This window comes from Porites lutea, chromosome 1, assembly GCF_958299795.1.
Source record: "Porites lutea chromosome 1, jaPorLute2.1, whole genome shotgun sequence".
Lineage (NCBI taxonomy): Eukaryota > Metazoa > Cnidaria > Anthozoa > Scleractinia > Poritidae > Porites > Porites lutea.
The window spans coordinates 1,921,797-1,991,087 of NC_133201.1; the positions used below are offsets into that span (position 1 = coordinate 1,921,797).

Genomic DNA, 69,291 nt, shown 5'->3' on the forward strand with positions numbered 1-69,291 from the left:
AAATATTTAGTTCATTTTAGTATGCAAAATCAGTACCTTTAGCATTAAGTGCCTAATAATAAAAGGTACTAAACTAACTAACTTACTAAGTTACCAAACTTAACTAACCAACTAACTAACTGCACAACTAACTTTAATAGCAACTTACGTGCTAATAAACATAACATTCAAAGTGGACAGACTGCAAAATATAGTAGTGGCTAAAAATATATATATCTACGTAGGGGTGGCGAATGGTACCTCGAAAAACATGGGTCTCGGAAAATTTTAACAGGATCTCGAAATCTCGGAAGCGTTTTTGATAAGTCTCAAAGTCTCGTTTTTGCATGGTTTGTCTTTACTTTTTTTGAGTCTCGAAACTTTTTACCAAAGAGTCTCGGGCTTGGATTTCTAGCTAGGGTCTCGGCGTCTCGGCGAGTCACGGATTTTACCATTCACCACCCCTCTACATGTCACAACTGTTCATCAGTAGGATGCCTAAAGTGCGTGCAATTCCACAATTGGTTTCGGCTCCATTACATCCTATATTGATATACAAACAAAAAGAAAATGTAAAAGATATAACAAAAATTATAAAGATACCTTTCAGTTATCTCCAGCAACAACTTAATCCAACTAATAAGATACCGTTCCTTTTTTGTAGTAATATTCAACTAACAAATAATTTGTTAACCAACTATTATGAAAGCAGTAGCTATATTTGTAGTTACTTATTACTCTATATGGACAAAGAGCAAGATATAGAAAAAATGTTTGTAAATTAATTTAATTTTAATGAACTACCTTATTCATATTATATTGAGAATAGTCAGATAACTCAGCTTCCATAAACAGAACTTGTGTTTAAATTTCCTCAAAATAATAATCATTTCCAGGGGACAGACAAAAGAAAATTTCTGTTTCACAAAAGTGGTATTTTTTACCACAGAACAAAATAAAACCAGCATCTCTTTAGATTGAAGAAAATTATTAATAGTGATTTATTTACTAAGAATAAGAGTTCTTAAAACATTTTTCAAAAAATGGCAGAACCAAGCTTTTTTGATGTACACTGAAACCACACCATTTTATTATGGTCCTGATATAGTGCACAGCTGACTGTATTTTTGCTATGACTTTCACCCAAAGGAAAAAAAAGTAAGATGCACATGTAGTGCCAGATCCAGACTTTGAGAAAAGGAGAAGGGGGGAGGGGGTCCGGTCATTCCGACCCTTTGATAAGGGGTCGGGTGCCTGGTCTCCCAAAAAATTTTTTTGGCCTCAGTTTGGTTTGAATATAAGGCGAGGAGGGGGGTGGTGGGCCCCCCAGGACCCTCCCCTGGATCCGCCACTGGCATGTATTATACTAAGCACCTGTTTTGTAGTGCAGGCCAGCTCCATACTTTGTGTGATGGCTGAACATCAGGGACTTAAAGATTCAACGACGCAGACAACAACGAGGACATCAAAAAAACAGTTGGTTTAATTAGCAAAACAACAACTTCGCACGTGCGTCACACTTGTTTGTACATTTCTTTCCCGTTTTTGCACGACTAAGACGTGAAAATGCCTAATTTCGCATTTTATGGAGGACGTAAACAAGCAACGACGGAATTTTATTTCTCTTTCTGAGCTTGAATTTGGTCCCTTGAAATTCAGCTTCAGGAGAGTTCGCCTATGATTGACCAAGTAAGAGGGTAGGAAGAATCGCTATAAAGACTGAAAGAATGCATATTCACTTTTTAAGCTTCGTTCTTGTCGCCATCACGTCGTTGGATCTTAAACTCCCTATTGGGCATGAAGGCAGGGAGCTTTATTCCTGATAGCGATGTGTGATGTGTATTACTGTTTGTGTGCTGGTCATTTAGTTATTGTGAGGATGGTGTAGAATTAATGTTCTTGCTGTTTTTGTGGCAAACAATTTACAGGCTGACAGTCACTGCACTTATAAAGAGATTCATCGTATAATTATGTTACAGGTCAAACTTGATTTCAGGTTAATTTTGATTTAACCTAGGTTGATTTTTTCTGTGAGAAAGATACATTTACTTTGTTGTGACATTATCAGCAATGAAAACTGTGACCAATACTGTACACACCAACATAATTGGCAGATAATAACAGTTCAATTAATTCTGTAAGTTCCAACAGTGACCAACATCAAATTTCTCCTAACAATGTCACTACACAATCAAGAGAAAAGGTTGTGAGAATTAATGAAATGATCACCAAAAGGAAAATGCATTGATCTGTTATCAAATTCTCTCAACTGATTCTTGTAGAAGTGTATGGAGATAAGTGTGGAGAATTTGTATGTGTGTATGAGGCTTAAAGGGTTAATGCAAGTCAGGGTAGGTTTACCGCAAGCCTAAAACTCTGAAAAGATTCCATTTCAAGTTCTTCTTTTCAATATACCTTGTAGCAAGAAGTGACAGTCCTGCGACTCGTAAACGAGGCCTTGTCAGCGTGGATTACAGTCAAGGTTCCAAACCAAAGGAAGCATCTTCTGGAAGCAGTTTCTTAATTTCCTTGAAAGATTTCACTCTCCTTAGAGTCATTGGGAGAGGCAGTTATGCTAAAGTATTGTTGGTGAGTTCTTGAGTTGGTATATTGGGGTGTTGCTGATTAATTAGAATTGTTGGTTGTGATGTGTTGTGTTCTAGTCTTCCTCTGTTGCCTTTAAGTAGTTTGTTTTGCATCTTTTGATAATTGTGATATGCATTGTGGACAAATTGCGTGGTTCAGTTAAACCAGTAGTCAAATTTTGCTTGAGTCAATTTCCTTTCACAATAAGTATATTTTTTCTTACCCCTAATTATTTATAGGAGACTAAGGAAATCATCATTTAACTGTGGAGTATATTTTACTACACACATGCTTACTTTTTTTTGTTTGTAAGCTCCTTTTAGGTGCATGTTGCAAAATGTGTAAGTCTTGTTTGTTCACTTTTAGGTGGAGTTAAAGAAAAACAAAAGAATATATGCCATGAAAGTTGTCAAGAAAGAACTTGTTAATGATGATGAGGTTTGTTTAACGTCTGTTATCATGTCTAAACATGACATAAAAAAAATATTGTATAAAGTACTTCAGCTCTTCAAACTGTGAGTGTCCTGGTTTCCTGGTAAATAGAATAAACCTCATCCTTGGAAGTGAAAATGTGGGTGTGGTCAAGTTTGTAGGTTGGTACCCCCCCCCCCACGCCTGCAAAATTTTGTTACTTAGCCGAGCTACCGGTATATCTTTGCTTGCTTTAAATGTATCACCTTCAAACTTGACAAATTTGCTAATTTTAAGGTTGTCTATCCAGCGCTGTTAATGATTTTTAACAAACTAGTCTAACAAAACTTGGAAAAACCGCGGAAGGGTCTTTAACCCCATTATCTTCTGTTGTAATCATCAGCTTTGCTTTTTTCTTTATTATTTAAAGTATTAGTTGTTTCTTTTTTCTTAGGATATTGACTGGGTACAAACTGAGAAGCACGTTTTTGAACAAGCATCAAATCATCCATTTTTAGTTGGACTCCATTCATGTTTTCAAACAGCAAGCAGGTATTGACCCCTTTAGACCCAATCCAACGTCTTATTTGTTGTCTTGTTGTCCCTATAAGTTTTCAATAGAATTAGCAGGGAGAATTTGTTGAAGTATCAATAAGATTCATCTTCTCTAATCATGTCCTTTATTCTCTCAACCACTCTATTTTATAACGGATTGATATTATAAGGAGAAGTTTCATGCTGATCACTATGAGAGCGTAGAGGGTGATATTACCCATTTGTAATCAAACCACTAGTATGGCATTGAATCAATTTCGCCAGTTATATCCTTTGGATAGTTAAGGTAAGGTTAGGAAAAGTCTAGTAGTGGAATTATTATGCTTTTCTGTAGTCACGGCCCCCTGAGAGCTTTACCTCGTAACCTCAGACTTTTTATGTGTTTTTTGTTTGTTTGTAGGTTATTTTTTGTGATAGAGTTTGTCAGTGGTGGTGATCTTATGTATCACATGCAAAGGCAGCGACGGTTACCTGAGGACCATGCAAGGTATTGAATAATTACTTTGAAGAGCCACGCTTTATTCTGTCTCAACTATGGTACATCTCTTAGTCTGGTAGCCCAAAAGCATACTTATCTTAAAAGAAGCGTTAACAGATAACGTTTGCCGATAATGTTATTCTTGCATTTTTAGGTTTTATTCAGCTGAAATATCCTGTGCCCTCAATTTTTTACACGAAAAAGGTAAATTTGTTACACATTAAGATGCTTGAGATTTAATGTCCAGTGAGGCCACACTCGTCCGTTAGAGTTTGCAAACGCACAGAAACTTATGATTATGTGTCCACACTTGAACGATCAGGGCTTATCTTTTGGGAACTTAGCCAGTGTTCATAGTTGTTGCCATGGCAGCTTAATGTAAACACATCCTTTGTTAAAGTACCCACACCAGAATAGACCTTATTCACGATGCCCGCCATCTTTGCACGCGCTTAAGGAATGAAACAAGAACTCGCGGTAGAGTTTGTTTGTTCTTGACAACAGAACATGGGCAACTTTTTATATGAAAGACGATAATGGCAAATTATGGGTGGAAGTGATCATTTTTACTTTTTTTGGATGCAGTAGCGACGGTAGATGTCCTCACAGCAAGGAATACTAACGTTAATTTTGTCGAAACTCAAACCCTACATTTTGGATGACCATTAAATCGTCGTTTCGTTTTGAGAGAATAAACAAACTCGACCGCGATTTTATCTTTTGTTTGCCCCCCCCCCCCCCTGAAATAACACGTGACATTGCTTTTATCCCATCAATCCTAAAGCGCGGGCAAAGATGGCGGGTATCGTGAATCCTCTGGTATTAGAGTGGGCACCAGGTCCCTGTGTGCGCGCGTTTTCTGTTAATTCCGAGGCAGTCCCAATCCCACAACGCTCACGTTTCACAATGGCGTCTGTCAGAGAAAAATGGAGCCAAGATGTACACAATAACATTTCGAATGATAAATGAACACAACTCCGGTATCCAAGAACTTGTGCTCGGGCACCAAATGTGACCATGTCCTCATTAACTTTCTGTGGATTCCGTTTCCGAAAATATCTGTTTACGATCACGCACTTTTGGACTCGTCTGGAAATGACGCGAAATTTGCTTTCATTCACATTACTTTTTTGTGGTTTACAGGTGTGATATATCGTGATCTCAAACTTGATAACGTTCTACTAGACTCAGATGGACATGTGAAACTGACAGATTATGGAATGTGCAAAGTAAGTGACTCTTTTTCATTATCATAATAAAAACTTTCCTTCTCAAGTACCTTCGCTTTCATTCTTAACTTCGTTTTTCCGTGATTATGACAGGAAGGTCTCCGTCCTGGCGACACAACCAGCACATTTTGTGGAACACCTAATTACATTGCACCCGAGATTCTTAGAGGCGAAGATTACGGTAAGAACGTGTTTGCTTAGTCACGCTCACTTCAAACTGTGTTTTTTCTTTTCTATTAACGTTTGACCTTGTGGGTATTTGTGGAACCCTAGAATATGAGGGTGATGTTATGTTCAGATCGTGGTACAAGCGTAAGACAGAAAAATCTTATTTCCTGACGGTTTTTTTTTTGGCTGAAACCACGGCCTTTTGGACTAACCGGAACCGAAAGAGTGAGCTGGTGAAAAGCTCTACTCTTAAAATTCTAAGAGTGACCAATGTCAATTTTCTCCAAACAGTATCGATACATGATCAAGAGTAGAGGTTATGAGAATCAATAAAATGATCACTTATTCTTTAAGGAAATATATGGAGATCAGTTTGGAGAAATTGTGTATTGATATTCGGGGCTTTAAGGGGTAAATGTCACGCCCTTTACCCGTTCTATTTGTACGGTGGCCCATTAGGGACATGGAAAGTTACTCTTTTTACTAGCAATCGACACTTAGTAACTGTCGATCGACACTTAGTAACTGTCGATCGACACTTAGTAACTGTCGATCGACACTTACGTAACTGTCGATTGCCACTTAGTAACTGTCGATAGACACTTAATAACTGTCGATCGACACTTACTAACTGTCGATAGACACTTACTGTTACTAAGTGTCGATCGACAGTTATTAAGTGTCTATCGACAGTTACTAAGTGGCAATCGACAGTTACGTAAGTGTCGATCGACAGTTACTAAGTGTCGATCGACAGTTACTAAGTGTCGATCGACAGTTACTAAGTGTCGATCGACAGTTACTAAGTGTCGATTGCTAGTAAAAAGAGTAACTTTCCATGTCCCTAATGGGCCACCGTATATTTGTGATATGCGTCCTGCCTACTGCTTGTATCAGGAGTGGTGAAAGGGTCTTGAATATATAGTCAAATAAATTTAAAGGTATTAGATCTTCAAGCTCCTTTAATAGAAGACTTTGTGGTCTCTCGTTTGTTCCATAAACTCTCTCATCCCGTTGCTGAGCTTAATTTAACATCTTTCTTTATTTATCAAGTGTTTTATTCTTTGTTTGTTTGTTTTTTGAATTTCTTTTTTTTATATTATTAAGATTGATCTTTTTTTTTTCCAGGATTTAGTGTAGACTGGTGGGCTCTTGGTGTTTTGATGTTCGAAATGTTAGCAGGACGGTCACCATTTGATGTGGTAGGAGGCGCAGAAAATCCAGATCAAAACACAGAGGATTATCTCTTCCAAGGTTTGTGTCTAACTCGGGTCTCTTTCGTCTCGCTGTCACGAGAGATGTGAGTGCAAGGGATTATGGGAAGGAGGAGCGCGCTCTTCTCACCGTTACGCCCGCGTCACTAGTGACGAGGGAGGTGACTGGGGACAAGTCTGGGTTTGCATCGCTCTGTTGGTTGTGTGACGTGGGAATTTTGGTGCTCTGTGGGGGACTTGGTGTAAAACTAATGCGTTTCCCAACGTGTTTACATTGCAAGGGAATGCTGGAATTCTATGCCATTCCAATATCAAAGCGTTTTTCAAAGAGTTTTTGACAATTAGATTCAAATTCTACTCTTTGCCCAATACATTACCCGATTCTGCAACCATGCACCATGCCGCTTGATCCTGTACACAACTTCTGACTGTATCTACCTTTTTTATCCATATGCATGTAAAATAATTCTTAAACGAGTACTAAACCTACCTATAACTGGTTAAACTCGCAATTCTGTTCAAAATCAACTTCGTTTATGTAACTGAAGTTTTCAGTGTTCAAAGCCCTGGTTAAGACACTGATGTTCTTAACACTGGTTTAAGCATTGTGTAAATAATCGGCTCCCTATTCTTTAGTTGCAGTAGTTAATATCCAGAGTATAACTATTCCTCGGCTTAAGAGTTATTAGAACTAATAACGATTTTGTGCTGTTATATCCAGTTATTCTAGAAAAGCCGATAAGAATTCCTAGGTCTTTGTCTGTAAAGGCAGCATCAATACTCAAAGGTTACCTTAACAAGGTGAGGGGATAGCTTCATTCAGTTGAAAGGTTAGAGACTCTTTAAGAAGGGGACCTGGTATTACTTTTAATAAGTCGGATGAAGGCCCAAATTACCTTATTGCCATGTTCTCGTCTCGCCATTTTTGCGATTTGTAATGTGGTTTTTGCATCATCTCTCTTTTCCTTGCATCGAAAAATGACCTGACTAAACTGCCACGTCATTAGCTAGAAAGCGTTCAAGTTTTTTTCCCCTAAAGACTCGAACACATGTTGCGTTTTCCTTTGAGCGCTGTATTTATGGTATATGTCATGTGGCGACAAGGAAAAATGCACGTTTTTTCTCTAAGTTTGTTATATTATGCAAACGCTGATTTTTTTGGCGTGATTTTTATGGGAAGAAATTTGTTCAATCTTGAAAAAGTTTATTTTTGTACGTTTGTTTGCATTTTGTTATTAGAATCCCATTGAGCGTCTGGGCTGTCATCCTCAGACAGGATTTTCAGATATAACGACACATGTATTTTTCCGGACGGTCGATTGGGAACAGGTGGGTGAAGGCGCTTAACAAGACTCGCTTTGACTCTTTAAGCCCCAATATCAACATACAAATTCTCCATACTGATCTCCATACATTTCCATAAGGAATAAGTTAGAAGAATTTTTTTTAAACGACAGCATTTTCCCTTTGCTGATCATTTTATTAATTCTCATAACTTTTTCTCATGATAAAGCATTGATACTGTTTGGAGAAAATTGATATTGGTCGCTCCTGGGACCTTAAGTGGCCTTTTGGATAGGATTACAGTTCTTAATCATCGGAATCGACAGCACCACAGACCATGACGACAACTAGCAAACGGCACGAACCTCATTCGGTACATCTGAACCTATTTTTCTCTTTTTACCTCTCTAGTTGGAAGCCCGTCAGGTTCCTCCTCCGTTCAAGCCCCGGATTGAGGATCAATATGGACTGGGTAACTTTGATCCACAGTTTACAAACGAACCCGTGGTATTAACTCCAGATGACCCGTAAGTTAACATGTTTTACTTGCCAGTTTAGAGACAAGCAGAGGACTGGAGCTGAAATATGCCCCGCAAATGTTTCTGGGATTGATACTCCCTGGGGACGCGCCTGTCAGCCATTGGCCATTTTTTTTCCGGTCCCTAAAAACCGTCCCAGAAGTCTTTGCGAAAGTTTACTCTGCCCAGTTTCTTTCTCGTTTCAAAACAGGGGAATTGGAGACCTGTATATTCTAAGACGTGTACTACAACGAGTACGAGATTTGGCTTACAGTTTTTTCGCGTATTCTCAAAATATAGGCTCCCCGGAAAGCTTTATTTGCCATTTTTCACTAGAAAAGTTAGCACTGTTGCCTTTAGTGAAGGAGGTTACACCCTCTCCCGATCGCAAAATGATAAAACTTGTAACATTTGATATCTTGTTTCCGTCACTTCGACATTCTCGCTAAAACTCGTAGTAGAGTGACGACGGCTACCACGTTTTTCCGCCAAAATGACGCTGGTTCGCGCGCACGCTACTTATTACCGAGAAAATCTCGTACTAGTAGTCGTACTCATCTTAAAATCTTAAGCTCTCTCCTGTTAGAATTTCCCCTTACAACGTGTTTATGCCAATGAACAGCTTTACTATTATTTATATGGATATTAACAGTTCTTTCCTTCATTTTTTTTGCGACAGGAAAATCCTGGAGACTATCGACCAATCAGAGTTTGAAGGATTTGAATACATTAATCCCTTGTTAATGTCCTCAGAGGAATGCGTATAATGATTGTTTCAGTCACACTATAGGCCAGATTTCTTTCGCGATACGCACACTGTTACATACTTACTTTTTTAGTGAAAACGCATATCAAATCACAGCATTGACAAAGTTCAAAAATTTGAAAAACAGTCTTAGTTTAAAGTAAAACATCATGAATATACAATACCCCAGCTGAAAGGCCTTTTAGCACTTTTCGTTAGAAGCGTTGTACTTTAGAATTTGTCGGCATAGTTGAAAACTGAAAGATGTTGCATTTGAAAAGGGGTGCATAAAAATTAAGTTAAAATGAAGTTCAAAATTGCATCACAAATAATATAAGTTTTTTTGTGTAGTGCTTATATAGATATAGCCTTGGGTATGGGAAATGCACAAGAATAAACGGCGAGTAAATGAATTGATAATTTATATGTAAAGTAATTTTTTCCATATATACTAAGTGAAAGGTAAATCCTATACGTAAGTGAAATGCTGGATTTTATAAGTAAAAAAAATATATAAATCTCCTAAGTTTGTCCGAATTAACGTTTTCTGACGATTGGTATTTTGGTTAGGAATAGATACGTCTAGCCTAATGTAGATAGCCTGTGCACAGACGCCGCCCCTGTACTCTGGGGGACGTCTGTACACAGGCTAAATGTAGATCATTCGACTCTACTGATTTCATCATCCAGTTTAGCTAGTCTGCTCTTAAAAACATCCGGGACCAGTAAATAAAAATCGAAGTGGGTTGCATTTTTTTTTCGCGTTTTAGTTATCCAAATAAACTAGCTGAAACATGATGTCAAACAAAATAGGCTTAACATTAAGTTGGTGATTAGTTTTCGCGTACGTTCAAACATTTTTGTTGTGGTTGTCAGGTTTGGATAAAAGAGAAATTAAAATCGCTTTGGATGGGTCACTCTGTGAAGGGGTAGGAAATATTGAAAGGTGCCGGCATCTTATAAAATCAAATTAGAAATTGTCCAGTGGTTATAATTCACCGAGTTACGATTGAACCGTTGCACGGGTAGATAAGTAGTGCAACACGGGTAGATAAGTAGTTTCATCTATGGTCTTGTATTTATACTCAACTTGGAAATTGCTTACTATTTTTATGGTCAAAATATGTTGTAATAAACTCATTTGGTGCAATCTTGTGGTGTCATTTTAACTTCCGACGGAAAAGACTTACAGGGGTTCGAAAGTACGCTGTTCCTACATTCTCCTGGACTAGCAGTTGTTTCTATCTGGAAAAGAGCGGCCTGGGGTAAACACGTGATGTCATGCTTGTATCGGGAAGGATAGCTTTGGGGAAGTCGCATGCGAGGCGAGGGAGATCCGTTTGATCCAATGACGAAAGTGTAACTTTGCACGTTGCGAGACTGAAAGAAGTATAGGGCGTGGCTGCGAGAACGCCGCCCGCTTGAGGCTCCCTCTCTATCGTGTGGGTCTCCCCATATTTGTTTCACCTTGTTATTCTTGCCTTGTTAGGGGAAGGGATATCTGGAAAGGGTCTCCGGTTCAAATAGCTCTTTTAGTCCTCTAGTAACAGTGGACTACTGAGCTTGTTTGATAGATGATTAAATGTGACGCTGAAATCAGAAGTGTGGAAACGAAAATAGAAGTGTTCCCACGGTTTGAGTCTTAATCTCGCAAAATACTTAAAGCTGTCGCATGACTTCTGGACTTAACAGTATTTTAGTTTCCCCACCCTGCTCCACTGCGGCGAAACCAGAAAATAACTTTCTTCAGCTGGCTCTGCGCCTTACAATCACCCATCTTGATGCATGGTGGTTTGTATGCGAATTTGAATTAATTAATGATTGTCTGTTATTGTTTGGTTTTTAACAAGAGAAATAAAATTGGAACACAAAAACGTCTCTGTTCACTTTTATTACAAATATTCTGAGACAAACTAGGCTCCAGCTCCCCAAAGTAAATTAGTTTCGATTATTGGTACAACTTTCAGTTTGGGATTGCTTCCCAAAAGCCGGCAATTGAGCCTAGACATTGGTACGACATTCGGTATTTCGAACTATTCCTCAGTAAACCAAAACTGGTTTTATATTCAGAATCAAGTATGTTTACATTCACAACGTAAATCACTCTCGCATTTACAATTCATCATCTTCAAAACTTGTCCTGTACATTACGTAAGGATATCATGTTATATTAAGGATTCAACTTGATAAATTATCATGAAACTGGCGGAAATTCTTAATAAAAAATTCATACACAGCCGAATATTATACTAATTCCAATGTCAGTTCTCTTCTCGTTGCCATGGTATCCGTGGTGAGAAGTGCAGACATTTTAAGCTATAATTATATTAAATATTCAATTCGAAGAAGATATTTTTCAAAAGGGTGGTTCTAAAGGAAGGTCACACACCCCTGGCAAATCACACAAGACAAATTTTTATGCACAGTTCAGAAGTGGAAGAACTAATTTGTATGTTATCTGCGACAAGTTTTTTTCAAAATTGATACCTAAGCTTTTCGGTAGCCTGTGTACAGTCGCCCCCTCCCCTGAGATTTTTCCTGAGGGAAGATGGAGGGGGGGGGTCTGTACACAGCCTCCTTTTCGGAAGTACTTTCGCTTGTTTTTGAATACATTTTTGACAGAATCTACATGAAAACTCTTCCCTGATAATTTGCCGAGCCCTTACATGCAAATGTGATCACTTTACCTTTGTGGGAAACTGCCCACCTACCCCTCCCGTAAGCTAACATTTTGCCTTAAGTGAGAAGTACGTATTAATGTTGGCTTAGGGGGAGGGGTAGGTGGGCAGTTTCCCAGAAAGATATAATGATCCTGTACATGTAACATCAATATTTTTTGTAATAAATACTTTAGTAGAAGGTGAAAAGATGATGTGGGCTGTAATAAATACCTAATTTCCCCCCTTGCTGTTAAAATAAAGCAAACAGGTGACGATAAATACGAATTCTGATCACTTCAGTGCCAACTTTCAGTTCTAACATTATAAACCCTGACCTTCTTAAAACTTTAACTGATCTCGTTATGTCCTGGCTCGGCAAATCAGAAACGAAGCTGTTAACCAGTACTTTCAAACGGAGCTGTACAGGGCGTTCACGGCATATTACAATGCGCAAGGTGGTTCTATCTTTTGAGTCTGCGGTAGCCTGTTCAGGGCTCCAAGATAGCAGTGCAGTCGTGCATTAAAAAGGGGGCAAAAAAACGCGCAGGAGTTTACTTTCGCAATGTCCCTTCTATCTAACAGCCTGGTCACGCTAAGCCAGCATATAAAATTCTAGTGTCACGTTTGAAGTAAACGCTACTGGGCAGTACCTAATGTGAGTGCTTTTTTTTGTTTTGACTTTGGATGAAAACCTAACGTGCAGTAGTGTTACATTATTTGGTATATGAAAGAAAGGACTATCCCGAGCTGCCTTTCGGCTCTCACGTAAGGTAGCTTCAACCAAATTTCTTTTTGTCAATACCTTGGCATAGTTATATGCATTATACGGTGGTTCTGGTTTAATTCAGTTCAGCCATCATGGCAGTGAAATCTGACAGATTCTGATAGTCCGGGTCATTAGGAACCATACATATGTAGTCTTCATCCTCACACAACACATTAGAACCACCAAGCAGCAGCTTACATGGAAGACCATCTGCATGCTGTGAGTAATGTTCCACCAAGGATGTCAAATCTGTTAAGACCTTATCAAAACCCTGTTGGAAAGAGAAATAAAAGTAAGACATAAACATCTAGGATGGCGATCACCAGTTAGACATTTCAATTTTTGAAGAGAAATGAAAAAAAAAGTACTTTTTTGAGTGACAAACAAGAGTACTAATCGGGGACACTATTTAAGGTGGTCATCCGAGTCACGCCAAGGTCTAAGCCTCTTGCAGGGAAAGGCAGTACCTTCATTTCTCAGTTATTTTAAGATCCTGAGTAATGATTCAGCCCTGGGAATCGAACCTGCGACCTCCCGCTCTGCCGTCAAGTGCTCTGCCGACTGAGCTAATCCTGCCGCGGCAAAAAAAAAACGCAAAAGACAAAAAACAAACAAACACAAACAAACAAAAAAAGAATGGTTCGGAGACCCTCAGAGACTAATTCTTAACTTACACAGCTTTATAAGAGGGAGGGCTTCTCTTGATAATAACACGTGTGTAACTCACTTGATTTGTGCTAACCTGTATCATGACGCCATCTTTGACTTTAACAATCAGAAAGTTTCCAAATCCACTGGGACTGGTTTCTTGAGGAACGCGCATGGTCAGAGCATAGCAACCAGGCCGACTTTGACTGTCACGCACAAAAAATGACCCTTCCTCTGCCTTCTCTAGCATCTCAGTTACAAACTCCCTAAAAAGATCAATATTTATTATCATAAATACGGGGATATGACAAAGGCACACGAGGGCTATCAGGATCCAGTAAACGAGACACATAACAAAAATGTTGTTTCACTACCAACGTGATTATCTATCGCTGAAGAAATCTGTGTGGTCATACCTTTTTAGAAACATGGACAACACTTAAAGTTTCACGCACAAATAAAGTTTAAAATTCGTTTAAGTCAGTCGTGAGTGCCAGAATTTTTCTGGAATGTTATTATTTTGCGACAGAGACCTCAATCAGAAGATAGTGCTCTTGGTAATAGAGTCTTCAAATAGTAATTTTATTCTTTAATGTCAAGAGTTGGTGGAGGGCCGTGGTCTAAAAAGAGCAAAGATCAAGTACCTGAAGAAAACTTAAAGATACTACAAAAAAAAGTTTCTTGGGATAGGCACGGAGCATATTCCAGTGAACAAGCTATTAGAGGCTGTCTTACCCTTAGGCTTACTGAGTGCACCCACAACATTTTATATTCTGAGGCAATATGTTTAGTTTGGACTAACTTGGATTACTGTAATTTAAATCATAAGGTAACTGACCTTGGTATTCCAGGCATATACCAGTCTTCATTCTCATGACTGTTGCGTTTGGACACAGTTTTGTGTGTACTGCCTCCCTTTGTCACTAGATTTGGGTCTGAGGAGGACTTTGCGATTGGAGACATCAAATTCTGCTGGTTAGTTACAATAACAGACGCTGACTTTTTGTCACTTCTTGATGGTGGGGGAGTCTGGGAACGCCCTCGAGCAATATGCCCTTCTGAAGATAAAGGACGCTCCCTCTCGTGCCGAACATGAACGTTTTGCTCTTGTGGGTTTTTTTGAGAGTCTTGTACAATGGTTGCTGGTGCACTTATTTTCCTGTCTTCTGGCTGCAATTGAGAGGCTCCGGGAGTTCTCAGACGTTTTCTTTCAATTTCCGGACTTCCATCAGTTACAGCATCTGTCACCACATCATCTGATAGATTTGTCCTTTGTTCATTACCACCAAGATTCCTTTGTGCAAGATCTGATCGCCGCACCTCAGGAGGAGTATGAGCCTTGCCAAAGGACCTTCTTCTTCCAAACGGCGATCCCTGAGAAGACGTTGATGGTTGTACAGATGGTGCTGAGGGCATGGATTGCTCTTGTGAGGCGCTTGGACTTTTACCATGCGACTTCTCCTGATGCTTTTTCATTTTAGCCACAATGGCGTGCTGTGAATGTTCATGCCCTTGCCGAGCCTCTAGCTTTGCCTGAAATAAACGTTGAAAGTAATGAATTACGACACCCAAAATGGAACCTTTAATAGTTGCACTCTTAAGGTATACGGATCAGTGAAAAAAGTAGCAAATGCTGTCAATAGAAAGAGCAGAAACATGCTCCCATACTCACCCACCTCCTACCCTGGACCACCCTTTCATCAGAAACCACTTTGGATACTGGTTCCATCTTAAGCTCTGTTCCTTTTGGAAACTTTGAATCTGCAAATGCAAGTTGAAATGCCTTGCCAATCATAGCTGTCAAACTTTGTACCTAGTAAGAAAACGAAAACAAAACAGCATATCCAATTTATCCACTGATCACATCTCAAGAAAAGACCATCACTTTAATAATCATCTCTATTACAATGCCATTAAGTGATGCTTTGCCATGAAATAACTACAAGAATAAATTTAAGGTTACTTAAATGGAAACCTTTTAACTCTACAGCAAATGTATCCATTTGTTAAAACATTTCACTTTAGCAAATGGGTTAAAAGTCCTTCACCCCGTGTATACAAACTGAAATACCGACGACAACAGTAATACTGGCAACTGTAAGTTGCAAGCAATGATACTCTTTGAGTACAACAAATGCGGGTACTCAACAGCCCTAAAAATCCTGCAATAACAACAACTTAGCCAAATGAACAAGACTTTCACACAAGGAAACGACTTAAGAGTGGTCAATTGTTTCACTTTTTGGCAGAAAAAAGTGGTTCCAATAACAGGGATATCATATAAATGGTGTGCTTGCAAGGCAGTGTTCTACTATTGGACATTTTGAGGTTGTATGTGAGACTGGGTCAGTGTTGTCATTAATATTATTATTGTACTATGGGGCTCCTTATGAGGTTGTGCAGGAGACTGAGTTAAAATTCATCCCCAAAACAGTCCAAAAGTGCAATATTTGTTACAGCATATGACCTGGTCTGAAGCATAACCTCCATTATCACCAATACATGTTGCAGAAGGTCATGCTACAGCCTGTGGGTTCAACGAGTACATGTGTAAAACATACTGCCATAATGAGACTATTTTCATTCCGATCATTTCACACTTCACACACTTATCGCATTCGCTGTCATGTTCTCTCTTGCCCAAATATGCAAGAAACAAATTCGGAAGGCAGCATACAGTATCACACTACATGTCACGCAATGACCTGTTACAGTAAATGTTTTAATGCTCAAGTCATGCACCTTTCTCTTAAAGCCACTATGCCACAATTTCCTTGTATTTCCTGCTCCCTATCTTCACCCCCAAAATTACATAAAAGTGTTACAATGCTCTCACCTGTCTAACATATTTTGTCATGAACACATGGCAATGAATGGCTGTCCCCATCGGAGAAGGATTGTGTGACATGTAGGCAAAGAGTCTGAACTCGGGATCACAAGTGGCAAAGGAAATTCTTTGCAATGCATGAGCCATTCTAACACGCTGAAAACGTTAACGTTCCATAAGAAAATCATATCCAGATAACTATCAGTTTCATCATAATTCTAACAATAAACAATAGTAACTTCTGGAAAAAATTCAACAGCCAAAACGATAAGAGCTAACCCACTTTTAAAAAGTTAATGTAAGAAGACCATCCTAATCACTTTTATTTGAGTGGCCTACAAATACAGCTGTCTCGCCCCCCCTCCCCCACCCTTACTCCTGACTGCAAAATGTCCCTAGAGATAAGAGTGAGGAGAGATGTCTGTATTAACAGGCTACTATTTGAGACCAGTTCCCTAGCCTGAATTTCAGATGATTACTTAGAGTCATTTTTACTCCCTTGCTGAGGGAGTAAAAACGACTCAAAGTAATCATCTGAAACTCAGGCTATCAGTTCCTACCACCCCAGGTTGAGCATCTTCTGCCACATCTGAGCTAGCTGTGACTCGTGACTAACTTATTGCCAGTGGAATATGCTAGAAGAACCAACCAGGGCCCAGTGGTTCAAGGGCCGATTAGCGCTTAACCCCGGATTAATTTTAACCCTTGTTTGTTTTTCTTGTGTTCAAAAGCATTTTCTCGAATAATTTTCTCTGCTATTTTTTAGAGCTTCCAATCATCATCTTGTAGACAAAAAGAATTAAAACTGAAATGTATTTTAAGCTTTCAAATCTAACTTCAAATGTTGCACTAACCCTGGGTTATCTTAACCCAGCTTTGAACAACTCGGCCCAGTATTTTACCTGTCCATCAGCAGAAATGACTTTGATTCCATCACTGGAAATTAGTAGAAAAACACCAACACCTTTCTGTGCATCCTGGAGAATAAACAATTTTTCACAGTTAAACAAGTAAGAATGATATTACCAGTATCTAAAAAATTTACAAATATAGAACCAGTTTGTAAATGAATCTAAGTTAATAAATGACTTTATTAAACAGCATGAACTGCCTGTCGGAGGGAGGTTCCCCGTTGCTCACACACAGAGTGAAATGTTAGGCATTTGCCTTTCAGCGGAGAGCCCAAAGATTAAAGGCAAAGATTAACACTACTTTTTAATTAACAGGTGGTTTAGGTTGAATAAGTGGTTGAGTCAGTTTCAACATAAAAAGCAAAAGCCCTTTTGTTTAATAATGCGAAACAACAAATTTCACACCAAGCATTGTTTTGGAATTACAAACTTCTAAAGATTCAAGGCAATAATTTTAAAGACAGACAGAACAGGCAAGTTAAATGAATACCCATCCAAAAACACTGCAAACATGAAGAACTTAGTTTACAGGAAGTCGTGGGTGTAAAAGTTAACCATAAGCAGGTAATTCCAGCAAGTTTTAAACTTATCAAAAGGTTTACACAATGAAAGTATAGTGAAACGTGAATTCGTTGGACTAGAATTTGAATGCCGAGCCTGACAAGTGAACATCAAAACTTACCCTATACTCCCTGAGTTTCTTTTTCACAAATCTTGTTCTTTCTTTATGTGTAGTTAAGGTGGTCTCACCATCTTTAAATGAACCACTAAGGGTGACAGCAAATGTTCCTATATACTTGAATAAAAAAAAAATTAAAATGTCATTCAAGTTACAATAGCTACAAGAGCATATAACAGGTTTTGGTCATGTTGAGCCCAGTTTTTTGGGAAAACATGATTTTATGAGTTTAGGCTCATTTTCTTAGTCAGGAAATTCAAAAAGAGTCAGTTCATATTAGTAAAACCAATGAATAAATTTAGTAAAACTTTATCCTGTTTTGCACACATTTGTTTGGCTCATCAGACAGTTGATTAGATTGATTTCCAACAATTTTAATTTTCTCTGTTTTCTAGCCCTAGTAATCATAAAGAATCAACCAAGGATAAACCATTTTAACCTGAATTTCATTTTCACCTATAACAGATAATGTATCAGAGAACTGCTTTATGACAAAATACAGAAATGCTGTACATGTACTTTGCCTAGGCTTCAAAAATTCTTGTCATGCAGCCAATGCAATTTGGATCCTTTTGTCTCGGTTACATCATTCAAATGAAAAATGAAAGTTTAGGCCTGGGAAAGCTGTTCGGGAACCAAGAAAGGTAGCTGTAGTGAAATGGAGCGTACGTGATACACAGAATTCTCAGTGAGGTCTTCTGTACGTATTGTTAGCTTTAGCCTGTGACTTTAAAATAATGAAATAAATTAATGAGACCTATCACTTTGCTGGATATCACACACAAAAAAACTCATCTGATATCCGTCATTAGTAAGACTACTGAAAAACTACAAAACAAAAAAAACCAAAATTTTCAAATCCGATTGGCTATCAACTGTCCTGATTTCAGCACTAATAGGACAGTACGCACCATCTCACATGCGCGCTTAAATGGCTTTTTAATTTTCAGTGCTAGCAAAAAAAAAACCTCTCAGAATTTCTTGTGTTTTAACTTTAAAAAAGCCTAAAATATCACAAATTTTGTTATAGTTACGATTAATTGGTAACAGAACTTCGTTTCGTCCAATTGATCTGCATTCATATATACTCGTGATTAAACAAATTGGACTCCCGCTACGCGGTCTACCGATTTTGTTAATGACTCGCATGATTTCAGACCGAATTAGACTCCACTCAGTCCTATTAACATTATTAATAGTATTAATTACAAGCTGGACATGTACAGTTTGAGGTTGAGTTTGTATCATTGCATTGTGTTGTAGTTGTATAGTTTTTTGTAGGCATCAAAGAAAATCAAGTAGTTTCACTCTTTCACTAACATTCACCATCAACAAAACACAAAACGTTGCCAAAAAATTTGCATTCACTTAAGTAGTTTTTTATATTGGTCATGTAAGAATTCAATGCTTTTTTAAAGGCCCACTTAGGTGAATGGATGAAGCGTGTGATTATATGTTGATCTTCACAAATATTGAATAACCACTTGCTGGCTCTGTTCTTGTGACGAGTTCGTAAGATCAATGTGTAAAAACATGCAAAAGACAACCATCGACTGGCCGACTTAACAACGAAACAATTTTTGACAATATCAATTTGATTATTGATGTGGATGACGGAATATGATAGGTGTTAAACCAACTTGTCAGTTTTAGAACCCATTTTGTTTTAAAAACAGTGATGAAAGGAAAGTTGAATTTAGTGATTACAATAAAAAAAAGAAGATTCCAAATACCTGGCAGCTTTGTTTAGGCCCCAGTAACTTTGGTTGATGCTCTTCAGGATTTAGGTCAACAAACCCTTCGGGATCGAATCCATCTACACTGTCATCGCCATTGTCGTCACCTAAAACGGTCGAAGAATTTGAGGAAATCTTTGGGGAATGGCTCTTTTGATGACCGTTGTGCTCATTCAAAATGTCATCTTTGGTTTTATTCTTTTTCTTTTTGAACATTTCTCTCACAGGCAAACCTGGTTGAGTGTGTCGATTACAAAACTAGTGTTTCACATATGCGCCTGTTCATTTTATGGTCAGCAGTACTAATTGACGGAAGTTACGTCAAACGAGGGGGAAGTCATTGCATTACGAAACTTACGTCACGCCAGCTGTTTGCGTAAAGTAAGTCGAAATGGAAAATAGTGCTTGTAACGCGACTTCAGAAGCTTGCCCAATATCTCCCAAACGTCGATCCGAAGAAAGGTCAAGAAATAAGCCTAATGTGAAAGTATGAGAGACCTTACTCTGTGAGCAGGCTCGAGGGTTCCGCGTTAAATTGTCTATTTTTACATCTAACAGGAGCCCTGCTTCTGGAAGTTTCTAACGAGGCTCGCCTTTATTTGTTCTACAGTGACGCGGTCTTTGCACATCTTCCTGCACATTTACATATTTTCGAACTCTTTCGGGATTTACTTAAGAGATTGTGTTCTCTTTCCTGACTCCTTTATTCCACAAAACAATGTCTTTTTTAGTCATTTATAACAACAACAAAAAAAAAGATTTTGCCCCCGCTTCCCAAAATGGTGTGATATTGCTAAAAACACCGTAATGAAATAGAAATACCGAAAAAAGATGGTTAGCTGTATTTACCTGATATCTCGCTAGAAAACATAAATTAAATTCTAAGGGGACTAAAAATGTTTTCCTTCTTAGCTGAAATAGTACCGTTTTTCCCGTCCCACCCATTTTTTAAGGGAAAAGCCCTGGGGAAGAGGTTGGTTTTTCCTCTCTCTGACTTCCCTGCTAGCAGAGGCATTTTCGCCTAGCCGCGAGAGACCTTTCCTAGCAGGGACGTATACAAAACATGGCCCCCGGGTCCACTGACGACCCTGTGGATCTTGTATAGTCCATGGACCTTTTCATAGACCCGGTCCATGGACTACCCCCGTGGACCAACCTTTAGTTTTGAAGATGAATTCAGTTTACCAGAGGTCTAAATGAATTTTAGGAACCTTAAATGGAAGAAATTGTGTCAATTTATGTAATCAGGACTAAAGGATTTTTTAAAGCTATTTTTGTACAAATTATTTTACGATTGTAAGTAGCTATTAATATCATTTTACGATTGGAAGTAGCTTTGTAATTCAGCCTTATATGTACAATGTATTGCTACGATGAGTTTCTTTAAAAAAAAGTGTCATACACTTGTTCAAATTTTTCCTTGAATTCCATACATGGGTTTAGTTTAGTCTGGAAGGAGAAACAATATTTGAAGGGGATATGCGGAGAGGTAGAGAGGAAGTATTCACTTACGCAGCTTTCTTTGTGTGTCGTCGCGTTGAGTGAAGATCAACACAAAGGAGACTAGAAAGGAAGACGTAACGCATAATGATTGAGTACTCTCAGACTTCCCTTTCCTCATAGCCCTTGGAAATGTTTATTGGTTGACAAACGTATTGAATCTTGCTCACGAATCAAGCACAAAATGACCTGCAGTTTGCTCGACGCCTTACAAGTTTGCAGACACTTACAACTATTCAAGTCGAGACTGTAGTCTCATACGCAGCCGTTTTGTTTCAATTTTCGGTAAATAATATGGCAAAAAATTAAGAATAGAATTTGATTTCCAAACACTTGAAAATGAAAACATTTAGCTGGGACAGGAGCCCATCAGTTGGAGCCAATATCTCTCATACAAACCCTTGGAGTCAACCCTTTCCCGAGTAGACTTATAAATAGAACGGTTCGCCGAGTAGGCTTCGCACTTTGACTCATGAGCTCCTTGGTTGGGGATGCCTCAGGCATTGTAGACTTGTAATTCCTTCAATGAGAACTTAACGAATGTTCCAAATTCTTCCAAATTGCCACCCACTGCATGCAGTTCTGGAAAGCCTTTTGTTTTCTCATTGAATATTAGATTGGGGTACAAATTTGCACCCTTAATTCAACGGGACCACTCCTAAAACGGCCCTCCGATCCCGTCAACCCTTTCGCGCTTAGACTAGTCCCAGGCCGCTGCTGTGGCGAGGAAGTTCGTGCATCACTGCATGTAAACTTATGTAACCAATATGGCGGCGGTTTCGGCAGTCTGTGGAAGAATCATAACTGCTAAAGCCTTGCAGTTAAGGCCTGTTGTTGCTTTGTCAAAGGTACGTGAAAGGAGATGAAATTGAATAACATTGATTTAGATGAATGGAGGTTACTAATCAACTAAGTTGTTGTTTTCAGTGTGATTGATTCAACATAAGCTTAACACGAAAACGAGATTAGTGATTTCCAAACGCCCGGCCACAATCCAGGGTTTTTATTTAATCGATGGATTCTTTTGGTTCACATTAAGGTCACGTTAACACAAGCTTTCATCGGTAAACTTTGTCAAATTGAAAGTTTTTTTATCCAAATAGTTCCTCTTAAATTAAAAATTTAAGTGTAAACTCTTTCTCTCGTTACATAAGCATATTTTTTTAACACTTGTAAGATTATATCAGTAATAATTTCTCTTTCAATAGAAGTTTTCAGAAAATTAAGATTGTCTAACCACAGAATGAACTTATTTAGGTCTCTATAATTAAAAAGAAAGCAGAAATATCTGTGATCTGGGTGAAATATATACATAGTATAAAATCCTATTGTTGGCCCAGGCAGCTACATCTCAACCTACATAGTAAATCCTCTATACGTGACCACCTTTCATAAGGTACTTGAATCAGTTGTACTTATCAAAGCATCGTAGTTGGAACTTCATGTAAGCTTCAACCTCCTGCACAATAGGCACCAAAACTCATCATTCTTGACAACTATTTATGGGAGGTGTGAATGCATTTTAATTAAGTACAGTGATTGCATTAAATTAAATACGTATGTAGCCTCCCATTTATGCAGACTTTCTTTTGGCTCATCATGCAATCCTCCCTGTCTGTGGGGAAGGAACGCATGACAAAGCCTTAAGGATGTCTGCATGGGAGCTGAGGCTACAAGAGTTGCAGGATTGCGAATTTCTATCAGCTTTCCATAGACCTAATGCTAAACAACTGACAGAAAGTAAAGCATCAGACTAATGCTGTATTACTTTATTTGCAGCTTCCTGTTCGTAATGCAGCCACAGTCAGTGAGAGTCCTCGTATGAAGACTTTCTCAGTCTACCGCTGGGTGAGTGGCTTGTTTCAAATTTCTTTGCTCAACCAGTACTATAGTTAAACCTCCATTAAGTGGCTACGTATCGTTGTATGAGCGCGACCTGGTATTGAACCAGGAGGTATGTGCAAGGCGCTAAGGAAACATGGTGTGTTTGTCGTAAGCTCATTAGACTTGTCTTCTCTTTGTCTTTGCTCATAGCAGTACCCAAGTCTTAGAACTCTTATTATTGTGGACCAGTATTGCTTCTCCCATTGCAAGTTTGTTTTAAAACAAAGTCTGCTAAAGTTTTGCTTATTTAAGATGAACCTCTATTGAGCGGCCAACCTGAGTCCGTAAGTGGCTACTTGCTGGTACCTTAAGGGTGGCTGCTTAATGGCAGTTCAACTGTAGTTAGAAGTACAGGCCTTGTTGTTCAAACGTTGGATAGCGCTCTCCACCAGATAAATCACTATCCAGTGGGCAAGTATTACGGAAATCAATATTACGCTAACCGCTGGATACTGATTTATCCAGTGGATAGGGCTACCCATTGTTGAACAACTGGGGCCTGGTAATCATTATTTGCTATGTTGCAGACATGGGTTGGGAGAGGGGTGTCACGGGTGTGACCTAAAGGTACCCATCAGACCATCACACCACATGTGCTGCTTTTGAAACAAGTTTGTTACCTCCAATCGTCACCCTAGTAATAAAAGCTTTGATAGATTTCTAACAGCAATGCTGGGAATTAACCAAGTCATTTTTGGCACAATTGTCATCACAGACTTCCTCCATCTATACTAAGAGTTAAAAAAAAGTATTTTCATTTTTATTTTTAGGATCCAGATAAACCAGGTGATAAGCCAAGAATGCAGCAATATGAAGTGGATCTCAATAGGTTTGTGCCGTTGTTTTCTGTGTTTTAGGCAATTTTATCTAGTAGCTACTGGGCTTTTTAACAAAATCTCTGGTGGCTGCCTCGTAAAATTAAGTCGGCAGTAAAAAAAAAAAACGTTGGCCTTATACATCATTTGACCTTGTTTATTATGATGGTGATAGTGATGATAATGATGATGATGATGAAATTATAGCACCAATTATGAAAATATTCTTTAAAAGGTCTTCTGTTTTATTGGTGTGCTTACACAGGTAATAAGAAGCCTGAGCTCAAAAATAAGGAAACCAAACTAAAGCTGTTATTTGATTTCTGTGAAGAGGAGGGTATCTTGTAGATAATATCCACTCCAAGGGTAAATCTTTATCTTTAATCAAGGTTATTGCCAACAGCAAAAAGTACTATTAAATCAAGGTTTTCCAGAGTTTGAAACACCAACAAGCTTATCCTACTGGGTTGAATATTGTTGAAGCCTGAGAAAGATTTAACTTACAAATGCATACACAGTACATGTCAATGTCAAATTTAAACAAAGTTTTGTACTTCACAGATGCGGCCCAATGGTACTGGATGCACTGATCAAAATAAAAAATGAAATTGATCCCACACTTACATTCAGGCGCTCATGCAGAGAGGGTAAATATTATCTCTAAATGTTATTTTTCTTTCTTATCTCCATTTTGATACGTTTTATCATTAATTAACTTTTTTGTTTCATTCAACAGGAATATGTGGCTCTTGTGCTATGAACATCGCAGGGACCAACACATTGGCTTGTATCAGGTGAGATAATTCTTTCAGCACCTGGAGAAAGCAATCCCTTTGTTTTCTCCTTAAAATTTTTCCTTTTAGTAAGCACTTAATTAAAGACAAGATTATTATTATTTTCTTTTTTTTTTTCAAACCTCAGTTGTTTTTGTTGTATGGATTTAATTTTCTGTTATAATACAATGTAGAAATAGAGATCATAAAAATAATGAGAGCTTTTTTTTTTCAGTCGAATTAACCCTGACGTTGGAAAGAAAACAAAGATATACCCCCTGCCACACATGTATGTGGTAAAAGATCTTGTACCGGTAAGTTCAGTTTTATGACAGTGATCTCTGTCATCACAATAAGGTATTTCAGCTGAACACTGAACAGCTACAACCATGTTTTATTTTATTTTACATATTTAAGAGACTAATGAAATTTTAAGAGTTTATTCTGTCTGACATTTATTTAGGACATGAACAATTTCTATGAGCAGTATCGGTCAATTGAGCCATATCTTAAGAAGAAAACTGAGGTGGAATATGGCAAGGAACAGTATTTACAGTCCATTGAAGACAGAAAGAAACTGGTGAGTTGATACTGCACTGGTAGTACTACCTCTTCTATGCTGGTAGCCCCTGGCGGGCAACTTTTGCTGTTTGGCAACTAGGATTGACAGGTTAAGAGTACCAGGCCCCCTTCAATTTTACTTAGAGCACAGCCTTGCAAAGAAAACATCAAGGGTAAAAAGAAAATTGCCTTGGCCTTTCATTTACTGCATGATACAAGGGTTTCCATGTGTGGTTCTGGTGATTCATTCCAACTTTTACCCAAGAACTTGCGTAGAAACTCTTGCTACACAGGCTAGCTTTCGTTTACAGTACCTTGCAAGTATTTCAGCACTTCCTGTCCTAGCCTTCTCTGAAACTGATCTCTCTTTCTTGGTATTTTAGGATGGCTTGTATGAGTGTATCCTGTGTGCATGTTGTAGCACATCCTGCCCTAGCTACTGGTGGAATGGAGATAAATATCTTGGGCCAGCAGTTCTTATGCAGGCCTACCGCTGGATGATTGATTCTCGGGCAAGTATTAACACTACGTTCTATTCCTGTAACTTTGCAGTATTAGTAGTCCTGATTTTTTTCTGTTGTACTTGTTTTTCCCTATAATGTTTACTGATAAACTACAGTGTATTACATGTGCTCTGTTAAAAACCAACTTTATTTAGTTTTTGGGTTAACTGTGAATATTTGATTTTGCTACACCCCATTGTGATAAAAATTTGGGCAAAAGCGTACTGAAACAGTTTACCTGTAACAAGTTATTTTAGTTTTTTTTTTTCATTTTTTTGGTTGTCACTATATTTAACATTGGCTTCCTAACTTGAAGTATATATATGTAACCTTGTTGTAGGATGACTACACTGAAGAGCGCTTAGCTCAACTTGACACAGATCCGTTCAAAGTGTACAGGTGTCACACTATCATGAACTGCACAAAGACTTGCCCCAAGGTAAAGTAACTCTTTGTATTTTCACTGAATGAAATACAGGCTGTATTTTGACCTTTTTTGTGCACAATGAATGAGATTAGAGAAAAGCTACAATAATATTCTACCTACAAATAAATATATTTGAATGATGGCATGGTAGCCAGGTGCCTTATACCCTACACTTTGGACCTGTAGATTCAGGTTCAAGCCTTGCCACCCCATTGTTTCACTAGACAAGAAACGTTGCTCCTCTTTGGTCTCGATTTACCCTTTACCCAGGTGTATAAATGGGTATCGGGGGGGGGGGGGGGGGGAACCATGTGATGAATTCGCATCCCATCCAGGGAATGAGGATAATGGCAATTTGCACTTAAATAGAAATTGCCTCATCATTGATATACATGTAATTAGTGTAAATATTATTATCCAAAGATTAATAAGGAAGTTAAAGCAGTAGCAGTGACTGTGAGTCCTCTTCACACCAATGATTGGGAGTTAGGTTTAGTGTATTTCTCTGTTTGGCCAAACATATGGGAACCAGCCTTATGATAACTAAAACCAGGACTGTCATTGAGGGTCCAGGACCAGATATTGCCCCCAGCTACTATGAGCAAGAGCCCTGGCTACTTTCATAGTAAAATGAATGAATTCCTTGCTGTTCAATTCTCTGTGTACTAACTTGAAATCTTACCAACAGCCTTACAGGTAACTTATCTAATCTTCACTGTTAATATTATTCTTCGTCCAGGGACTAAATCCAGGAAAGGCTATTGCTGAAGTGAAAAAGATGTTGTTCTCTTATCAGACCAAGAAGGCTGCTGCAGCTTAAACCCATCCTTGTCTTTTATAGGTCAAAATAAGTCTTAAAGTATATTAATTTTAAAGGAACATCACTACTAAAATATTTCAGAGGGGACTGAGTAGTCACTGAGTGTTGAGGAAAAATGTCTGTAACTGTAAATTTTATTTTTCATTCCAAAGCTCTTTGAATTTCTGATTATACCCTAACTTTAACTAATTACAAGTACAATAAAATGGATGGAAATTTATTACTTTACCTTTGTTCATAACAAACTGGCAGAAGACCATTGTTTTAGTAGTCTTTGCTCTGCCAATGAGTTTGGTCTAATTTGTAACAAAAGTTTTGAACTCTACAATAACTATGTTGTTTAAATAATTACATAGTCACAAATAAAAGGTTTTCCTTGTACTGAATACTTCATTAAAAAGTAAAGTTTTTCTTTCTGTACTGCGTAGTATGATATTTTTTTTAACATAGCATAACATTACAGTTGACTAGTCTCGATGTTTTATAGTTGATATTTTTTGTACTGTGTGAATCGAGCAAGGAATCAAACCCAAGTCCCTTGAGTGCCAGGCAAATAAGACATCAATTAACACCACTTCACTTTCCAGGAACCAACAGCTGTTACTAGATGAAATAGCACAAGGTCAGGACATTGGGAATCTTGATCTCAGGATGTCACTGCATGTTATGTTGCACACACTCAACTTCGGTGTTCCATGAATTGTATACACACTGATAGAGTCTTATGCTAAAATGAAACGTCAGAGTGGTAGGTTGTAATTATTGTATTTCTAAAAACTGAAATTGCCATAATTATCATAGCTGTTATCAATCCCAACTATTACAACACCTCTGGAACAGGGTGAGACAAATTCAAAAAATCAAAAATCAACGTCCTAATTTCTGATTACTAGCCAGAGCTCTAAAGAGCAAAACCATGAAAATAATTGCAAAACAAGTAATGACAATAACCCTTGAGCTATCAGACAAAACTTTTGCCACAGCAAAAGCAGCAGGAGTACCCACTCCCCAATGGAAATGGTGTTCTAGGGTCCAAAGTGTCTTTTGTGGTGCCCTGTCTAGTTGGAGAATGAAGCTTTCTCAGCATCTTTGGTCGTTCCTACTTATGGTAATGCAACCAAGTTTTCATCGACAGAGGCAAAGTTAGAATAACTCATTGAAAAACAAATTCAGCATAGCATTTTTACCTGGAGTAAAAGGAGAACTGCATTTCCTCTCCTACTGGTTCACATCATAGCAAAAAATCCTGCCAAGAAGAAAAAAAGTGGCTTTGTCACTTTCTGTACTAAAAGTAAATACATCTTCCAGTCTTCACCTTGAATGATAAAAATGGTTACCTTGTGCCTTCAAACAAGGTAGATAAAATCCCTATGGTTGTCAACAAAAAATGATCATTCATTTGCTCTAGTTATAAAATTTAGTCTTCATGTCATGCTCCATTTCAAAATGCAGCCAACCCAAAGTAGAACTGTTATTAACTGCATGACTGACGTAAAAAAAATTATATCAGTCACCCATGTATTTCAGTGGCTGCTTATAATGGTTAACACATCCCACACTCATCTCAGTTTGTACATGAATGCAGTCAAACCTCTGAGCAACAACCCTCAGAGGACAAGAAAAAAGAGGCTGCTTAATTAAAGGTTAGTGACATTAATACGAGTTCTGCTTACGGTGATTTCAACAAATGCCTAGGCTCTGCCACAAGTCGCTTGATCGAGGGTGGCTAATTCACGGAGGTTTAACTGCATAATTAACAAGGTACTCCCATAATTTGCTGACAGAAACCTTTCTTGAAAATGAAGACCTAATTTTTACTAAATTACTTGCATAAATGTACTTACAGCTGGTTCCTTGACTGACTCTCACTATTATTCCCACATTGCTTTTCTTACTTCACAGACGGCACTCTGGAGGTTATTATTCAATCTCTGAATATCACACCTCTGCAAACCATCATCAAGACTCTACATCTCACAAAATGACGATTTTGATGTGGTTCTGTGGCTGTCACCCTTCAAATCACACCCTTGCATTCCATGTCAGACTCTCCAGCATCACAAAATTTGATCATTCAGCATTCTCTTTGCTTGTTTCACTTGAAAAATCACACCTTTGCACTCCACGTTAAGGTCTTCCTACACTCTGGATGTGGTTAATCAGATTCCAGCTTTTGCCTCTAAACCATGAGATCTAAACCTTTGTGCACCGTGTTGAGAGAAGACTCTCTTGGCACCTAACACTCAAAAATAACCCTTTCACTCTACAATCAGCTGACTACCCTAAAATGACTTTACAGCCTATGAGTGTGAAACAATCAAACATCCAGAAATTTGAAAATACAATCCTTGTACACACACGCAAAAAAGTGCACCCTTTGCATTCTTGCATATATTAATCAGGTGACCCTCGAATGTATGTCTCTGGTGGTGACAGATGCATACAACAGCATTCAAGATGTGTGAAGAATCAGAAGTCACTCTTCCACTCTTCTTTGCCATTCCAAACCATGACTGGAAAACTTGTACGGATGACTTAATTGCCACAAGATAAATGAATTTGTTATTTCACACATCACCGAACTTGCAGCAATATGATTCCTGTCTATTTGAAACAAACACTTCTCCACTTCAACTCCACTTCATCAGACAAACATTTTAAAACATAGTATTTTAAAAGTGCATAATAATGACCTCATAACGAATCCATCCATGCATTTTAATCGACAAATTACTTCAAGTATTATTGTTTTGCCCTGTCACTAAACTTTCACAGAAACCAGATTAATCAGTATACTACGTACTATAAATTTTCATTAGAATGGTACTTAGCTAAGTTTACAAGGACAGGTTTGTTGTACAAAAGAAACTCAAAACAGTTGATCAAAAGTTCATGGTAAGAGTCTCTAAATAATGCAGTCTCTGACATCACATGCAACCATTCAAAATGTTAAATATTCTAGTTGAACAGAGTCAGTTTTATATGTTTTCACACCTCACTCAGCTACATGCCATAAATATTATTGTTACATGTTTCATGCTTATTTCAACTACGGTTCACTGTTAGTAAAAATGTCTCCGACTTCTTTAACATTAAATCTGAATGCCGGGACTTAATAAAGTTTGTTTTGGGGGTACCAAAAAGTTTGCTTTCTACATTTTGACAGGGCAGCTGATAAAAATGGTTAGAGGAGTTGTCTATGGCTGTTCTCTCCCTAGCATAACAAGAATTTAAACATACACCTGTATACAGTGTATTAGCGAGATCAAATCTAAAGATAATATCATTATCCTGTATTACTGTAAAGTATAACCTGAGATCAATGACCAACATAAATTAAAAATAACATGTTTGCAAACTCACTGAGAGTTCTAATCCACAAAACAGTGTTGAAGTCCTACCACTTGAGTTTATCTCCTGTTATGTCTGGATGCCATCATGCTTGACGACCCGCTTGATGGATTTCCCATGTTTAACATGCTCTGCATCATGGAGTTGTACGCCGCTGAAACATTGAATGGCATATTCTGACGGCCTCCATCACTCCAGGAATTCATCCCATACATGTCAAATCCCAACCCCCCACCCCATCCCCCGGAGGAGTGCATGGGGTGCATGTCTTGATGTGATGTCACTGGCACATTTTTTGCTGCCTTTGGCTCTGCGACGCTCACATTCAGCAGATTTGTACCAAAGCGGTGAGATTGTGAATGAACCTTTTTAGCAACCTCCCCTGATGAAAATGTCACAAATGAGATTCCACGCATGGGTTTTGGAATATAGACATCAATCACTTCACCAAACTTGCTAAAATACTCATACAAGTCATTCTCTGTGGTGCCATCTGGAAGACGTCCAACAAACAGTTTCTTTGGCATGACCTCATGCTGAGGAAAAGGAAAAGAACTATAAATAATTTGTAAAGCTAATAATAAAGTTTTGTTCATATTTTCTATATTATTTGCAGCATCAAAATAAAAATTTTCATTTTCTGTCCCCCAAAAGCAGAAATTTACAAATTAATTTAAAGAGATCTTAACGAGGAAGGGAGGTTGTTCTTTTGATAACCTTTAGTATGTAAATTCAGGTTTTTCAGGTTGAGTAAAAGGGTCTAACCCAAGAAACTTGTTGTTAAAAGGGAAGGATACTCAGTGCAGCTAAGCATAATTATTCATCTTGGATGCTTATGTTCTGTATGCATAACATCGTTAACCTTTTAAGTTCCAAGAGTGGCTAACATCACTTTCTCTCTAACATCAATTATACAAATATAATCAAAAGATTGAGTTATGAGAATTGATCAAATGATCACCTGATGGAAAATGCTTTGATCTTTTAACAAATTCTCTCAACTAATTCTTTAAGAACAGAGATCAGACTTGAGGCTTAAAGGGTTAATTATTTGAGCTCTGACATTGATGCTGATACAAAAAATTATCAATGTCACTGATACTGATACAAATGAAAATATTTTTATCAATGTCATTACTACTGATACAAACAAAAATTATTACCAATATCACTGATACTGATTCAGATGCAAATTATTGATATCACTAATACTGATACAAATACAAATTATTAATGCTTTTGACACTGATACAAACTCAAAATAATTAATTGTTACCAATGTCATTATCATTGTCATGGCTACTGTATTAAATAAACAAATACAAAAACCAATCCAAGACGAGGCCTGGTACTTACCTTACTTCCCGGTTCCCGCACATGGCAATTACGGCCTTGAATGTAGTGGACCTGAGATAAAACTTTCTGCCTTACTTCAGAACTCTTGAAGTTCACAAACCCAAATCCTCTTGACTTTCCACTGTGGTAATCCATTTTTACCTGACAAAGAAAAAGCACAACAATAATACAAAACCTCTCCCCCTCTCTAAGAGGACCTTCCCCACCCTTTTTAAAAGGAAGAATGTTCAGGGTAATTAACTCTCCCTTTCCTCTTAGCCCTCTTGACCCTCACACTGAGCCATTTTCTGGTCAGTATCTGGCCAAAACGATTACTACTCAACGTGTTCTTTTGAGTTTGAAGCTAATTTAAAGCTTCTAAGGCTTGAGCATGCACAGAAGGCAAAATTTTAAAACTCTATTTGGCTTTAAAGTTGTCACTGCCCTCTTGACGTCTTCCTTCTACTTTCTTTTCTCCTCATAAAATGAGTAGACACAGTATCTCAATTAAAAATTTGAAGCTAAACACAGGCTGCTAGACAGTGCCATTTAGATGAAGTTTTCTTCACAAATGTCTACTTCAAAAGTTAACAAAACTTCTACTTTTTATTATATTGTGGTTACCTCTGCCATGTTTACTGCACCAAATTTTTGGAAATACTCCTTCATTTCCTCTGATGTTGTCTTCCAGGGAAGTCCTAAGACAATTAGATCCCCTGAGTTCTCTTCTGTAGCAGACATCTTTGTCATTTTGGACTCCGGCTCTTTTACAGCATTGGGTGATTCTTCTATCTTTCGCTTAGTTGTACTGTCTAACGTTGCAAAGTGAAGATTAAATTAATAGAATCAATAATGGCGATATGACTGAGTGGCGTCCAAATTGGTCTATGATGGTAAGTCTGACTCTGTAATCCCCCATGAGTGATTAATAAAAAACACAAGATCCTCTCAGAGTTTATTGCTACACAAGAAAATTAAAACCATTTAATGGCAACAGCATTTCAAAACCACTGAACTGTAATAATTTATTGCAGTCGAATGTTTTTTTTTCTAGTCTAGTGATAAACTCTGTTGTCACATCACAGCATCCCCAAAGGTCTGACTGTCAGATCACTTAGGCATCAGGCCAGATCTGCTAAAACTTCCCTCAAGCATGATTCAAATAAGTATCAGTCCAAAGCATATTTTATATCTGCAATACACATAAACAAAACATACCTGCTTTGACTGACCAGCACCAATCAGAAGCTGCATTAGAGGGCAAAGGCATTTTATAACATAGCGCGCGTGCTCGCCCTATATAAGTCCTATTGAGCCGCTATGAACAAAATCTTTATTTACGCACGCCCGTGCGTAAATAAGATGACGTGAGCATTTTTTTTTTTACCTGGCTGCAAAGTTGTCGTCTTTTAAGCTGCAGTGCACTTTTCCTTCTCTTTAAAATATGGAAGAAACCAGCGAAAAACTGCCCAATTTTTCTATCGGCATTGACCTTTTAGGTCCTGATCCAACAAGCAGCAAAAATCAAGCCGAATTAAAAAAAAAACTCGCAAGTTGCGCGTTTCGCAGATTTGTCGAAGACCAGCTGCAGCAAATTTTGGCCGAAAGACATTCACTGGGAACAAAATAGACACCAACTGGTCATCAACAACATTTAAAGGCAAAATTTCTGTTTTTATTGTTGTTTTTAAATTTGTCATGCACTTTGTTATCTCCGGACAATTCGACTGAAGCAGGAAAATTTCTCTCGCAAATTACACAAATTACACAAGAAGACATAAATTTATTACTCACAAAAACAACTGCTGCCAGGTCTTCTCAGGAAGCTGTAATGACCAGCCAATGTTCGTAAATGAATATGAGTTTAAACAAGGATGACAGTCGTCTTCGCTAAAAACCTTTTTTTCTGGATTTCGGCGATCAAAACATAAACATCTCTTTAGCAAATCTAAACCATACTCCACGACTTCTCACGAACATGTCACGGAGGATTTTAACTTTAGGTGAACTTTAAGACTCTTTTACCTTTGTTTCTGCTTAGTTTCCATTGATCGTTAACGAAGAAAGAAGAAAATTTTCTTTGTCACTGTTACAGAAAGAATATTTTCATTCAAACTAGACGACTGTGGCGTGTTCGTAATCAGCCAATAGAACCGTTTGTTATTGTGTCGCGCGTTACGAGAATTTTGCAGTTAATCAAAAAGCAAGCATTTTTGTCAGCTATGTTATAAAAGAATTTGCTCATGCTTTTAGCTGTGCGTATATCGAGTTATGGATGCACTTGGGAAGTTTGGAGAGCACTCAAGAAGCTAGAGTTGCACTCGGCTATCGCCTCGTGCAACTCTTACGCATCTTTCGTGCTCTCCAAACTTCCCGCGTGCATCCATAACTCGATATACGCACGCTGAGCATGAACAAATTCTTAATTTCAGAATTGTGAGGTAGACAGGCAAGTGTTTCCTTTTTTCCCCTCCCCCTCCCCGTTAATCCTTTGAGGGTGGTATACCTGTGTTTAAATTCCTCCTTTGTACATGAACTCAGGGTGACTATGTTGGGATAAGATTTGCGCACAGCTCATCATGCAGCAATGCTATTTCTCACATATGAATTTAATAGAGCGGAAACATGTATGCATACTAAATGCATGAGGCTTTGCTGAAATCTTACCCAAACTTTGCATTTTGACCATTTAAATGAACACTGATATGTAGAGCTTTCGTAGAATGCATGACGTTGATTTATATTTTCTCACCATTTTTCTGTACTACAACGTACAGATGATCGCCCCATCCATCTTCTGCAGGAGGGCACAACATGTTATTCACCAAGCGGATTCCTCGCCAGCTGTCTGTCTCGGGATTTTTATATCTCAACCCACAAGCACCGGGAAATTGCGCCTGTAATGTCGACAGCAAAATGGCGCCGTCTGTTTCAGTGGGAAGCTCTATGGCAGGAAGCGACTCATCTTCGGTTACTCTTACATACTGATCCATTTTAGGTTCTTCGGAAAGTAGCCTTTCAATGCTTAAAATAAGTTGTGAGTCGATTTTGCCCCTTGTTTTCTAGGCCACAAAATAATCACAAACTTCATGCATTTTCAGTTCACAGGAAAGGTCTAAAATGGCGACCTATTGTTCATCAATCCCAGAATGCTGTGTAACGCAAGTGAAGGTCTCGCTTACAGGGTCCTCGCTCTTCCGGAGAAGGGTACGCGAAACCAATGTGAGGTACGGGGTAACGCCTGAGACGAAACATTTTTTTTCTTACCCTCATATGTTGGCATTGAATTTACGCAATGCAGGCTACAGTGGTTCTTCTCAGACAAGGCCAATTTATCGTTAACTGTGTATGCACAAGATTTTCAACTTCCCAACAATAAAAGTAGGCTCGATTTCCGCCATCTCCCGGGTCCGGTCTTTGAGTGCGGGCTCATTTTCCCGAACAGCGGCTGGTAATCGAGCCTACAATAAAAGCCCCGTACATGATCTGTTTGACTATAAACTCCCTATCCATTCATACGAATTTAGAAATGCCCTGGGTAAAACGATGAAAAAGAAACTGAAACAGACCAAGAGAGGATATCGGACACAATATAAGTTATAAATCACATTTATTTTATCTCTTTATCGTACATTTTCCACTTAAATCCTGCGCATAAAATTATAATACAAACAAACCAAGTGAATACAATATCTTCTGCCATCTTCAATAAATTCAAATTTTATTTCAAATTCAACTTCCGCTGAATTCGCCAAACATTATTTTAGATCTTTCAGACAAAAATCTTCCTAGGTAGGAAGGGATAGGGCGGGAAGTCTTCCATCTCTTCATCTATCATCTTTTTGCGTTTTTGGTCTTGTGCTCTAGACCTAGTCATTGCTCCAGGTCTCACGTTCGCCAGGTAGGAGGCTACCGATACACTGTGCAACAGGTTCTGAAAGCGTGAAGCCAATTTATTTCCAAATCTTGAGAACTCCGTCTCTACCAGCCGATATGACGTAGTTGTGAGGCAATTTAGTGACTGCAATGTCATTGATACATTCGTGATGTCCTACGGGGGGATGGTCTGGCCCTCGGCGTGGCAGATCTTCATGTACGCCACCCTTGCGTGGTGTACAGTAAACTTCCTGGAGTACATCAGTTCCGTCAATAAGGCGAGACCTGGTAAAACCACACAGAAGACAAAAATTGTAAGCATTTCGCAACATTGTGTAATGGGGTTATATCCGCTAGTTACAGCCGAGTGTAGGCTGTTGCATCTCCAAAATACCGGATTTTCTTTTATTCATTTATTTCTTACAATTTAATGACCTACTACAACACAAAACATACGAGAAAAAAATTCTACACCGATGGTCCCCAAAAGAGTCATTGGCCCCAGAAAAAAGGAAGCGCTCGTAACTTGTTAAGTGTTGAATTTGAAAGGAGGATATTGGACGATAATCATATTGTTTAAATTCTTCTCGAATGCAGAGCCATACAACAGAAAAAAATTAATAAAAAAATTAATAAACAACAACAACACCTATCCAGGGTAGCTTACGTTACTGGAGAGGTTATTAAAAAGCACGCGGCACAAGTGCTTTATAGCCTGCGTCGCAGACATTGAGTTCTCCATCTGGGTCTCGGGTGACAAGTCCGACTTTCTAAAAGTTCTTTGTTTTTTCCCTGGTTGGTTATGCCTCGAGATTGCGTCGCTAGCTCGGTCTTTGCGCGACCTCATGCATTGAAGCTCGCTTCGCTCACTTTTAAGAACCTCATGAGAGGTCGACTTGTAGCAGCTCTAAGGTACAAGTCAGATGCACGTGGAACCCAAAACGAAGCTTACTTGTACTGAAGCACCACATCGCTGAGATCATCTGTTGCCGCTCCTGCTATCATCTGAGAATGCTCAGGATAGGCCAGGTCCCAAAGCCGAATCCGGCGGTCTGAGCCCGCGGTCAGGATATAAGGACTCGTGTCCGGTCTACTCGTACACAGTGCGTGAACCGCGTAAGGAGAGACCTGGGAACAAGACGACAAGAAGAGGAAAAAAAGAGGGAGAAAATCTATTAAGAGGCTAAAAAAGCAAGAAACTGTAAAGAGCTAAACGATCCAGAGCAGATACCAGGGACCTCAAACTGCAATTAATGATTTCAATGAATTACTGATTTCACTCTCTTTTTAACATCCGTTCATAAGCCCCTCGCAGTTATAGCCCCATCTACCTGTTGACAAATAATATACATCCAATTATAAGCCACCCCCCCCTCCCCCTCTTGCTTGTATTGAAAAGAATTCGAATTATTTAAACCTTTTTAAATCTAATAAAAAACAGTAAATGCAAAACGTATTTTTATCAGCACTTCAATCAGGAGCCCATAACCTGAGCGAGCAAATTCCATGTACTTGTGTTCGGCGTTTTCACGGACCAGTTTATTTTTAGAACGGTTTTGGCGCGAATTTAGAATATCTTTAAAGTCCCGCAAACCAGTAAGCAAAATCTACAGACCTAAAAATGATAATATTTGCCTTTTCATGACATTACGTTTTCCTTTTTGATATCTTATACTTCGAATGTGTTCATAGACGAGGCAGAGATTTCATTTTCGCGCGAAAAAGTGCCCTAAAATGTGTCTAAAAATAAACTAGTTCGTAAAAACTTTGTGACATAGGCCTAGTATGGGAGTTGCTCGCTCCGGTTATGGGCTCCTGCAGCAGGAGCCCATAATCCCTGCAATAGATTGTTTCGAAGTGCTTTTTCTCGTCCAGTTATAAGCCCCCACGGATATAAGCCCCTCCATTAGACGTAAAAGCCCAGATCTTATAAGTAGCAGTTTAAGGTAACAAACCTGAGTCTGTGACAGGGGTGGGGTGTGGCTTGCCCACAAAGCTTGTCTCCTGGCTCCAGTTTCCAGATCCCACACGGTTACCTCGTTGTTTCCTTGTACAGCAGAAACAACCCAGGACTGCTCGGTCGGGTGAGTTGCCAGACGGCGAACGCGGGCACCTGAAAACAACACATCATGAGAAGAGATATAATAATCACAACAACTAAGACATCTTACAGTGCAGTCAGGTATCAGTGAGTGAATGTATAATTTTGCTCACACTGTACTGCCAACTATATGACGTGCATTATGCGGCGACAAATGACATTTGCTACTTGATTACCAGATTTCAAACGCTATAACTCGTTTGAAGAAATGTGATAGCAGATGCAGCCCCGACTCTACGCCAGTGCCAGTTCCATGGTTTCAATTTAAGTTCCCCGCAAGAAAAATACTTTTAATTCTTTTATTTACAATTTACGTTTCATTAGTCTTTAACTAACATTTTTGCAATATATTGAATCTCCGTATGTATAGATATTTTTTTCTGGCTAATAAATAAAACAGTCAGCGGTACTTCTGTAAAAGACAGGTACTAGCCCTTACGTGAGCGGTTGGAATGACTCAGCTTGTCTTCGTTTCATTTGCTTTGACGAGTACAAATGACTAATAACATTATTGAAATTGACGCCAGCGGCTCTCATTAATACTGGGTTGCTCGTGGTCATAACAGCCTTAAAAATGGCAAAACAGCCGATGAAATCAGGTGTTTATGTTTTGGCTTAACTTCCCTTTATTTTTGAGTCAGCATACATATACAAACTAGAAAAGGAGAAAAATACCTCTTGGATGAGAGAGGTTTGTTATTGGCAGCTGAAATCTTAGATCCCAGCAGACCAACATTCCAGAGCTGGTCCCAACAGTCAACCAACTATGACAAGGATCCACCACAAATGATGTAATCAAACCTGCAGTAGCCAATCAAAATTAAGAACAAAACAGATCAGTATAACTTATTATGATAATAAGGTTAGCTTTTTGAGCTTGTTGAAACATAGCTAAAACAATGAATCTTGAAGTTACCTTGAGAAGGGTCGTTCTCTAGTTTCCAGGCCATTTTACTCGTTCGAAGATCCAACCCACAGATCAGACCGTGAGATGTAGCGTAAGTGAGGACGGACCGGGAACCTAAATGAAAGCAATCGTGAGTTTAACTTGTTCAAAGACAAGGGTGATGCTTGCAAAATACATATTTATATAAACGTGACAAAACTAAACATAACTCGGGATAACTTCTATTTTGCCCAACGTTTTCTGCATTTCAGTTGCAGTTTTGCTCTGCATTGCTAAGTTACACTACCAAACTATATTTGAAGTGTTCGAAATTATATGTACCTTCCCTGTTTGAGTTCGTAGCGAAACGACATGAATAGAAAAGACTTTGTATCAAAACGACCGGTTTCTCCTGTAACACTAAAACCATTTTCCTTACTTCACCTGTCTCAAACTGTGCCATGTCAACCACCATTCCTTCCTCCTTGGGGTCAACTTTCTTTTGATAGACCTGGACTCTGGATGTTGACTGTTGATTACTCGGTTCAATTCTGTTTTAAGGAGTTAAAAAAAGGTGTAAATGATCGTCTTTATAGAAAAAGACGGTTAAGTAAGTCTTGTAACATAAATTGCATGCGAAAATAAATGATCATTCTTCGTATTTGATGAAACCAAGGTCAGCTGTGTAAGGCAATATTGTAGCGGACAGTCTGCAGAAGTCACAGTTATCGGCAGCAAAAAAAGAAAAAAAAACAAAGCAAAACAAAAGGAGACTAAGTCAACGTTGATCAGCTTCCTGAGTCTTCCCGACATTTGGCGACGCCACCGGTGGCTTCCTCGAGAAATGACGTCTGAGAAACGAGCGCAGAAATTCCACACTGGTGATTGGTCGGAAATTCGCCTCATCCAATCAAATCTGGGTAGTGACGCGTCATCAGTATGGAATTTCTGCGCTCGTTTCTCAAACGTCATTTCGCGGGGAAACCAGTGGTAGCGTCGCAAAATGTCGACTGTTTTCTCAGGCTTCATGAGTGTCAAATACCAACGTCCTTGAAGAGCAGCTAAATGTACAGTGACAGTAGATAGGGAAAAACTGGGCCATCTGACTATTCAAAACATATTCTGCGATGTGTGGGTCTTCTATCTATGCTATGTAGTTACTTTGAGTCAAGGTTTTCCGATCACTCACCTAAATACATCAATGCGTCCCTCACTGGATGCACAGGCGAGAGAACTTGATCCCTGGCAGAAAACCAACGCCTTCATCTTCCAACCTACAAACCAAAAGAAGAAATACAATCAACTATCTCTTTAAAGGACAACTTTGGGACCAGTTTTTCTGCCTCCTAGAAGAATGACTGAAAAACGACAGGGACCGACTTAAATCCGGAAAAACAGGTTGGAAATTAAGAAAATGGAACAGGCTTTTCAGGTCTCAAAAAATTTCCAGGAGCAAAGGAACGTCTGAAAAGGTAGTCCTCTTTTCCCGGTCGGAATTTTCCAAACGGAAATTTTGTCTTCGAAAAGCCTTCTCTACCACCAGTTTCAGGCTTTCGCGGCCTTTTTTGGTAAATGACATTGATGTGTGAAAAGGGGCTGGTAACCAGTAGAGAGACCTGAGTTTTCTTCAGTAACCAATAGAGAGCTTTAGATTCTAAGATGAGTATGACTACGAGTACAGGGTGTCTCTTATTTGAGAATACGCGCTTTATTTTTACGTTAAATCTCGTACTCGTAGTCGTTCTCGTCCGAGAATCTAAATCTCTCCATTTGCTTACACCATAAACCGACCAGTGTGCCCATGAAAATGGTACACAATCATAGAGAGTCAAAGCGGATGACTGAAAAACGGCCGTTTTGTTTTAGGTTCCGCCTAATTAGAAAACTCTGTTAGGACAGAATTGACGATACGTTATCATTCCCTTTCTTTATTCCCAAGTAACCACAAAAAACAAAATAATATAACAGCCGACATTTCCCGAGCCGAGACGCCACAACTGTTTTCCCCGCGAAATGCTGTCTGTGGAACGAGCGCAGAAATTCCATACTGATGACGCATCACTACCCAGGTTTAGGTAGAGCTTCTGATTGGCTCAAGCAAATTTCCAACGTGGCACGACCAATCAGAAGCTCTACACAGATCTGGGAAGTGATACGTCATCAGTATGGAATTTCTGTGCTTTTTTATCTGACGTCATTTCGCGAGGAAACCAGTGGTGCATGGTGTTTCGAAATGTCGGCTGTCTTTTTAGGCTATAGAGCGGTTTTCACTTGACTGTCGTAAAACCAAAACCAAAGTAAATACACTAGCCAACCAAAGGGCGTAGTAAAACCAAAACCAAACCAATTCCTCAATCACTTTCGACAGTCAAGTGAAAACCGCTCTAATAAGGCAAGTGTTATGCCAAGTAAAGGGTGTAATTACCTGCTCTGCTGTGTGTTTGCCTGGATTTGTTTATTAAACTTCTTCCATCAAGTTTCTGCAGATCCCATAGCTTGACTGAGCCGTCATCGGATGCGGTGGCAAAGTGCGAGAAATCGGGACTCACTTGAATTCTAAACATACAGAAATAAATATATAGTTGAAAGCACTATGACTACGATACATCAACGACATGTTGGCTGTTTGAAATCCATACCCATGGTTTATGAAAGAAGGTTTCTAAATCACTTGCTCGTTAAGTCGAAGGAGATAAGTTTTCTCACAGGCACCAATTATCGAGTAAGTCGCATGAAAACTACTCCGTGCCAGTCCTATTTTCACAGAATTACGTCCTATAGGGGTGTGCAAAATCCAAATAAGTATCAGGAGCAAGGATAAGCACACTGAGACGATTAGTACACAGCCCTCTGGGTAGGAATTTCCGAGTTTGATTCCCAGGTTTGACCTCAAATCCTTATTTTGATTTCTTTCCTTTCCGTGTAAAGCTCTAAATAGTGCATGAGCCAGGTAGGGTCGCTGGTACCACACGGGGGACAAAGGCTCTCCTACAAATTTAAAAGGGAAATACCCCTAATTTATGATAATAAGTGATAGCAATCGCAGAATCACAGCTTTCACCCACTTGTCTAAAATGAGCACACCGTCAACTTTAATGTAAGTTTGTCAGCTCAAGTACTAGGGAGCTTAAGCAACAATTCACACTGCCTCAAACTTTATCGCGTTTATTCCAATTCTAAAGGACTGTATCGAAGTACTGGAAAAGGAAAAGAAAATGGTTGCCTGGTGTTCAGGTCCTCTACAAAACGTAAAATTCAGTAACGCACTTTCACGTCGTAGTCGTGCAACGACGGCAAAGAAATGTACAAAAAAGCGTGATGCACGTGCAAAGTTGTTGTTTTGCTTAACAAACCTGATACTTTTTTGCCGTTCTCGTTGCTGTCGCCTTCGTCGTTGCTTAAGCTCCCTACTGTTACCAGTTACCGACATCAAATAAGGACCTTTGTCTTTACCTCTTTTATTCTCACTGTGTTTAAAACATCCTACATTACATTTGAAAGACCGTTTTACAGTCCCTAAGTGGGAACAGACAAAGAAAACAAGATACTTCTACAAACCTGTTGATAGCTGCTTTGTGCTCATGAAGATGTGCTACTAATATTCCTTTGGGCTGCCAACTGTATAGAAAACGGAAAAGACAGTATAATTATATAGACACATGTGATACAGGGCTCGAAAAAGACTTGAATTTCAGCTTGTCTTTTGGGTTAGCAGCTCTTACATTTTGCCTTCCCGGGGCCACTTCTTATTTGTCTCAGTTAATAGGGAGTTTAAGCAGCGACGTTTGTGAGCGACGCACGTCAACCGGAGGTGGATATTTTGCACACTTGAGCTGTTATTTTGAACAAACTCACTATAAGGGAGCTTAAGCAGCAACGTTTTTGAGCGACGCTCGTCAACCGGAAGTGAGCTTTTTCCTCTTTTAATATGCCATGGCGCCAGCAAGATTGTATTGCTAATTGTCTTTACTCTTATAGAGAAGACTTGCCCAAAAGTTTGTTCAAAATAACAGCTCAAGTGTGCAAAAATCCACCTCCGGTTGACGTGATTCGCTCATAAACGTCGCTGCTTAAACTCCCTATTAACTGGGACAAACAAGAAGCAACTTTTAAGCTTAGTTGCCAAAGGGGCAAGGGTACAGGCAAGCCACCTTTTAACAATCATTAACTAAGACGAGAAAAAAAAATGGCCCAGGGCAGGCAAAATGTGGGAGCTGCTTGCCCAAAGGACAAGCCCTGCTTACTTACCGAGATTGGATCGGCTTACTTGCTGGCTCAGATAACATGCTTCCCAAAAGGGTTTTCTCCTTCATATCTGCCCCCAAAAAATTCAGATATCTCATTATTAAAACTTTATACTGATCAAATTTTCGGCGGGTCTCGAAAATTCATTTCTAATTAAGGGTCTTTTGAGTTTTCTTTTATACGTAAAGCAGCCTTTAGCTCTCCCTGAAGTACAGAGATACATGTGTAAGCTCTAACCTGAAGCCTTTTGTTCTCTTTTGTGGCGAACCAATTTAAGAAGTTCCATCTTGCACGAAGCGTACCGAACTTGCAAAGGACTCTGGGTCACAAATTCTTGAAGGACTGGTGCCGACTGTTTTCTCGACTGAGTATTAGAATCTAATCGTTGCATACTAGCAGACTGGGTACCAGCCGAGCTAACAGACGCTGGGTCGTTCTTGTTGTCCTAAAAAGGAAATGAGAAATATTTACACGGAAAAGGCCTGGCCCAGGTACGTTCAAACGTTATATAGCGCTATCCACCGGATAAATCACTATCCAGTGGATAAGTATCAGGGAGTCCAATTGAGAAATCCACTGGATAGACTACGAGTAGCCCCCCATTTTTCCTCAGGGATAGTAGAGCGTGCGAAACGCGAGCCCGCGTGAAAATCACCCCACGCGAGAAAATGCGACACGCGGCGGGGAGAGAGAAAAATGAGTCGCCTTTTCTCGCGTGGGGTGATTTTCACGCGCGCTCGCGTTTCGCACGCTCTACTATCCCTGAGGAAAAATGGGGGACTACTTGTAGTCTATCCACTGGATAAATTTTAATCCCGTGGATGGTGCCATCCAACGTTTGAACTACCGGGGCCTGCAGGGTACGAGGTTGAGCAGGAGTACACAATGTCTTTGTGCACAAAACAGACAATGTTTGTATTTCCAACAATGAGAAGTAAACTTCAAAGCAGGTATCTTGTCAAGCAAATTTCTCCCGTTTGAACGGGGTCAAGCTCGGCTCTTACGCAGCCGCAGTCTCGTCCCATGGGCCAACTCATGCCAGGCGAGAGAACGGCGGAGGTTTGGAACTGAGCGTGATAACAAATTCTCTCGACAAGCTTGAGGGATGACGTCACATCCGAACTCACCGAGGATGACTGGAAATGAGACTGAGGCAGCCGTCACGCAACGCTTCCCCCAATCATGGTAGGAATAACACTATTGTTAGTTAGCAACTGTCCTGTGACCTGGGTATTATACAGTCATGTCTTGTTTTACGTCATTTGGCAAGGGTAACCTTAGCAACACACTTTTTCAAACCCAACTGCAAAGCAAGCAACAAACTTCATTCTAGGTACTCACCCCGCCCAGCGGCATAGAATATGTCTTTCCCAGTGGTGACTTTGGTCGCTGCATATTAGCGGGCAGTGACTCTCTCCTGGCCATCGCCATGGCAACATTGGCACCCTCCACTCCTCCAAACATGTGATGCCACTCTGGGTTCTGATTTCGAAAATTAAAAGGTGAAAACTGAGTTAAATAGATCACCCGCACACGACGTCACGGGGGCCATATTCGAATACCCAAACAATAAAATCAAATATTTCTACCTTTCCCAAGTTTTAATTTAAAGTCAACTCGCGCCTTGCAGACACCCCGATGATACGGACTGTAGCAAAAACCCAGGCCAAAATAAATTACAGATGTGTAACTGATATAAACTCCCGCTATCACGGACTCTCGCTAATGAGGATACTAACTCAAGGTCCCTGCAGTGCCCGCTATAATAGCCTGTTCACAGACCCTCTATTTTCTCTTCAAAGTCCGTCAAGCGCGTGTGATTCGCTCCGCTCGCGTGCTCGCCTCGCTCTCGCACACGCCGATGTTTTCCAAAAGAACGAAAAGAACCATAAAACAACGTCTGTGTACAGGCAACCGCTATAAAGGAAGTTGACTGTACTAGCATGGCCGCCCTGACGCCATATGCACTCGAGCTCTTCCTAAGACAGCACTCAGATTTTTGAGACGCTTCCACTTTCGTCACTATTTAACTAAAACAACGCCTGGTTTAAAACAAGACAAGAATAAGGGACAGACCATTAGAAAACTTACTGGGGGTGTGGGCGGGCGAAGAACAAATGAAAAAAATTCACGCACGCCAAGTAACCCTAAAAAATATTTATGCACTGGCATAAAAAAAATTCATACAAGGGAAATGTTAACGGGAAAAAAATTCATGCGGCTCGAAAATTCCCCACCCCCCCCCCCCCCCGCCTCCCACTCGCCCTTTCCATAACTGTCCGTCCCTAATGTTCAAGGAAAGGTCAACGGAAACGATGAGCATTTGTAACTATCTTGTCCAAAGGAGTAAGCAGATAAAAAGATACCATGATTGGACGGACTTATTATTAGCTACATTATTTTTACTCACCATGGCAGGTTGTTCAACCACAGACTTTCTATTTTTTGTGTTGCCTTTCTTGTTTGCGGTATTACCGTCGTTCTTTCCATCCGCTGTTTTTACCAACTCTGCACAGCGTCTGTGAACAGTCTTTCCCAAGTGTAGAGATTGGAGATCAATGTCTCCTTTTATAATTTCTTCTTTGTTTTCAGGTTGTTCCATGGTGCTACCAATCAAACATGAAAATGAGGCATCTTGAAGATAGAGCATCGTATTGAAAGATGTGGCTCAGGCAAGCACAGCAGAGTGTCCCGCGCAGCTGTTTTTTGGGATGTCACGCAACGTCCCCCACGTTGCGTGACATTCCAAAAAACGGCTGTGAGGGAGACTTAGACCAGCTCTACTGGAGATGTCAGTTACAGCGAAGGGCAGCGGGTCACGCAAAATGAGGGGCACGGAATCACGTGAAAGGCAAGGAATCGAGCAAAGCAAGGGGTGAGGATTCACGTAAGGGGCAAGGGATCAAGTGAAGCGAGGGACCAGGAATCGTGTGAGAGGCACGTGCGGGGTCAAGACAAGCGGGAGCGTGGAATATAGAAAAAGACAAGGTGTCAAGCGAAGTGACGGGGCGAGTCAAACAGATACGGAGTCACTAGTCTCACAGGCTTGAGACGACTGTACTTGTGTTAGTTGTGGACAGGTTGCCGTTCAAGTCATACCTGCTATCTTACTATGATAACAACATGGATCAGAAAAAGAGGTACAAATTAAGCCGAGGGTGAACCTCCACTAACTGAGAACAATTTAAGGTCGTTTTACAAGGAACAGCAAAGAAATGTACCAAAAATCTTGTAGTGTCATGTTAATTGTAGTAAATAGGTAGCTTTACCTGGTTTTGGCTCGGTGTAACTTAACAATAATTTCCTTGAGGAAGAGTAATTTATCCTCATCTTCTTCAGTAATTCCTTGTGAGTGTAGTTTGCGGAAAACAGGAATCAATACTTCGTTTGTTTCAGGGTAATTTGGTCTCTGGCCTGCACGACAGAGATTACGGACCAACTGTCGATCCTGCAAGCTGCAACAAAAGGTACGGACAACTTTTATATTAAACCGTCATATTCTACTATTGTAAATAACCTCTGTTAAGCGTTCAATAATATTAATACTACTTTTATCCTAAAAGAACAACAACAATAACTGGAAGTACCAGAAAATAGGAATCACGCGCAAGGATACAGCAGATGAGCAAAAACTGAAAACAACAGATGAAAAAATAGCCGGGAAAGAGTCTGCTCTCGAAGGCTAGTTACAATATATAAAACCCTATACCTGTCAAATAAACTTTCAACATGAGGCGACTTAATAATGAAGTCATATACACTTCTATTGATGGGTTCTTTGAGAAGACTCACTAGAATGACCTGCCAGCAAACAAGACAAGAATGAGTTGAGTTTTAAAGATGAATAAAATGTTAACACTTCTAGAAACTGAAGAATCTTCTTGCGCAAGAAAGTAAGAACTTATCAACGTATTTGTTCATAATTAAAACTCTGTTTGATTGTCAGTCATGGAACGTTTGCCATGAGCTAAAATGGTGAAGTTTTGGATTAAGTCAAAAAACGTCTGAGGGAAGACAAAAACATACCTAAAAATTACAAGAAAAAGGAAAACAGACTGTTATTCAGAAATACAATAGTTTGTTAAATTGGTTTGGGTGATTTGAGGCAAATACACTGCATGGTATGTTGAGGAAAGCCCTATATCACTTCGCTAAGGAAGAAATATTCCAACGAAAGTTTAATTTCGTGGCAAAAGGGCTTTAAAAAAACAATTTTTTGACTAAGTGTACAAACAAAAACGAAGGAAATGCTTCCCAAAACATAACGGTTAAAAAGTAGTTCCAAGGCTGTGCTCCGAGAAAAATTATATTGACTCTGGTTCTCTGAACCTGTGAAATCCAGGTCGCCCCTCACGTGATTTCTATGCAAAAACTGAGATTTCCTAGTCACCCGAGAGCACTGTGTAAGGCGCCAGGGTCATCTGGGCGCTGCTATAAGAGTCGCCCCTCAGTTCGGTGTAATACTGATTTGAACTGACTGAATTTTCTTCAATACCTCCTGATCAACTTGAACAACAGGGTGTTTCAGGAATGGTTGAAGACGAGGCAACAGATTACAGTGTACATCAGCAACGTTCAACGTTCTTGCTACTGCAGCTACGAATCCTACTGCCCCGTAGCGGATCCACATGTTCTGATAAAAGAAAAATCATAGTTAGCGTAACAGTTAGCCTTTCTTTCTGCCCGAAATTTGTCCCGGGAAAAAACTAAGCGTCTGTTCGCTTCTAGCCAAAATGAAAACTTGGTTACAAGTGTTCTTGCGTCCCAGATCGAACGGGAGTTTTAGTTTTATCAACTCAGTCGATAAAGTAAATTAGCCACCGTAAGGAAATTCAGAAGCTGACGTTGCTACCGCCAGAACTTCCTAAGAAAGCATAAAAAATTCTGCGCAATGATAGAAATGTGATGGTGTTTAAGATAATGTACCGCCCGATAAACGAAGAAGCTTTAAGAAGAACCGGTCACGTAGTACTCGGATTTTTTTTTCTTCCAAGCCGCCTGTGTCACTGACTGAATTAACATCTTTCTCTTTAAAATTCTGTATTTAATCGTACGCCATATCGCAAAACCGGCACGCAATTAAAGTAAGTCGTCTCAAACATTTAACTTACAGGATGGCAAAGAAAAGGAACAATCTCAGATACGAGTTCTTGCAGGGTTGGTTTTTGTAACAGTCCCAGTTCAGCCAGGCAAGTGAGTGCATTTAATGCTTTACACACAACAAACTCTTCAGTATCACTCAAGCCCTGTAAAAAGAGAAGACATTAGTGACACCAAGGTTTAAAACAGTTTATTCTGTTGTATAATACACTGAAGTGCGCAATAGGTATTTATCACTATGGAATACTACAGTTGCCCAAATTCTTGTCTTATTGAACAGAAAATGACAGCTTATAAAAACTTCTTTTCCTTTGTTTCTTTGTTCTCTGAAATTTAGCCTCTAAAATAATTATTTCCTTAATGTATCAATCACTCTATAGTGAACTGTTCACTCGGCATTCGCCACGTTAGAATCGAAAAGGGAACTGCAGCCAAAACGCGTCTTGCAATGGTTCCTGGGATAGTTACTAAGGACGCGCCGGTCAGCTATTGGCCAATTTTTTTCCTGTCCCTTCTAACAGACCCAGAAGTCATTGCAAGAGTTAACTCGGCTCAGTTCCCTTCCGAATGGCTCGTACCTGTTCCAATAGTGGTCTAAGCATTACCAGACTCTGCCATCCGACATAAGCAGCAACTCCAACAATACTGTCAAAGAACGCTCCTCTGAGTTGCCAGTCCTGTTTGTCATTCAAGAATGTGATCATATGTGACAGAAGAACATCGTTGGCCTTCTGCCGACCAAAGAACACACACAGCTGTGTAATGCCATTTTCAAGGAGTGTCTGTTTTACAATGTTCTCGGGATCACTTAGCAAAGTCACGACTTTTCTTTGAATAAGTTCATGGAGAGCTTGGAGTTCAGTGTCATAACTTCCCTAAAAAAAGGAAATATTGAACGAATAAATGACGAAGTGACGCAAAAGTAGTCTGGACTGCTTCCGGAACTATCTTACCGCACGAACTCAAAGAGTGCAATTTGAAGATGACATCTCCTCAACACGAGCCATCTGTTTTGGCGTCCCTCAGGGTTAAATTTTGGGGCCTCTGCGTTTTGTTAATATGTATGCCGATGATACTGTAATGTTTTTTTTTTACGAATTTTTGCACCTCGAAGATAGCTAACAATGGATGGAAAGTAACAGGCGCATCCTTAATCGGAGTAAAACAAAATCATTGCTCTTTGGAAGTTGGCAGAATCTTGCCAAATCACCAAATTTTTGTATACAGTTATACGGAAAGAATTTAAAAAGAGTAGCTAAATACAGCTATTTAGGTGTTGCTTTAGATGAGAACCTTTCTTGGAAAGATCACGTCGAGTATGTAAGCAGCAAAGTCAGTAGGAGAATAGGGCTTTTGTCTCGTATACGATCATGCCTCACCGTACATTTTGCATGACCAAATCCTCGTTTCATTTTGAGAGAATAAACGAAGTCGACCGCGATATCTCGCATTGGCAAAGTTTATCTTTTGTTTGCCCCCTGAAATACCACATGACATTGCCTTTGCTGTTTTATTCCATCAATCCTAAAGCGCGTCCAAAGATGGCGGGTATTGTGAATAAGGTCTAGTAAACCAGGGGCACCCAACGAGAATATAGTTCAAAACCACTTAAACATAGCATTTTAGTATTTAAACGGTAGATATAGCCATATTTCTATCCCCTAAAAATTTTTCATCTGTTCGGATTTCCTAGCTGAAAGTCTAGTGATCCGAAAATTATAGGGATCAAAACTTACCTTTTCGAAAATTTCAGCCACAAAGAAAAAAATCCCGAAAATTCTAGGCGACCTTTTTAGAGTAAAAATCCGTTAGAAATGGGCAATTATACCATTTTTAAGATGTCCGAAAATCCTAGGAGAGGCAGGCAGGCAAGCAAGAAATTTTACAACAAAATTAATGTTCTTCAAATTATAGATCTTAAATCGTCTTCCGAACAGATATTTTCAAAAAATTGACGTTGGGTGCCCGGTTTAACGGTCTCTAAAGAGAAAAAAAACATAAATTTACCTGATATTGTATAGGCGCATCATCAGCTTTATAATTTTCTTGATTAGCGTAATCTAACTGCGCCATTTCCAAAAACTTCAGCGCTGTCTCCGCTAACGAAGCAATATTCTCAGCATACGCAATTCTCACGATGACTTCTTGATCTTGTGTTAGCCATGACAGACCTGGCAATATGTATTCTGGAAAAATGTTCGCATCACTTCGCGGAATACTGCGTACTAACTGTAGACACTGTGTTAATATCTTTAAGGCTTGAGCTCGGATTTGCGGTAATGAATCATTGACTAGAAACAGTATGTATGGTAACATACGATCTAGAATTATTTCATGGCTGACATGACGAGCAATCTTGAGCAGGAGTTCCAGTACAGTGAGTTTGGAGACACAATACTGAGGATAGAACATAAGTTGGTTACCCCTTTAAACCCTAACGTAAAAATGAAAATTCTCATTTGCGTTCCCTATTCATCTTGTATTCTGTTTAAAAAAGCATTGATACTACTAGGAGAAATTTCATGTTGATCATTCCCAGGGCTTAAAGGGTTACGTAGGATGCAGAAGAGTGCATGGTACTGCAGAAAGTCTGGAGTGTGGAAGCAAGGTACCAACTGTTGCAGATTTGGATTCACCCCACGTAAGGAATTTATGACTGTCTTGGATTCTGGATTCCACACCGTGGATTCAGGATTCCAGTCTTTGTCAGTGGAACTCTGATTCTAGATTCCAATCATTAGTGGGATCCCGGATTTCTCCTTGAGACATATTCTGGATTCGAAAGTCCAGGATTCCAATTCCACAAGCAAAAATTTCCCGGATTCCAGAATCTGGATTCCCTTACACAGGGTGATTAGATGACAAGTTGATACAGTACAGAAGGTTTAGTTTTCAAGAAATGGCAAATAAAGTCGAGTGGAGCAAGTTCAAAAATTAATTATAAATTTTAAGATCCTTTTAGCTAGTGGTGCCCTCCATCAAAAAACTCCCCTCTTCCCCGTAAAAATTGTGAACTCAAAACATAGAAAATTATAACAGTTTTTTTAAGTCGGACACTGCTGTGATTGGTACTGAGACACCAAACCATCTCGCCACCAACAAAATTGCCACCAAGAAGTCTACACACCACCAACGAATAACTGTGAAATAAAAATTGACACAGTTGGTGATGAGTTGGTTTGTTGGCGAGGTGACCAGAAGATACCCTTAGGAATGGCAGGGACCAACACTGGGATAGTCTCTTTTACGTAACCGCAGCTAATTGGATCCTGACAAGTGCATGTATTCAGCACAAAAGTACTAATAAAGATTGTACAGCAATTTCTGCATGGTTGTCTGAGCCATTTGAAGGTCTAGCTGTTTGCAGGGCAAAGGCAGTACTTTCATTTCTCAGTTCTTTTAAGACTCTTACTATCGTTCGAAACCTGGGAATCGAACCTGTGACCTTCCGCCCTGCAATCCAACACCCTACTGACTTAGCCAACTCTGCCAAGGTTAAAAAGATTTTCTAAGGATCCTTTTTTGAGGAGGTGTCCATCTAAGAGGAGTTGACTGTATTATTGTAATCAAGCCTACCTTACAGCTTCTAATGCATGAAGTTAGAAGTGACACAATAATCACTAAACAACCTGAAAGACAATAAGACAATTTTCTATAACCAGCACAATAGGGCCATTTATACAAGGAAAAATAAGACGCATTTCACACAGACCTAAATACGTCCTAAATAAGATGCAAACTGTAACAATACTTATACGAGCATGTCTTAACTAAGATGCGTCTTATCTAAGACCAGGTGTTTAGAGATGTTCTTACATGTAGATAAGACGAGCCGAGCCTCATTTCAGACAAAATGTGCCGTTTATACAGGAAGTTTGCGTCTTGTTTTTCCTAGTATAGATTGGCCCTATTAAATATCACATCTCCTAAATTACATCTCCTCATAATGTTATTGCATCTCCTAAAAGACTGCTTGATTAGAATGGAGAATTCAGCTCACGTTTTGGCTATTACAATTTAGTAGATAATTCTTAATGTCCGGAGTATCACATGGCTTGGATGCATGCATGTCCTTGCTTTGTTCAGTGTGAAGACATTTCAGCTTGCCTTCAACTTGCTGTTACAGGGGAAACAGCAAACATCTACAGTCATGATAATACAGTTGATTCCTGCTTCCCTTGTAAAGTTAAAAGCAGGCAAAAAAAATCTGAAGTCATATTACTGAACTGACATCTGCCCGACACCAAAGTACTGTGCTTTGTATTTGGTTTGATACCATTACATCCCCTAAATGGCTGTTTGATTTGAAAGGTTAATTCAGCACATTTTAATTGTACCTTTGAGGTGGCTTTGAGCAGAAGTTTAATTAAACCTTACCATCCTTATCAGGAATGATTGTGTCATCTGCATCATCTGTAGGAAGTAATTCTTCAAGGATCTGTTCAATGTCACGCTTGATTCTGAAAACAAACCAAAAACTATGCGATATATTGGCAGACTAGGTTAATTATCACAAACAAAAGATATTGCAAAGTACAACTCTATATTTCATAGAAACTGTGCTATACTGTAATTTATCAAATGATTAACAGAATGACTGTTGGGAGAAAATTGATGTTGATCACTCTTGTAACTTAAATGCTTTAGTCACTACAACTACAGAGGAAGCACATAAAAATGTATTCACCTGCTGATCTTCTCATCTGAAGTCAGGACAGGAAGCATGGAAAACTTACTCATGTAGTTTTTCAAGAAAGTGTAAAACTGTTCTGGAAATATTATCCCTGAAAAAAATTTTAAAAAAGGATATTAAAGACTATTGCATGTGCAAGTGAGAAGAAGATCAAGATAGCACATGCTCATAAAAATAATAATATTAATATACCTGTACTCACCTCTGTACTTTCTCATAAACTCAGCAGCAGATAACCTACTTTTTGAATCTTTGCTGATCATTTGCTCCACTAATTCCTAGTGCAGAATATCAGTAAAGAATTAACAAAAATTAACCACATAATAATAAAAAACTTTCTAAAATACATTTAGGTCAACATTCTAATATGCCCTCTATAACCCTTTTAACTGGAAGAAAGTTGCTAGGCAACCACCACTACCCATCATTTCAGCACACTCCCCTCACCCTCCTTAAATATTTTAACAGCTACAAGTGGGCTACTCAAACCTCAAGTTAGCTGTTTTTTTAGCTGTTTGCTAGCACTAATTAAGAACCCTCCTGAAGTTTTTAAACTTAAGGTTTGAGTAGCCTACGTGTAGCCGCACCCTCCCCCTGACAAAGGAAAAATGGAGGGGGGAGGGTGCAGCTACACGTAGGTGAAGGTCTGAGCTGTCTACTTTTTGTGGAAAAATGGTAAAGTGAGAGAGTGAAAGCCTGACATTGACCACATTGCTTGATTGACAAGCCACCTACTTTTACGTCCTAACTGTCTACCTTAAAACTTAATGAGAATGTACCCTGCTTCACTCAGAGGGGATACATGTAAAGTAACTTTAAGAACTGATAAATCTGAGCCACATTATTGACATGACAAGAGATTTGATTTTATGAAAGTGTTGACGTGAAGAATTTTTCATACCCTTATATTTGAGTCATCAATTTTTGACAAGGTCACTGTGGGATCATAATCTCCATTGCGGTATGAAAGAAGCTCCGACAGGTCAAACAGTCTGTTCCCTTCATTGAAAAGTTCAGCAATTACACACCTGTAATTGAAAAAAAAAATCAACGTTTAAGGCAAGATTTGCAGCTTCATAGAACATAGTAGATGGATCTCAAACTTTGTAGCTTACACCCCCTTAGCTTCTGGACCCAGTTGTTCAAAGGTTGGTTAACACTATCTACTGGATAAATCACTATCCACTGGATAAGTATTAGGTAAACCAATTGTGTTATCCAGTGGACAGAGATTTATCTAGTGGATAGCATTATCCACCTTCCTTATCTACCGACAACTGGGGACTGATCCTTAAATGTTTGACCCCTAAATTTTCTGATTAATGATCCATGTTCTGTACCTGCTCTTGACCATTTCCCAACTTCACGAAGTTTAATAAATTGGAACTTCCAGACAATATTCAAAAATAGACCTCAAATCATAATCAAACAGTTAAAGTTTAATAATTCATTGCTACACGTTGCAAGCTGCTTGTCACAAGATCTCTTACTTACCCAACAGAAAATATGTCCATTTCTGGTGTTAAAGTTCCTTGCTGGTGTCGCGCAAGTTCCATATCTGGTAAACTGGGATCATTAGTATTTGACTGAATGTCTGAATTACTAACCATCGGAAGACCTCGAGCTAACAACTGCTCTGCTTGTCTGGAGTCCAAGAATCTCTCAGGTGCAATGTAACAGCTGCGGCGACGAGACGTATCAAAGAAGAAGTTGAAGTCAGCAGGGTTGTCCTCAGGGAGGAAAGCAGGTTTGAAACTTGCAATGTCGGTTAAGAGAACCCAGTTCCAACCTGTCACCATCACATTCTCTGTTTTAATGTCCCCATGACAAACCTGAAAATAACAATATCTCTGGAGTATAACATAGGACTGAAGTCAACAACTTTCCATCTTTTTAATATTTCAAATGATGAGAACATGTTTTACTGTTGATAAAAAAAATACCTTGACTGAGTGGCACTGATCTAGAGCACTCAATAACTGGAATACAATCCATTTCTTCTCAATAACATCAAGAAAAGGCCGAGTGCTAAAACAAACATTTTGGAAAAGGGGTTAATCAAAATATTTTTTATAGCTGGACAAATTGTAAAATTTTTCCTGTTCATTTTTAGTCCTTTGTTAAGACTGTACTCAAATTAATTTCATGGCCCCTAAACAAGAAAATTCTGAATTGCAATGACAAGTTTTGTGTAATAAAAAAAAGACAGAGTACACACGGTTGCTCAAATTCATTTTTTTGGACAGTAGTACACTGTTTAGTTTGACTGGTCATGCGCTTAATAATAAATTATTATAGCAAACATAGTTAAAGATATTGAGCTTTAACTGTAAAGAAAATGGTCTGAAGGGAAACAAAAGTTGCTTTGAGTTGGTGAGAGGTTCATCTTACCAAACACACAATTACAGTACATGTATGATGAAAAACCCTGGAAAATTGATTTTGGTTCAAATGAGTGAAAGTTTCAAGTTAGTGAGGCTTCTAGTTTCCGGGAGTCAACTGTACTTACCTTATCCGGTCATACAGATTATCTTTAATATACTGCCGAATAACAAGACTGGCCTTGTCCGTCAGAATGGAGTGATGGAATGGAAGGACATTTGGAGCACTCGCAAGTCTGATTTTGATGTCTGTGAGCTGATCTTGATAGGTTTTCAAAGGAAGTGACGGGTCTTGAATGGCAAACACCTTCACCACACACAATCCTTCCCTAGTTTAAAAAAAGCTGTTATTGATAAAAATTACAGTCATCCAAGTTGATTTTTTTCTCAAGTAACTATGTTGCTACTGATAGCTTTTAACAAAAGTGACTCCCTTTCTACCACTATTCGAGTCATTCCCACTCCTTGTTTAAAACTGAACTTCATTCTAAGCACTTTTTCAGATCCAATGAATGAAAATCCCGAGAAAAGTTTTGCAGGAGGGAAAAATAAACAAAAACAAAATATGGCAAAAAGAAATAGTAAATGATATGATCAAATACCAAAAGATTATTCAATAAATTTTCTTTCAAAGCATAAAAGGAAAAAAGTTTTTACACCAGCCTGACTTTATTGACCTCTTTCACCACCTTTTAAATCTTAATGATAAATTATTTATAAGAAAATAAATCCAAGAGCAATGGTTTCAAGTAAATTTGAAGTACGCAGCTGGTTTAAGTAAAGTATAAACCAAATGTGTCAATAGGTTGAAAGAATCTTTATTAGTAAAATTAATAAGTTCAATTTATGGGAACTAGTAGCCAACTTCTGTGAGCGAAATAGCCAAGACAGTTTTGTAAGCTCTTTTTATTATAAATGACAATGATTACTTTTGTAAAGTTAAAATAAAAAATATTGAATTTAATACGAGCCACCATGTTTGCCATAATACTTAAGAGTACCTATTGGCAATCAATATTGTGCATAATGCATGTTCAGCTTCAAAATAAACAAAATGTAACACAATGCGGTGTGAAGTTAATAAAAAAGAAAGTGAATTCAATATGCCCTCACCTATAACAAATAAAAATTGTACAACACAATTACATTTAAGTTTATTAAAATTTAACTTACTTGTGTTTGGCTCGGGAAACCTTGAAAAATCTCGTACTTCCTAAGCTGTCATAAAAAAGATGAAGCAATCAAACCAGATCCAGTTGTTTAGATTAATAAGAAAGTACAACTATAGCCTTAGAATTAAACCTGCTGAAGAGCCACAAATTGATTGTACAGGCCTTTGGGACACAAATTCTGAGGTTTGCATGAACAAAAGATATTTTGGCAAAATAAAAATGAAAAGGATTGAATCACAGCACGATGAAATACAAGAAATTCACTGCTGACAACGACCGCGCTTGAGTCAACAATCATAAGTCACGATCGAACACATAATCAAATGTGCATTGCATTGGCAAGTCCTGACTACTTTCCTTCCGTTCCAGGATTAACCAAAAGCGTTTTTATTTGTTTGGGCTTGTTTATCGGAAATATATCTCACCTGCAATCGAACTCATAATCTGGTAGGTCGCTAAAGTAGCTCTCCACACTCAAAATCTGAGACGGTGCAATTCCAGACAGCTGATTTCCCATCTCACTATTTCAAGTAAAATGGCGACTCCACAAAGAAGCATAACAATCGGCGATTTTTTTTAGAATGGGCCAAGTCTTACTACTTGCACCCTAAAAAGCTGTCACTTCATTCTTCTGTTTCAAAAGGTTTAAGAGTGACACATTTTTCAGTATTTTGAAAAGGATAGTTAGCAAGAAAACCAAAATGAAGCGTGACATGGATAGTTGCTTAGTAGCCAAGCCTTGCTTTTTGGTAGTATCCGCTGACCGACTGCGTGGAGACAATAGAGAGCTTTCGAGTCGATGAAAATAGACACCCTGGAAAGCTTCATTGTACTACCTACCCAGTGTCACGCCTAAGGCGTGATTGTCACGCCTGCGGATTGAAAACTTCTATCTCACGCCTACTCATCACCTGTGTTGCAATTTCACACCCCTGGTAAAAATGGTTGAGCCATTACAGCGTTTACTGTCCCATTTTGAAAAGTATATTAATCATTCAAAGAAACTAGAATCAATTACAAAAGAAAAGTCTTTATGAATGGTCGACTTTCTCAGAATTCTCTTATTTTAGTAGGGAAAGTCACTAGAGACGAGGTCGTGTTCCGTTGTCAGTCGTGTTCCCGTGTTCGTGTTAGACGGAACTCTTCGGAGTTTCTTCGGAAAGTCTTCGAAAATCTTCCAATATTATCGGACACCTACGAAAAATCCTGGCATTCTCAGGATAAGAATGCCACTTCTATAAATTAAAAAAGGTTGGCAGGTATACAAGGTTGAAGGAGGTAAAGCCCTTTCCGACGCTAAATGTTAACATTCCTAACATTTGATAAACTTGTTTTCTCCACTACGACATTCTCGCTAAAACTCGTAGAAGTGACGATGGCTATCACATTTTCCCGCCAAAATGACCTTCGTTCGCACATGCGCACTACCTCGTACTGGGAAAATCTCGTTCTCGTAGTCGTCCTGGTCTTTATAGAATCTAAAGCTCCCTATCATGTCCTCTATCATGTCTACTGGCAACACATAGCATACGAAATATCAGGGTGGCAAAGGGGGTTTCCGTGACGCGTGATGGGACCCCAGCGTGATGCGTTATCGGGCCCAAATGAGTCGCGTCAGGCGTGATTGGGCATAGCAGCGTGAAGCCTGATTTACTATTTTTCACTGTTAACTCTCTTCTTAACTCGGTTGTTAGTTTAACTTCCCCTCCCAATACAGTCAGTCATAGGGTGCTTTCCATTTTGCCAAACCAACCAGAAACCAGTAGAATTATCAAGAGAAAATGGAATCGTTTCGCGTCCCCTGTCTTTTCCCTCCCAATATGCCTTGCGCTTCTCTTGTTTCCCAGCAGTCATCAGTCATCAGTCCGGACACGGTGAGGAGGGAGCCCGGAGCATTTTAATTTTTTAAATAGCATGTTTCCATACCAGCTCTTCTTTACTCAATAACGCGCTTCTTAACAGTAACGTCGCCGCCTCCAATAACACAATCCCGATCCAGAGTATAAGACAAAAAAGAAGTCAGTTTAATTTATTTTAATCATTTTGTTTTTCTGAAAAAAGTAATGCACCATTCTAGTTTACTTTAACAAAGTAAAATTAGACCGAACTAGTTTTCTCCTAACCAAAAGTTTGGCTTGAGCTCCAGTGACACGAAGTGAACGAGGGATCAAACATAATTTCTCAAGGTTCCTTCTTAAGAGAATTCTACCACGCATTGGTCGGTTTCTTCTTTCTTCTTATGGGAAAGCCGTCTCTTCTTTTGATCGTTCATTCAGGCCGGGTGAAGTTTCAATTCTGCTTTCGAGCAGAATAAGGCCTCACTCCCATGCCTGGGAACATTTCTAATCTATGTTGCGCTGCCAAAAAACGCATTACACTTCTTCAGGAGTTTTGCCACATCTCCGTCGGAACTCTTGTCCATATTCGTGAATCCACTTGTTGCACACTGAAAGGAAGGAATATGCGTCATTTGCAAGTATTCGATGAAGGAACTGAGCAACATATTGCACGACTAGGCTATTGACACCAAAAAACCACCAGACAGCCAAAGGACCTACGTTCGTTGTCCGGCCCTCTCTCTGCTACAGAACCCCCACTGGGTATTCTAATAATAGCAATAATTTAAAAAAGTAAGGGCTGGCTGGACGAAGTCGTCCCCAGCGCGCTTTCATTCACCATTTTTACATAGACCATAACGCGACTTGTTAGCCACCCCCCCCCCCCCCCCCACCCCCTACCCTCACCAAAATTTTGCACAAACATTTTTTTCCATTTTTTTCTCCTAGGTATTACAGTTACAATCATCCCAAGAAGAATCAATGACAATGGTTATGCATTGTTTTTGGTGGGGTGGGAAGGGGGGGAAAAACCTTAGGAGAGAGAAAACCTCAAGCCATCATTGATGAGTATGTATACCCACCCCATTTTGTGCCAACTATAACTGGACAGGCTGCATGTCGTGTCGATGCATCAGGCTCTCCTGATTTGAGAAGATTGTACCAGAAGGCAGCAGTGCCCTACCAAACAAAGTAATGAATAATTAATGACTAAGGCATATCCCCAATATACCCAATTCATAGCCTGTGCCAGGCTCTCAAAAGCAGAGAGGTCGCGTGCGAAACAAGCCAAGCGAAAATGTGACACACGTGATCTGGGGAAGGGGAGGTATAGCGCCTTAGGATCTTTAAACACTAATATCTTGGAGCTTGGAATAGGCTACCCAATTCAATAATTTTTTAACGAATTGCACCGAGAAAAACGCTCACTTCATGTGCACTGACTTTTGACCAAGCAAATCACGGTTAACAACCCTAGAGAAAGTATTCTTAACAACGCTTTTCTAGTTCTTTAGAATCAGTTCTACCAGGTACAAACGATTTGTTTGTTATTTAATAATCACCTTTTGCGGTTTGATTATCGTTTTTGCATCTAGAAAAACGGTGGAACCGCCTGCTTCCACATCTGTCATCTAAGGAAACATACAAAAGACGCTAAAATGATGAGCAAACAAGATTTTAAAAACTTCCAAGTTTATTTGGATTGTGCAACGGAGAGTACACAACAAATATTTACTGCTGTATTTCTACCCAAAGCTCATATCAAAGGTGATTTTGCCATAGCCAAGAACACAGATATATACATAACCTGCAACCGCGGCAGGATTAGCTCAGTCGGTAGAGCGCCTGATGATTGATTGCAGAGCGGGAGGTTGTGTTTTCGATTCCTGGAGCAGGACAAATACTCAGGGTCTTCAAATTGCTGAGAAATAAAGGTACTAACTTTGCCCTGCTAGCAAACGGCTATAACTTCGCGTGGCTCGGATGACCACGTGAAATGGCGGCTCCGTCTCCAGCAGGAGAAGTAGAAATAGTAATTTCGTGCTTAATACATTGACACTCAAATAAAGTGATTTTTTTCACATATATACCTACTTTAATATGGGATACTTACATATATCAAAACGGTGGCGATCCTATTGCCCATTCCCATTCTGAGAATAGCTGATTTTTTGTCCTATTAAAAGGGAATAAAACCTATTAACAAACATTTAACAATTATTCCTCGCGCCCGAATGGGCTCTGAGTCAATAGCTATTTACTCAGCGGTCGAGAGGAATAATTGTTTTAGTAAACGGAAACCCAACTAGTTGGTCAAAAATATCGAGACAAACTGAACAACTTAAGCTAGCAAAACGCGATTCAGCCACCATTGTTTTGGTTTTCAAAGCCGGCGCTTTTCGCTACTGGTAAGCTATAACATATAGCCTAGTAGTAGCTCAACCAATCAGACCGCAGCATTGAGAATAGACCACTAGCTGGATTTACTAAATGTCTATAATCCTTCCTTAGCCTGAGCCGGAAAACAACCGACATTTCGCGACGCGGTTTCCCCGGCCGCGAAATTACGTCAGAGAAAAGAGCACACAAACTCAATACTGACGCGTCACTACCCAGATCTGGGTAGTGCTAACTCAGTCTGATTGGTCGTGCCGCGTGGGAAATTTGCTTCAGCCGATCACAAGCATTCCCCAGATCTGGGTAGTGACACGTCATCAGTATGCTCGTTTCTCAGATTTCATGTCGCCGGGAAACCAGTGGTGGTGTCGCGAAACGTCGACTGTTTTCTCAAGCTAGTCTTTCGTCATACATCCTAACGTCATGAATCAGATAAGGGCTTGAACCACATACAGAGGAAGAGTATATGATAAACCTCAAACTTGTCAAGTCATAACCCAGAACTTAACTTGCATTAAATCATCAGAGAGTTATTATAATTTTAAAAAGTAAGCTTAAATTAAACATCTTCAAACTTGAAAATACCATTAACTTGTCCTGTACAACATTTTCCCAGGACTTTTCGTTCAGTTATCTAGATCCAGTATCCGAAACGAACGGCACAGAACATAGGCCGCGCGGACTAATTGAGTCTGGGAACTAGGCAAGTACTACAATGATAAAAGTATGCCGACATCCTAAGCGAAGTGTTTACTTTTAGATGAAATATTGTTGTGTCACTTGACCTGACTGAGTTGACTAAAAATGTAGAAACTGATAAAGATATACAGAGTTGGATATTTACCGTGGCATGATCCACGTGTGGTTCGAATTGTCCAGCAATACCGTAATTAACAACCTGTAAATTGATAATAGATAATTTATGCTTTGCTGAAACCTCAAGTGGGTACCTTAAGACTCAGTTTGAATTACAATTCTGAGAAGGCTCACTCTCCATTAGCTGTTCATTCTTTCATTTTAGGAGCACTTGTATTAAGTTCTTTGAATAAACTAATTTGGTAAAATTAAATATTAGGCCAACATTGTTTTATGGAATGTAATTAAGTAAAAGACCACACCGTTATGAGTATATATCCCCAGTAACTTTCAGGTTTGTAAGAAGAAAGCCTAAAAACTAGAGACTGTTCTCAATAAATGAAAAGCTGTCCAATGCCTCTCTGTAAAAACAACCTTACGTTCTCTTCCTTAGGAATACGTTTTACTGGTTTGTTTGTTTGCTTGTTTAGTTTATTTAGCTTTTTGTTTACTAATGCTAATGAGATTGTATTACCTGGAGCGGTTCACTGTGAATTCTGGCAGTTGACAATCCTGTCACAGCCTCTAACTTTAAACTCAGCCGTTCAATGACTTCTCCTTCGTAATCTTCTAACCATCCACTGAGATAATAGGAGGTTTCGGGTGGTTAGGAAATACAACATTGGAATTTCCGGGTTAGCAGGAAATAAACAAACTTCAATCAATAAGCTGCGACACAGATTGTTTTTTAAATATTTATTATTGTGCACATATACAGGAGTATGATTGTCTTAAACTCTTTTACCTTTTACTGATCCGATAATCAGCAAATTCCAGATTCCCAGTTTTTCCGTTTGTAATACTAGCTCTCTGAAGCTAAGACAATGCATAAATAATGAAAAATTTAGATAATTCATCATCATCGTCATCACCATCATTATTACTATTATTCAATAATTTAGACAATTTATTATTATTATTATTATTATTATTATTATTATTATTATTATTATTATCACCATCATCATTACTTTCAGCTTACTGTAGCAGAAGCCCGCTCACACCAAAGGCACACACCAGTCGAGACCTATAAACTGTGTGGCTGAAAAGTTAAGGTGGTCACGTGGTTTTCTCTGCGTAGCCGTGCGCAAGGGAATCTTCGTGTGTGTAGACTTTTATGAGCTAGGCCCGCGCTTTTTGGCAGGAAATCGCATGGCCAACGTAATGAAGTGCGTTTTTGAAAAAGAAGGAACAAACCAAACACGGTAAAAGCAAATACCGTAAAATTCCGAAAATAGGCCCCTGGGCTTATATTTTTCAAGGGCCCTTTTTGAGGGGCTTATTTTTGGAGAGGCTTATACTCGGAGGGGCTTATCTATGGAGGAAAATTTGCGTTTCAAAATCGATTGGGCTAGCCTTATAGTTGGAAGGAAATTTACCGTTTTTGCTTTGTTTTGTTTGTATTTGAGGGAAATTTCTAAGTACAAGCCCCCGGGGGGCTTATATTTGGAGGGGCAATTTAACGGACGGTTTTTTGCGTTACGAGTTTGGGGGGCTTATATTTGGAGGGGCTTATACATGGAGGGGCTTATTTTCGTAACTTTACGGTACCACCGTTAATGCAAAAGGTCAAAACGAACAAGCTTGTTGACCTTTTCTTTTCATGGTGCTACCCAAGAAAAGATGCCGTAAACAAGTTGGTAAAAACCTACCCTTGGAGCAGCAAGGTTTTTAATAAATTCAATATCTGAATCTCGGATGATGTCGTGTAGAAGGTAAATATCTGGTTCCAGATTTGCCATCTCAACTTTTACGGGTTTGATGAGTAGCAAAGGATTTTTGTCGTAGTAGTAGCATGTCAGCTTATCTTGATCAGCTTGACTCTATAAAAACCAAAGGGTTTTGGCGAATACGTCAAAGATATCATTACTTCCTTCCTTTCTACCTTCATTTATTATCCTAGCTATTCATTAAATAACCTCTTCTTCATTTTATGAAGCTGTGGTCGAAATATTCTGAACAGGCTTTGGATATCCGTGCCGCTTTTTGTCCTTCTTCCCACTCATGAAATTCTCGCGCTTGGCTTACATTTCTTTGTGCTCTTGTATCGTTAGGCTTCCACAGCTCCTCAAATTGTGGATAACCTTAATGATTATATAGAAGATATTATATAGCCGCGCGGAGATACGAAATTTCTCTTCGTGTGTTGAAAAATATTTCTCTCGTTCGCTGCGCTCAGTCGTGAAATATTTTTGTTAACACGAGAAGAGAAAAATTTCGTATCTCCAAGCGACCATGTAATGTTCTATTTTATATAAACACCAATAAAATACAAACCATTTTATTTAAATAGTTTTTTGGTGTGAAAGGTGCGATTTATTATGTAGCCATAGCAACAGTGATGTTTTCACATGTGAAGATACATGTTATTTTCACATGTGAAGATATCAAGTTTTCGCGTGAAAGCTCACTTGGTATTTCATTGGTGTATATATAATAAAGTACTTTATTCATAGTTATTAGAGGAGACTGATTATGAAAAGCGGCAAACATCAATGATAAAAACAACAGTACCGCAGTTTATGTTGGAAGCACCCTGAAAGTGCACAATCCTTTGTTTTCTGTTGGCAAATTGTTACGGAATAAATTAATGCAACGTTTTTATTGGTCAATACAATCAAAATGATAGGAATTCTTTTGAACGTTGTGCACTTTCAGGTCCACAAAAACATATAACAAAGGAGTCTGACGGGTTTCATAACCATTCCACTCAACTAACTATTCTTTATCCTATGATACATTTTTTTAAATGGCTAACGTGTTCAGAGCACGAAAACTATTTTTGTACCTTACTTGAATTGCCTCTGCAAAGTTGCTCATAACGCAATATGTATTCTTCTTTTGATTTCACTTTCTTGCTGGCATCAGATTTTTCCTCTTCATCTTCAGTATCACGTTCGTCCTCACTTAACTCTCCATCCTTCATCTTACGCACTCTGTCTTCGAAGTACATCTTGTTTTGTTGTAATACTTCATCGTCGGGTTCTAAAAGAGAATAATAAAAAATCTAAGTAAAAACTAAACACATACAATGTCACTTGAATGGATTTTTTAATCCCGCTGGAATATCGCCTTTACTGCATTTTTTAACATAATAGAGCAATATTAACTAAACCTATTAAATAACGTGGAGTAGTAATCCTATGGAAATAACGGTAAGACCAAACTCAAAAAGAAAAAATACCCACAGAACCAAACTCTTTTGTGGAACTCCGTGGGATGGCCAGTTGGATGGCCAGTACTTAAGTACCTAACGCATGCGCAGAGCCAGCTGTTTGGTGCGTGTTGGAACTCACCAACATAGTTTACTATATAGGGGAAAAGGACTCACATGCGAGCTAAGAACCTGCCGGGCTGTAAATGCGCCTTTGGGTTTACAATGGTTCCAGGCTGTTCCCTGGAAAAATCTGTTAGGAGATGGGAAAGAGTTGCGTTTCCCGTGTCATGAATTCGCGCCAAAAATTCTGTGAGGTGGCAGGAAACAGGCATCTAGGTTTAACTTGATGAGGGTTCATAATAAATCATAGTACCATACCTTCTTTGAGCAATTCGTTGGTATGATTAAGAGCGCTTTCAATTCTACCCGTCTGGAATGAGAGAAAAGTAAAGTTATTCGATATTTGATGTATTTTCCCTTAACTTATACCAGTGTGACAAAAAATTGTAGCTCATACATTGGGTTTTTTTCATACCTGATCATGACACGGTGCAATTTTAGTTTATCTTGCAGTCAACGCATTGTGAACATGGCAAATAAAAGGACATGAAACTAACCAGATATGGGGAATAAGGTAGCCTGCGAGCAAGCTCTCCGGGGCGCTCTGGCGGCGGGGCGAGAAAGGAAGGAGAGCTTGCAGTCACGTCTCTCTTCCTCTTTTCCCTCCCCCACTCCCGTATCCCCGGAAACCCGGGAAAGATTTCTCGCAGGCTAGGAATAGGGACGATTATGCCGGAGATTAAGAGGAAGAATGGGAGATCGGGCACATATTTGCGGTGTGGACAAGCATTAGTGAATAATGATCTTTAACCTAAACGAACTGAATTGAGGCCGTTTCGTCCGAAAGTCCGATTCGCCCGAAAGCGTTCGCTAGACGACACTCTACAACACGATGGACTTACTTCCCCCAGCTATAGATGTTATTTTAGTTAACCTTGAACTCCACATGTGCAGTCACAGTCGTTCCATGATTATTCCTTTTTCTGAGGCCTAACTAACGACAAATACACATCGGGCGAATCAACCTGCGGGCGAAACGACCAGATATCAACGATTTTACTGCGTGAATCGTGCATAATCTCTCTCAATTTTGACCCTTTTCCTCCTTTTCCGATGCTGTTCCCAGTCAGCTTAAAGCGGGATGGAGTATTTAGGGCCGAACTCATAGTAAAGAAAGATATTTTATCGGAAGGGAGTAAAATTCTTCTGACACTAGTTCACAGGGGCACCCAACGTCAATTTTCGGAAAATATCTGTTCGGAAGACGATTTGAGATCTAGAATTTTCGGAACATTCGTTCAGTAAAATTTCTTGCTTGCCTGCCTCTCCTAGGATTGTGGAACATGTAAAAAATGGTACAATTGCCCATTTTTAACAGCTTTTTACCCTAAATTTTCGGAAGCCTTTTTTCTGGCTGAAATTTTCGAAAAGGTAAGTTTTCAGCTGAGTTTTGACCCCTATAATCTTCGGATCACTAGACTTTCGGCTAACAACTTGATCCGAACAAATGAAAAATTTTTAGGGGATAAAAATATACCTATATCTACCTTTTAATACTAAAATAAGTTAAACAATGCTATGTTTAAGTGGTTTTGAACTATATTCTCGTTGGGTGCCCCTGAGTTCAGTTAGAGACCTTAACTAGTGGCTAAAGCCGAGTTGTTGGTACCACTCTTTGAATTTTGCCAGCAGCTGGAAAACAATATATTCTGTCCCATTGTTAGCCTTAAGGCTCCCTGCCGTTAATGAAGATGTCACAGTGCTGTCCCAGGGGCCAATGCAGGCCGGTTATTCAATTAATTTTGTAATAAGTTACATATAGTTTTCTAGTTAAATTACCTTATACTCCGCCCAAAACAAATACTGGAGGACTTCTTTTGTTGTAATTCCACTGCTATTGTCTTGCGGATTCATTCGTTTCCAGGCCTCTATTAACCACTCATACGCTTCCTCGTATTGTTCCCATTGATTTCTCATAACTCCTAATTCCAGGCAGTGTGCTGCGTCCATTTCAGGGCTAAGCGTTTTATGGGATAGCTTTCCGGAGGCAATTCTCTCGGCGCTGATGTTATAGACATCTTGAATCCGGAGAATTGCTAACGCACAGCCTTGTAAATCTTGTTTATCCGGAAAAGAGGAGTTGTGTTCTTTTATAAGTTCAAAGAGTTCTGGAAAATGAAAATTGTTCAGTTTTTTTTTAAAATTAAAAAAACATCCTCTATGGCAGAGGATAAAGTTGTTTTGAGTTTTCAGAAAATATCTCATCCTTAAATGTTGATAGTTAACGGTGTGACAGCTTTGGGATATATACTAAACTGGTCTACGGCTTCAGATTCATCGCGTCTTAGCACGCTTGCTAGAAGCTCACGAAACCTTTTGCAATTTTACTAAATGTTTGTTCATTCGATAATCAGTGGTTAAAACTACACAGAACATAGCATCCTCCAAACACATATTTAGAGTTCTCTCACAATAACGTAACATTAGGCAGCAGTGACTTCTTTGAAAATTTCTTGACAAATCATATAAGCTGGTACCCGAGTCTTCTGTAGTCTCGTGAGTACAGCGCACGTGGTTTGCTTCACATGGTTCTTGAAACGATATTTATTACAATTTTAGTTTCAAACTATCCGGATTAGCCAGATCAATAGTGTATATGCACAGCTTTGCAAATAGTGCAAAATACAGTTTGTTGTATAAATGCTTCAAGTTTGGACTTTTTTTCAGTGTTGAGATTGATTAAATTTCTTCTTTCTCTTTAAACCCTGTTATGGATACAAACTGCATGAGTGGGAATACGAACACTTGTTTGTACAACATAATCAAATTATCATTTTGGTATTTACTTGAAATTACGATGTATCTAGCTGTAATAGAACAACAAAGAACAATTCCGTCCTTACCAACACTATAGGATTAATCAATTGAAAGGGTGATTTTCATTTACTGACAAAAATAACTTTCTTTGTTGTTCTTGTTAAAAGGACTGGAAAGATTATTCGTTACCTTTACCGACAGGATCTATCGCAGCCAATTTTTCCATGACGATTCTCCAATCGCGTAAGAAACGGCGTACAAGCAAATACGAATTGACAGGATGTCCAAGAAATACTTCCATGTCGTCGTCTTCAATATCTTTCACATGTTGGCCGACAAGGTGTGCAAACTGGTGAAATTCGGACGAAGCAGAGGGTTTATTCTGTAAATACTTTTCCAAATATGAATAGAAGCTTTGTTCCAGTCCTACAAAATCTGTCATGTGAATCAGGGCTGTGAATATTTGGGTTTGAGAGAATGAAAAGGTGGTGGCGAAAAGAATCGAAGTGCGTAAAATTGACCAAAATGGCATGACCATTTTTAGAGACCGACTGAGTTGTTGATTGCTCGTGCGGTGTTCAAAACCGATTTTGGCTGAAGACCATGACACAAAAGACCCGCGTGTGATATCACAACGGGTACCAGAAAATCGGTTCCTTGGATCCAAATTATCGAAGAGAACAATTCCACCCATTAAAATTTGGCTTGATTATCAGATTTTAATTAGATGTTTTCGATTACGGAGCTTCGCAAGCTGAGTGTTCATAAACTACTATAAAAAACCACGAAAAGAAAAAAACTGAGAGCTACGTTAAAATAAGACCACATTATACCGACTGAAATGAATGAATGAGAGCTGTCTTAAAGTTTATTTTCAAACTACATCAGATAGATTCTCTTTTGCTAAACCTTTTTCACATATGATGTCCTTTTGTGGCTATCTTTTGTGGATATCCTTTCGTGGCTACCAGAATTAAACAGTAACTGCAGGTTCGACAAAATGTTAAGCAGAATTAGACTGAAAACATGTAATCCATGATTATCAACCATGCAGGTGTTCTTTCTGAACACTGATATTTTAAATTAGTAACTTTTAGAAAATGCTGGAAGGCTAATTATGATAGCTCTTTTGATTATATTATTTCGTGTAAGGAGAGATTTTCCATGAATTCTTTATTTGCCTCGAATATCATATATAGCTTTCAAATATTCGTTTTGACGTTGTTCTTAGTAATTCATACTGAATTTGCATAAATAAGTTTTAGCTCCGCAAAAAGGCTCGTGCCATTTTTATTATCCTTTGTTTCATTTGCTTTGTGTCAGTGCTAGGTAATAATCATAAAAAAAAGCCAACAGTGTTCCTTAACAAACAAAACTAATTGCTCGTTCTCTTTTCAATTATATACATTTTACGTCAATGTTGACTCTTGAAAGAATACCTAATTTCTTAATAATGGTTTATTTGACTTCAGTCTATTTTTCGTGATTTAACTACCAGACGACATCTATTCATGGTAACGCCTTTGATACAGGTGTACCTTGTTCTAATTGCAACTTAGTTATATTTATTTGCAAAAGTATATTTCATTAAGTTGTTAGTTAAGGAGAGGTGATAACCGAATTTTGAATATGAAAGGTTTTGCTGTCTTGTAATTTAAAAATTAGATCGGTTTTCGTTTAAAGTGAAAACTTCCAATTAGCCTGCGCTTGTCCTGTTTAAACAGCCGATACCTTAACTTGCAATTTTATTCATATTGTAACACTTTGCACATAAACGCTGTTTTGCTGACCTGGCTAGGTCTTTGTCTCAGTACTTTTACTTTCTAAAATAGCAACAGTAACAAAAGATTTCAGGTTAAAAATAGAATTTGTATTTAGTTTTCATTTAACTCTAAGTGATATCTGTTTTAATATATTTCTATTGTATTCTTTTGTCTTCAATGGTTGTAAAAATCATATATAAGTAAGTTGCTTTGAACTGATTTTTCAATTACATCGTCGATTATTTCGCCGTGTCCTAGCCGAGTTATTGCTGTTTGATCCGCTGAAGAATAAACGCTGTTGGAACCAAGTTTAGTTCTGTTTTATCTACTGCTGTACCAGTTAGTGGTCAGATCCCGGTCCTACGGAGAAGTGAAGGCTCTTCCCCGCAAGCGAGTTGCCATTTGAGTCTAGTTTTCCCCAGTTTTATCGTGAGTCAAGCACCGAGTTCCCATTGAGCCTTAAATTCTTTTCAAAGTGGAAAAGCCTTCCGTCACATTCGGTCTCCCCTTGTGATCTACATTGTTATCTAATGTTACACGTTTCAACAAAGGGCTTGGCAAATATGGATCAAAGTGAAAGCCACTTG

At 39.0% G+C, this 69,291-nt stretch overlaps 6 protein-coding genes across 10 annotated transcripts in view; 2 read left to right on the forward strand and 4 right to left on the reverse strand.

The window, feature by feature from the left end:
- The window catches only part of LOC140941849 (protein kinase C iota type-like), a 24,746-nt gene extending 14,429 nt beyond the window's left edge, over positions 1–10,317 (forward strand). For all 3 annotated transcript variants that reach the window (XM_073390863.1, XM_073390856.1, XM_073390871.1), the window contains 12 exons: positions 2,402–2,568; positions 2,932–3,003; positions 3,431–3,528; positions 3,932–4,018; positions 4,164–4,213; positions 5,153–5,238; positions 5,332–5,419; positions 6,535–6,660; positions 7,342–7,421; positions 7,860–7,949; positions 8,316–8,431; positions 9,102–10,317. In XM_073390863.1, coding sequence (XP_073246964.1) covers positions 2,402–2,568; positions 2,932–3,003; positions 3,431–3,528; positions 3,932–4,018; positions 4,164–4,213; positions 5,153–5,238; positions 5,332–5,419; positions 6,535–6,660; positions 7,342–7,421; positions 7,860–7,949; positions 8,316–8,431; positions 9,102–9,189 — 1,148 coding nt within the window. In that variant the 3' untranslated portion in view covers positions 9,190–10,317. The remainder of the gene's footprint in view (positions 1–2,401; positions 2,569–2,931; positions 3,004–3,430; positions 3,529–3,931; positions 4,019–4,163; positions 4,214–5,152; positions 5,239–5,331; positions 5,420–6,534; positions 6,661–7,341; positions 7,422–7,859; positions 7,950–8,315; positions 8,432–9,101) is intronic.
- A 1,647-nt stretch (positions 10,318–11,964) lies between these two features.
- LOC140941889 (uncharacterized) lies at positions 11,965–19,674 on the reverse strand. Of its 2 annotated transcripts, XM_073390896.1 has the most exons (8): positions 19,392–19,674; positions 17,662–17,775; positions 16,971–17,045; positions 16,078–16,224; positions 14,914–15,054; positions 14,080–14,774; positions 13,336–13,507; positions 11,965–12,864 (listed from the first exon to the last, which is right to left on the reverse strand). In XM_073390896.1, exons 1-8 carry the CDS (start codon positions 19,608–19,610, stop codon positions 12,667–12,669), a joined length of 1,761 nt encoding a protein of 586 aa, XP_073246997.1. In that variant the 5' UTR covers positions 19,611–19,674; the 3' UTR covers positions 11,965–12,666. The 2 variants fall into 2 exon arrangements, with proteins under 2 accessions (XP_073246997.1, XP_073247003.1); XM_073390902.1 differs by lacking the exon at positions 16,078–16,224.
- A 1,927-nt stretch (positions 19,675–21,601) lies between these two features.
- LOC140941928 (succinate dehydrogenase [ubiquinone] iron-sulfur subunit, mitochondrial-like) lies at positions 21,602–27,097 on the forward strand. Its single transcript, XM_073390933.1, has 10 exons — positions 21,602–21,742; positions 22,674–22,742; positions 23,549–23,607; positions 24,155–24,240; positions 24,330–24,387; positions 24,602–24,680; positions 24,830–24,946; positions 25,311–25,439; positions 25,771–25,869; positions 26,597–27,097. Exons 1-10 carry the CDS (start codon positions 21,662–21,664, stop codon positions 26,675–26,677), a joined length of 858 nt encoding a protein of 285 aa, XP_073247034.1. The 5' UTR covers positions 21,602–21,661; the 3' UTR covers positions 26,678–27,097.
- On the reverse strand, positions 26,770–34,496 carry LOC140941914 (TAR DNA-binding protein 43-like). 2 transcript variants are annotated; one of them, XR_012166512.1, is made up of 6 exons: positions 34,116–34,496; positions 31,988–32,175; positions 31,385–31,525; positions 30,041–30,564; positions 27,865–27,923; positions 26,770–27,404 (listed from the first exon to the last, which is right to left on the reverse strand). XR_012166512.1 is itself a non-coding variant. In XM_073390921.1 (4 exons), exons 1-4 carry the CDS (start codon positions 34,354–34,356, stop codon positions 30,088–30,090), a joined length of 1,047 nt encoding a protein of 348 aa, XP_073247022.1. In that variant the 5' UTR covers positions 34,357–34,496; the 3' UTR covers positions 29,492–30,087. The 2 variants fall into 2 exon arrangements, 1 of the variants encoding a protein (XP_073247022.1); XM_073390921.1 differs by lacking the exons at positions 26,770–27,404; positions 27,865–27,923 and having other exon boundaries at positions 29,492–30,564.
- Positions 34,497–34,956: 460 nt separating this feature from the next.
- On the reverse strand, positions 34,957–56,525 carry LOC140941903 (phosphoinositide 3-kinase regulatory subunit 4-like). Its single transcript, XM_073390911.1, has 29 exons — positions 56,243–56,525; positions 55,819–55,863; positions 54,774–54,974; positions 54,208–54,292; positions 53,759–54,096; positions 53,166–53,292; positions 52,467–52,542; positions 52,259–52,355; positions 51,949–52,031; positions 51,148–51,200; positions 49,579–49,968; positions 48,150–48,446; positions 47,583–47,717; positions 46,967–47,104; positions 46,181–46,272; positions 45,741–45,926; positions 44,882–45,077; positions 43,813–43,953; positions 42,709–42,916; positions 42,475–42,541; positions 41,785–41,844; positions 40,652–40,782; positions 39,416–39,500; positions 38,671–38,777; positions 38,257–38,361; positions 38,016–38,141; positions 37,195–37,352; positions 36,192–36,367; positions 34,957–35,524 (listed from the first exon to the last, which is right to left on the reverse strand). Exons 1-29 carry the CDS (start codon positions 56,332–56,334, stop codon positions 35,317–35,319), a joined length of 4,203 nt encoding a protein of 1,400 aa, XP_073247012.1. The 5' UTR covers positions 56,335–56,525; the 3' UTR covers positions 34,957–35,316.
- Positions 56,526–58,163: 1,638 nt separating this feature from the next.
- Positions 58,164–69,291, reverse strand: part of LOC140932377 (prolyl 4-hydroxylase subunit alpha-1-like) — a 21,213-nt gene continuing 10,085 nt past the window's right edge. The window contains exons 13-24 of the mRNA XM_073382018.1: positions 67,028–67,032; positions 65,964–66,292; positions 64,443–64,494; positions 63,696–63,892; positions 62,560–62,730; positions 61,653–61,723; positions 61,383–61,488; positions 60,897–60,950; positions 59,769–59,831; positions 59,218–59,286; positions 58,738–58,834; positions 58,164–58,263 (exon numbers count right to left, since the gene is read on the reverse strand). Of these exons, the coding sequence (XP_073238119.1) occupies positions 58,190–58,263; positions 58,738–58,834; positions 59,218–59,286; positions 59,769–59,831; positions 60,897–60,950; positions 61,383–61,488; positions 61,653–61,723; positions 62,560–62,730; positions 63,696–63,892; positions 64,443–64,494; positions 65,964–66,292; positions 67,028–67,032 (1,288 nt within the window). The 3' untranslated portion in view covers positions 58,164–58,189. The remainder of the gene's footprint in view (positions 58,264–58,737; positions 58,835–59,217; positions 59,287–59,768; positions 59,832–60,896; positions 60,951–61,382; positions 61,489–61,652; positions 61,724–62,559; positions 62,731–63,695; positions 63,893–64,442; positions 64,495–65,963; positions 66,293–67,027; positions 67,033–69,291) is intronic.

Excerpts from the sequence above, each read along its gene's own strand:
- LOC140941914 (XM_073390921.1), bottom strand. The coding sequence starts at position 34,356 with ATGGATCAGTATGTAAGAGTAACCGAAGATGAGTCGCTTCCTGCCATA. Across the intron at positions 32,176-34,115 it reads CGTTGTAGTACAGAAAAATG|ACAGTACAACTAAGCGAAAG; the intron begins GTGAGAAAATAT and ends TTGCAACGTTAG. Across the intron at positions 30,565-31,384 it reads TGCGGGAACCGGGAAGTAAG|CATGAGGTCATGCCAAAGAA; the intron begins GTAAGTACCAGG and ends CCTTTTCCTCAG.
- LOC140941889 (XM_073390896.1), bottom strand. The coding sequence starts at position 19,610 with ATGTTCAAAAAGAAAAAGAATAAAACCAAAGATGACATTTTGAATGAG. Across the intron at positions 15,055-16,077 it reads TGACAAAATATGTTAGACAG|GTACAAAGTTTGACAGCTAT; the intron begins GTGAGAGCATTG and ends TTTTCTTACTAG. Across the intron at positions 14,775-14,913 it reads TGGTCCAGGGTAGGAGGTGG|GCAAAGCTAGAGGCTCGGCA; the intron begins GTGAGTATGGGA and ends CGTTTATTTCAG.
- LOC140941928 (XM_073390933.1), top strand. The coding sequence starts at position 21,662 with ATGGCGGCGGTTTCGGCAGTCTGTGGAAGAATCATAACTGCTAAAGCC. Across the intron at positions 21,743-22,673 it reads CTGTTGTTGCTTTGTCAAAG|CTTCCTGTTCGTAATGCAGC; the intron begins GTACGTGAAAGG and ends CTTTATTTGCAG. Across the intron at positions 23,608-24,154 it reads TATGAAGTGGATCTCAATAG|ATGCGGCCCAATGGTACTGG; the intron begins GTTTGTGCCGTT and ends TGTACTTCACAG.
- LOC140941903 (XM_073390911.1), bottom strand. The coding sequence starts at position 56,334 with ATGGGAAATCAGCTGTCTGGAATTGCACCGTCTCAGATTTTGAGTGTG. Across the intron at positions 54,975-55,818 it reads GTTTCCCGAGCCAAACACAA|GGAAGGATTGTGTGTGGTGA; the intron begins GTAAGTTAAATT and ends TTTTTAAACTAG. Across the intron at positions 52,356-52,466 it reads GTTTATGAGAAAGTACAGAG|GGATAATATTTCCAGAACAG; the intron begins GTGAGTACAGGT and ends AATTTTTTTCAG.